Source organism: Aythya fuligula, chromosome 1 (genome assembly GCF_009819795.1).
Source record: "Aythya fuligula isolate bAytFul2 chromosome 1, bAytFul2.pri, whole genome shotgun sequence".
Taxonomy (NCBI): Eukaryota; Metazoa; Chordata; class Aves; order Anseriformes; family Anatidae; genus Aythya; species Aythya fuligula.
In genome coordinates this window covers 28,092,696-28,164,784 of record NC_045559.1, presented here as the reverse complement: position 1 = coordinate 28,164,784, position 72,089 = coordinate 28,092,696, and the positions used below count along the sequence as shown (strand labels likewise).

The following is a 72,089-nucleotide window of genomic DNA, read 5'->3' as shown; positions in this document are numbered from 1 at the left end:
TCCATACGTTGCAAAGTATAGTTGACTTTCTGTAAAACTAATAATTAGAATTGGCCACATCTGGTATTACATTATTACAAAGCCTAATATTCCTATGTACACAAATACATTATTTTTCTCTCATATAAACATTATTTTTTTAATCCGGTGACTATTTCTGTATGTATTGTTTTTAAGAGATGACTGAAAAGACTGGCTTGGCATCACTGTTATCCCATGAAATAAGTGTAAGTTGAAATCTTTATAAGGGTAAAAAAGAGTATTTCTTTTTAACCCTCCAGATAACACAGCATGACATATATTTTCTATTCATCTCTGAAAATGGGCAAAAGTAGTAAATTTCCCATGGAAAACCATACTTTTATAGTTTCTGTCCTAATATACACAACAAAGAAGTTTGGATAATTCAGATGGTTTATACAAACATATGCTTATCCAAACCAGGAGAAAAACTCCAGTTACACTGAGAGCCATTTTTTTCCTCTCTGGATTTTTATTGACCTGAACATAAATAAAAAACAATTTAAACAAAATTATTTCTTTCTATTAAGTCAACATGAACCCCAGAGCAAAGATGATTTTTTCTGACAACCTCAACAATTTCTACAACTCATTAACCTCTGACATATACATGACAATGGAAGAACATGAGTATAATGCCACTGCTGCGTGTTGTATTGAGAGACAAAAAGTTCAGAGTGTAGTTTCAATATCAAAATCGTAAAGATGGTTTGTATACCTTGTAAAGGTACCACCTTGTAAAGATGGTTTGATATTTACATAGTGAATTTGGTTGAATTACTGCAACTCAAAATGTTTTTAAACTTAATTTAAAACATCCATCTGCATATTTAATTATATAGATGTCATTGTATTAATCAATACAGTGCTTAGGAAGACAGACATCAGTGTTATTTTATAGAGTAACATTAAGATTGAGAGGTGTCGCTGTGAACACCTAAACATAGCAGACATTTCTTGATAAAAATCTTCAGTAAGAGCAGCGCAAGAGCAGCTGTGGTGTGATACCTCTCCTATAACTAATTTTTCATGCTTTCTAGTCTAGTTTAAATCAAAACAAAACCACTGCAAAGGAATAATTTTTTTCTATTATTTCCTGTTGGCATTTTTTTCTTCAAAAAGTTGTAGGTTCAGAACAGATGTAAAAAAACACATTTTCTTTAAGCTTTGCAACAGAGAAAGTCAAGCAGGACAGAACAGTGTCAACTCTCCTGTTGTAAGTCACCAACCAAATCCTAGACAGTGCTTGCCATGGCTCTCTCAGACAGAGATTTTCACTTGCAATAGGAATAATAGAAATATAGGTTAGGCAGCTGGGATGTAGAAATAACTCACTTCATGTTGTCTCTCCTGTCCTCTGCCTAAATCCTGGGCATTTGCTGTGACGTAGACCCGGTCTCTTGGCTGTCCTGCAGACAATTGCTCATCAAAAGAAAAGGGCTGTAAGGCCTCAAGTGACAGCTGATAGCTTCTGACTATACTTTTGAAGTTTGTCCTAATATTTCAATATCACTAAATTATAGCAAAGGTATTTTCTTGCTACCCACATCTTGCATCTCTGAAGAGTGGGTTTTCAAGGATTATAGAGTTATTGCATCTTGTTACTACCAGAAAAGATGTCCATTGTGCTGTACTTACAATTTATACCCTAAATTCCAGCTTACATTTTCAAAACTTCAACTCAATTAACTCTTAATTTTGTAGGTGTTTGAGTATCCTATACTGCATGTTAGGGACCAACCTGGGGAGCATGTAAATCAAGAATGAAATATCATGTCTACATATTGTGGGAATATAGGATAGCTCTATACAAAATTCATCATAAGATTTAGACACCAAACTACCTATTCTGTCAAAAATACTTTTTTTTTTTTTCTTTTTTCTTTTTGTCCAAGCAACACAGAAACAGACTGACAGACTGTAGGGGATGTAGGGTGAAGGGGTTTGGGATTATATTTTGAAGTATTGTAGATATCCTTCACTTTCACCAGCGAGGTTCATATGGTACCAAACTTGAGGAGCTTACCTCAGCATCCTAAATCCACTAAGAAATCCCACACAAAACATTTCCTAACACTGATAATCAGCCTGGACTCTCTTCTTGTGTTTGGTCCCTAAGTCATCCTTTTATTAAACATAACTGGGGGAAATGGGAATAAAAATTTGCTTTCATTAGCTTTCAGAGTTTCTCCCCAGTGCAACAAATCCTGTGACTGTGCTGGGGGCTGTGGAACAGGAGCTTTTAGCTCATTGTTAAAGAAACTTCTACACAAATCTCTGACTTTCCAGGAGAATACCTTCAACACCAGGGCCTAGGGTATATTATAGTGAAACTTCAACACTTCAGCCAGAGTGAATCAACTCCAGAACATAAAAAAGCAAAGCACCCACACTAATATGACCTCCCTTTCAGTTTATTAATATGGGGACAGTGTCACCTTTGCAATAGAGGTTTCAGCCTGGATCTGGTTTCTTTCCAGCAGCATTGAGTAGGCACAGGAGCTCAGCCTGGTCTCACCTTTCATGTGGTTGTGCCCTATGTTACACAAAGCCCACTTTCCTTTGTGAATTTAACTTAGATTTTTAGTTTCCAAAATTACACATCTATCTTGTAGTTTTCTCACAAGTGGAGCTGAGAGCAAGGTGGATAAGCATCAGTAAATTAAGGATATAGCACTGAAACCATCAGCTCTGTGAAGCAGTTATCTGTGGTTCACGTTTCTCCTGTGAACCTGGTGGATGTTGAAATCATTTATATCAAACCTAAATACTTTAGAGAATGAAAAATGATAAAGAAATTTTAGTTCATTAATATAAGTATGTTTTGAATGGTTATTTTGTCTAATAAACTGAGTTGCCATAAGGACAGAGTCTTACAGAGCATCTATTTTTTTTCTCATTTATGACTATATTTCTAAACAAGGGAATAGATAATACTGAGGATCCCTACTCACATTATTTTATAGCTTTATTAATATTATCTACACCATGTGTTGAAAAAGAATCTGAACAGGGAAGTTCACACTGAAAAATGCTCTTATCCAAAACACTCAGTTCTGAGATTCCAAGAAAAACAAATATTTGGTAGCACATTGAGTCTGTGACACAGCTTACCCTCTAAAAGTGAAGACAAACAGCTGCTGAGAAAGATAAAACAAAATGGTAATTAACAAACAGAGGGACATCAACATAAAATGCAGCTAACAAAAATCATTCTTGGTTACTGAAAATTACACACAGGCTGCTTAATTTTCAAAATATAAATATATTTTTTAAAACCTTTAGCAGTCAGCCATCATGTTTGATGCATTGCTAAGTTTTACATAAAATGTCATGAGTGTTAGAAATTCAGCCTTCAAAGTGGAAAACTAGTCAATGAAGAATCAGTCCTTCATTGACTGAGGGTCTTCAGTCCCTCAAACTCCTCATGTTGTCACTGCAAGGTAGAAATTAATGGCACAAATTTACCTAGTGCATAGATCTGAGTGAAACTTTAAAGAGAAATAAAAGGAGGAGCCTGGACAAAATCATGCAGTACAAAAAACTCCAGCTGATTCCCCAGTGTCAGCTTTATATTAATGACACCAGTCTCGTTCAGTGAAGGACTTCATTAATATGTAGCATGGACACTGAAATAACCTTACAGGCTATTGGCCAGGAACTTCCAGTGTCATTCATCTTTCATTTCTCCAGTAAAACAAGGATTGGTTGCTGAGAGTCCTCCTTTCCATTTGGCATGTTCTAGAAAAATAAAATGGTTCTGAAGCTCAATGAGGGCTGTGTGGAGCAGCCAGCAGGCAATCACTGACACCATGAGATTTTCCCTAGAGCAACCAGCCCAGAGATCAGACGTGGTACCTCATCCTACAGAAATGCCAAACTATGACATTTCCCACCTGAAGGAGCACCTACAGTGCATCCTGCCTACAGCAATCCCCTCTGAAGGACTGAAATCCTCAGCAAAGGGAAATTCTTGACATGGTGGTGATTGAGAGAAGGGGCAGGGCGGCTGTACCTTTGTCTGAGAGAGGATCAGCCTACCTTTCTGAATGAAGGATGAACACATACTTGTACTTAAAAACTACTTTTAGCAGTAATATCATTATTCCCAGCAGGGGACAGTATATGCTAAAATACAGCAGTATGCACCTGATTATACAATTACACCTACACATTCCCGTCACCCCTTCTTTGCAGTTTTCATCTGAGAAGACAAGCAGAGCTTGAATGCAGCATGTTTTGGTGCTGGGTACAAAAACTCTCACAGTCCATCTCCTCAAAATCTCAGTTTTCAAGTGTGCAATTGCAGTATAAAGCATCAGCTTAACCCTGCTGAGGGTACACTGCAGTTTTAAGTGAAAACATTTAAAAAAATACAAATGTTATTACATCAATAGCACATGCGATATAAATCTTTGAGGCTGGACATGACTATGAGAGTTGAAATATCAAAGACAAACCTGCACTGAGTTTTGTCACTGAAGGATGCACCCTTCATAAGTGGATCAAGGAAAGAGGTGAGCTGCAGATGTAGCCTGACACAATAAGTGCTCAAATGTAATTCTAATACATGGGAAAAAAAGAAATGCAAAGGAAAAAATATATATATACAGATAATATAATAGGTTAATAAATATAAGTATCAAGATAAAATTTTATTTATTTTATATTCACTATAAATATAAGCAGTTTAAGTTGAACTAAAAATTTTATTAAAATGGGAAGATTATCTATATATACTTATGTTGCTTCAACCATACCAATGTACTAGGTTTACAGGTTGCCCCTATGTTCTAGGATATGTATTTTGGATTTATATATAATCACATAGTCTGGAAAATCAGACGTTCTGCTCTCCAGAGTTTACTTGGGTCATGCGTGTTCCTGAATTAATGTGAAGCCCTGTTCCTTTGAACATGTTGACAATATGTAGTCATGCAAAGCTACACAGTGAGGTTACACACTGGTAAACTTGCCAGGTCTGGACAAAAGACTGGATCCAAGACTCAAGACTATGTCAACTGTGAAAATACAAAAGAACAATTTGGTTACTCTGCAAACTAGCATCTGAAGTGTCGTGAAAGATCTAGTTAGTGAAAAAGTCATGGGACAGATTGTGCTTTTACTTATGAGGCAGGTTGAGGGGTTGCTTGTGTCACCACTAGGCAAGTGAAGCTTCTGCACCTCTTTCATTTCAGGCACAAGACTACACAATTGTAAAAGAACACTCAGGCTATCCAATATTTTCTCCCACTGGTAATTTGATAGGTATTACTTGAAACTCAAGCTTCATGGGTGAGAAAGTGGTCTAGTGAATGTTAACAATATTAGTTTACCTGTATACCTGAACCCAGATTTCTCAGCATGAAATGGTCGGAGTCTACCAAAAAGACTGTTCTAAGGACATTCAGTATAAGTTGTATACTTCACAGGTAAAGCAGAAAAAATATTTTGACATCAGGTTCAAATGCCAACAACAGCAGCAAGCTTCACATCTCAAATTTGTGATGATTTATACAGAGTGATAGTTAGGATAGAACAGAATCTTCTCCAATGAAAAATAGAAATGAAAAGACTTCCATATACCATCCCACAAGCTGAATCTCTCTCCCTCTCTCTCTGATCTAATGTATGCTTTTATTTCTTCATAGTTGAACAGAATGGTAATTGGGTCTTAATCACTAAAGGTTCATCATCACCACAGAGAATTTTGTGATTGTTCCCTGGACAATATTCAGTGTTTTTTGTTTTGTTTTGTTTTGTTTTGTTTTGTTTTGGGGGGGAGTACTGCAACCAGTATTTTTGAAATAAATATAACAGATTCTTCCGATTATTGTTACCTACTTTTAAGTTCAAAAATCTCAGACAAATCATGGATTTTCAGTTAAACATAGTATTTCTACAGGCAAATAAATCTTGATGTTGTAGAAAAGCCACAGATTGCAGACAGTATAATCTAACCACACTTCTCTGAAACAGCAGAAGTTTAGCATAAGTATCCTGATTCGGTGCAGTTAACAGCAGTGGAAACTTTAACACAAACTCCAATGACTGGTGGATCATGCTCTGTGTATGTTGACCTCATCTGAGTGCCAGTAAGACAGAGCCAACTTTGCATTTAATATCTGAAAGATAATAACCAAAATGAAGATTTCAGGAACATCAATTTGACATGCTACATCAAAGTTGTTCTAGTCTTATATCTTCTTGAGGCTGAAGTAGTAGAAAAGAGCACAGTACATACAAGCTGCCTTTCTTCCTACACCCCCACCACATGCACACACTTGCTTGGCTATGAAACTCCAGCAAATAATCTGACAACACAAACACGAACCCTTTAAATGTTGAAAATATCCTGATTACAACAGTATTAAATCTGTGTCCCTTTGCTTGAGAACTCTGGTCTTGACAGGGACTAAAATGGCTCTAAACCTCATCTCTTTTTCAGACAGAATTTCCTAGCTCCTGCTGTGTGGCATCTACCACTAATCTGACATGCCAGAACAGTGGCAGAACAAAGAGAAAACCATTGTAAATGTATTTATTTTCTAAATCTGCATAAAATAAGTATTTCAGGGATGCACTATTCAACCTCTGACTGCAAAGTTTTGTCACCCCTAATCAGTCTTCACTGCAGAATTTTATCAGTAAATGCAGAAAGACATAGTAGCATTTCATAACATTAGTCCATATATAGGCAATAAAGTGTGGGTCTGTCTATGTGGGGAAGCTACAACAAAAAACAACAGGGAATGAATTTCAAGCACAATAACTGCTGTGCTCTGTCTGTGTAGATGCTCTTCAACACTAAGACATCTTTTTTTTTTTTTTTCCCAGTTTAACTTAATCCATTTTCACAGTGGACTCCTATGGAGGAATTAGTGTCCACACAGAGAACTATTTCTTAAAGATATTCTGAGATATTTTCCAACTAGACAAGCACTAACTGTTAATATATTTAAAAATATATATTTCCCCATAGTAATAAAATAACAAACCTGAGTACTTTTTCAGAGGAAATTAGAGTTCCTCAGAGACTAAATCACCCCCATCTGCTGTTTTGCAACCCATGTTGTATGGCAGCCTCTCCTACTTAGACATGCTAAAACAGTGCATGAACAAAGAGCAACTCTGGCACATGCATACATTTCCCAAATTTACATAAAATTAGAATTTTCAGAATGCATAATGTGCCAGCCATCTCAAAGTATTGTTAGCCTGACTTGCCTTTGAACTGGGTTGGTACAGTATTGATTATATATGAAAAAGGATGTTACCTTCCCTGTAGTACATGTTGTATTGCAGAAAATATGCTAAAATTTTAAAAATGTGCCAGACTGTTCATATAAAGTGGCATTCTGAAAGCAAGTGTGTATTTTTTTTTTTTTCCACTTCAGATTCAATTTCTTCATCAAGCAAAAAAGCTTTCCATTCCTGGAAAATATGGAATATAAACAGCCAGACATATTCCTTGAAGCTGAGCAATCTTTTTCACTGACCAGAATGGCTTGCACATTCCCCATCAGGATGGGAATCAGCCAGCAAATCACATCGGTTCTTCTAGCGGGACATTTCAGATACTAGTATGATGAGGCTATCGTGAGTGTTACTTAGTGTCAGAATTTTAGATTACTTTATAATATCTAGAAACTCACAGTATGAATTGCTCCAGGTCTGGCCTAATGAGTGTTACCGGCATATCACATCTTTATTGCTGTTATTTTTAAGACAGATATGTGAGAAGAGGGACTGCATGGAGAAAGCATTTGCCTCCATTAAGAGTAGAATAAGCTAGCACAAACTGTATCCTGCCTGTTGAGGGTGTAATGTGAGATTTATTATGAAATGTTTCTCTGTATTTCAAGTTTAAACATTATCAAAACACCATAGATTTTTTTAGTATTCACACTCAAGGAAAACAAAATACTCATGTAGTGAAAATGGTTTGAGAATATTAATTCTATTAGTGTTATTAGTAAAATAAAAACTATTTGAAGAAAATTTGTCCCAGCATATATTCAAAAATGTACCCTGACATTTTTTAGAAAATCTTAGAACAATGAAATGCAGAACATGAACAGTCTTCAAAAACTGAGTGTTTACAAAAAGAATTTCACTGTTTATTGGATAGTCTCTTGCTCCGATTTGTACTAAAAATGTTAATTCAGCATTTGATTCCATTTGTGTTCTATCAAAGCAGTATGAAGTTTCCACATTTGATTGGTCTCATTTAGTGCTTTTAATGGCACAAAAATGTAATGGAATGAACATATAAAGAAAAAAAAAACTATTTTCTCTTTTTGTTGTTTGTAAATATTTCCACTAAACCTAGAGGGGAAAAAAATCAGCTTCAGGTGTTAATCGGATGAGTAAGCTAATGGAGTATTTCTCAGCATCTTGTTAGCTGTCAACTCAACTTTTATGTTAGCTGTACCCAGGAGCCCTTACTCAGCATAGCTGAGGGACAAATAAGAGATATTTTCACAGCCCTAACACTTCCCAGGTATTTCTAGATGTTTGTCCTGTTCTTCATTCCAAAGTAATAATGGACCCAATTATTTATTTGATTTTGTTGATTGGATAATACTTTTAGTACATATATATATATATATATATATATATATATATATATATATATATTTCAGTGTTGTCAAAATAACGATACTGTAGATTCCCACCCTAATCTTAGTGTCATATTTGTCTATCTTTGCAGTTGATACCTTGATACTGAAAAAGCTTGCAGAGACATTATGTAGACATGTTGCTTTTGTCCTCATCAAATGAGTTTTCCTTACAAAGTGTTTTCTAAAATCAGTATATTTTCTATTTATCTACCTATTGAGAGGACAAGGGGTAAGAAAAAGAAAAAGAAAAAAAGAGGGCAGGTTTGCATTAGATATAAGGAAGAAATTATTCACTATAAGGTTGGTCAGGCACTGGAACAGGTTGTCCAGATAAGTTGTGGATACCCCTTCCCTGGAAGTGTTCAAAGTCAGGTCAGCCAGCCCCACCCAGTGCTTCGAGCAATCTGGTCTAGTGGAAAGCGTCCCTGCCCATGTAAGGGAGTTAGTTGGAAGTAGATGATCTTCAAGGTGCTTCCCAACTCAGACCATTCCATGATTCTATGGTCACTTAAAAATTACAAGTGTTTGGGATTTGGGGATGTTTGTTGGTGTTTGGTTGTTGATGCAGTTCAGTTTCTTTAGTATTGACAAATTTCATTATAGTAAGAAGAACTTATACAATCAAAGAAATTTAGGGCAGAGAGTCTGTGGGAAGAGTGGCTGAAAAGGTGTGCAAAGGAAAAGGATGTTGGTTGATGCTCACCTGAACATGAGCTGGCAGTGTGACCAGGTGGCCAAGAAGGCCAACAGCATCTTGGCTTGTATCAAAAATAGAGTAGCCAGCAGGACCAAGGATGCACCTCAAGTACTGTGTTCGATTTTGGGCTGTGGAGAGAGAGAAGAATTAGTGGAGCAACATGGAATCAGTTCAAGTTCTTCCAGACCAACGCAAAGAAATCTGTCAGGAGCCAGTTTGATTCCACGGGTATCAGCTGGGTTTTGCTATGATGTTTCTTATTGTTCCCAGCTCTAAAAAATGCCTAACAGATTTGCATGAGCTCATTATCCTTGGACTCAGCTAGGTTTGTTCATTCTACCTCTGAGCCACATGAAAAGGAGTCAAACCCTTCCTGACCCCCCCAAGCTAGTGCTGGGAAGGGATGCTCTCACATATCTATCAAACCTAACCTGTCATCTGCATTTAGGGCATGGACAAACCACATCCAAAATCCTATCATCATGGATCCAACTATCTCAAAACAATTTATATACCAACATATTTTACTAAGTTGTCCCTTACTGTTTACATCCTGATACACCCAAAAGACTCAGGTGTGATGGCATCACTTGTTTCTATCAGTCTGCTGTTATTTTTCAGGTGGCATTTCTGTGGGATAGAATATAATCTTCTATCTCTGTGGGCCTTCACCTAGGCAAAAATAGGTGCTTCCCCATCAGGAGGGTAAGTTTCTGACCTTTCAAAACACCCATTGCAATCAATCTTTGACTGCTGCATCTTTGCCTTTATTTACCTCCTACTGTAGTAAGCACTCCTTATCTTGGCCTCTCAGACAGAAATGTTAGAATTTGCAAGCCTCTAAAGGTACGTTTGCAGTGCTGTGCTCACAATGTGTTTAAATAGTCTTAGATTCTGTAACACAGGTTTCACTTGTATTCAGGAACATTTAACCCAGGAATCAGTGTGCTTCAAACGTCTACTTTAAATTGGAAACATGATGCATAGGGTGTGACTTTGAAGGTGATTCCAATTTTTATCAAGTCAGATGTTTAGTTTAGCACTGTATTACTCTCTGTAAGGGAAACCTAATATGGTACTGTGTAAAACAAATTCAGATACAGTGAAAAAGTATATCAGTGTTCCCAAGATAAGGAAAAGTACAGATTCATGTGCAATATTTGTACTCAGACTTATTTTCTGCCCATGAAATAGCAGTGGGTCAAAAGACAGATAAAATCACTTGAAGTGGGTAGGTCACATTTCCCTCATGATTGTTATCTTCTGTGCAGAAACACCAACTAAAGTTCATGTTATAATGTTACATTGTTATTATGTTTTTGCATGAAAATTGTGTTGTATTAGATGAAGCAAAAAGTACTGAAAAAATCCCTTATTGAATTTCTTACTGTCTGTAACAAGTACATACTGAGGAATGGAGTCCCAAAAAATAAAATAGAATTGTACGTTACAGAAAATTGCTTGTCTGAAACCAGTATGCAGTGTGTTATTTCAACAGAGTTTGCATAGTTGCCATGTCACAGCATAACACATTCTGGAAAACATCAGCCAAGCTGCAGTTTGCATTACATCTCTAGGGGATTTTAGAAAAGCAAAATAAAATTAGATATATAATTTTTTTTTCTTTTGATAGGCCTCTTCACATTAGCTGATAAAAGCATTTGAAAGTAACAATGAAACAAAAATAGAATTAAAATAATTATTTTTATTTTTTAGTAATCTTTAAGGGTATTTAATCAGTAAATTGTAGCCTTATTTTATACATATTTTCTGTATCTAAAAGACCTTCAGAATATTTAAAATTGTAATGCAACAAAATAAAGAACTGGACTATAAACATAGTAATGTACACAGGAAATACTAATATACATGAATTGAGGATACATTAAATTCACCATAAAATATGACTAACCTATTTCCAATAAGAGACATTAGTAACTCACAAGTGTTGATCTCATTAGTGATTTATAGGGGTTTCCATGTGAGTGAGGAAATCATGTATAATAGTTGCTCATTCTATGCCTCTTTTATTCATAGAGCACTTTTAGCAAAGGTTTCCTCCCCAGTTAGAATGAGACTAGGAAAGAAAAAATAGTAAACAGAAGATTTCCAAGAACTTCAATTTCATAGAATCATAGGATCATTAGGGTGGGAAAAGACCTCCAAGATTATCTGGTCCAACCATCCCCCTACCATCAATATCACCCACTAGACAATATCCCTAAGCATCATGTCCAACCTTTCCTTGAACATCATCAGGGACAGTGACTCCACCACCATCCTCAGCAACCCATTCCAATGCCTGACTGCTCTTTCTGGGAAAAAATGTCTCCTAATTTCCAACTTAAACCTCCCCTGGCATAACTTTATAACATAAAGTTATGGCATAACATAACTAGAGGGAAGGCCATTCCCTCTAGTCCTATCACTAGTTATCTGTGAGAAGAAGCCTACCCCAGCTCCCCAGAACTTCCTTTCAGGTAGTTGTAGAAAGCGAAAAGGTCTCCCCTGAGCCTCCTCTTCTCCAGACTAAACAACTCAAGTTTCCTCAGCCACTCCTCGTAGGACTTCTGTTCCAGGCCCTTCACCAGCTTCACAGCCCTTCCCTAGACACAATCCGGGGCCTTGATGTCCTTCTTGTAGTGAGGGTCCCTAAGCTGAGCACAGTACTTGAGGTGCGGCCTCACCAGAGCAGAGTACAGGAGGATGATCACCTCCCTGGTCCTGCTGGTTACACTATTCCTGATACAAGCCAGGATGTTGTTGGTCTTCTTGGCCACCTGGGCACACTGCTGGCTCATGTTCAGGTGAGCATCGACCAACACTCCCAGATCCTTTTCCTCTGCACAGCTTTCCAGCCACTCTTCCCCAAGCCTGTAGCTCTGCATGGCATTGTTATGGCCAAAATGCAGAACCCAGCAGTTAGCCTGTTGAACCTCATCCAATTGGCTTCTGCCCATCAATCCAACCTGTCCAGGTCCCTCTGCAAATCAGAATCAGAAAGCCTAGCTGGACCCAACAGCCTTCTTGCACAGACAGCAGTGTCTATAATCTCTTCAGCTTTGTGATCGGAGTTTTCATACAACACAGCAGTATTAGCTGCCCATTATTTCATAAGTGTAGAAAGCTGTTTCTACTCTGATATGCTTTTGGGCTGAATTAATGTTACTGTGCTTTTAAAAGTCTGACTGAATTGCTCTGTAATGGCTTAAAAGAGAGAGGGATTCAAGTACAGAAAAACATCCTAGTTTGCCAAGGTGATTGCAGTGAATTGGTGCCAAAAGTTTCAGCTTGGAGGAGGAGAATTTATGGGATTCCACAAAATAAAAAGGCCAAATGAAGTCTAAGGTGCAGTGAAATAAGTACTCTGGTCATGACTGAGTCTACATGTGTGTGTGGTTTCCAAAGAAAATGCTGGGCTCTGTGAGTAGGGGGGAGATCTGCAGAATCGGATATCAGACACCTCCTCAGCCAGCAGCCACCATCAGCCAGGAGAAGCAGGATCATCATTACCCTATGATACTTCATTACTGACTACAAAATTAGGGGGGTTGCAAAGAGCTGAAAGTATGACTACCATCATGTCAAAGAAAAGGAGTCCCAGAATAACTCAGGGGGTCAAAACATTCAAAGTACTTGAGGTCTGCTCCATTCAACCACTACAAATGATCCTTCCCTGCTATTTCAGTCCCTGTAGGACTTCAGCTTTAAAAGACCAATGACTTCTGTCTAGAATCAATGCTGAACTGCATAGTGCTACCTAGCTCTCCATCCTGGGTGCAAATCTATTCTTTTGTCTCAGCAGGGATAAGAGCTGGGGGCATGGCATCTGCCTTGTCCTACCGTGTGGATCGAGAAGCTACACACCTCCTCAGGAATGTGTCATGCTCCAGACTGGGGCAGCCAGGGTGTGGAAGCCTAAAAGGGGTCAGGGTGTGGAACGTAAAACATTTTGGTTACAGGGATCAAAGACATGTTATTATGGTTTATTTTTAGACATGGACAGAGTCATTCTTTCAAAACACACTGGATTAAAGCAGCTCATCACTGTTATCATGTGTAAACATTTTTATTCTAACTCTACAATAAATGTAGGAAGGATGGTTGTAATATTGACTCGAAATAAGAGCCATCATCCTGAAAAGATAGAGGAACACTGGCCTGGAACACAAAGAGATTATTAATGCTTTTAAAAAATATACCACTTGAGCTTGAGTCAATAGCCAGTGAAGCAATTAATAAAGAGCAAGACTAACAATATGTTGGTACCCTCTTTGTGTACAAAATGTGACTGAATAGACATAAAATCCATCCTGCCATTGTCTTACTCTTCCTGTGGTTGTGATGGAAAGGAGATGAATGGATTTAAGAGTGGTTTCCTATACAGTGGAATCTTGTACAGTATCCCATTAACATTGCAGAATAGGGTTGGTACTGCAATGAATTATCTAGACAAGAAGCTTTATATTTTCTTCTCTATCACTCATGCAGGGTATGTGACTAGACTTTCATACAAATTCACCAACTTTTCACAGAAATAAAATGTAAATTCTTTCTCTAGGAAAGTTAGAATCTAGAACATTTAATAATAATAATAATAATAATAATAATAATAATAATAATAATAATAATAATAATAATAATAATAGTGTAATATAATTTCTCTTTAAGGCCTGTTATGCATTTATTTTTAAAATGTTAGTTTATAATGTTACATTACAAGAAATCTTTCAAATTAGATTGTTGGGATACATGCTGACAGTTGATTTTAGAGGAAACTACTACTGGAAAGGTGGGTCGTCTTGTCCCCATAGCCCCATGTGCATGTTTCCTTCCTCTCTTCATATTGGAACATCTTTTTGTACAGTGAACTGGGTTCAGTTAGTTACATCACTTTTTCTGTCATTCTGGGTAGACACTGATCTGAATGACAATTTATGTCAAGTCTAAGCAGATGGATGCAAACCAAATCAAATTTTCTTTATTCATATTCCAAAGTAGGTTATCAGCTCAGGCATATGTAATTATCCTGTTTCCAAGCCAGAGGTATATTTCAGCACAGATATATATCTGTTTGTACAAACCCTGAAACATTCAGTCCCAAGCAAGTTTTAAAGTTGTTTCAGAATAATAAACTTTAGCTTGAGGTGTTTTGCCAAAGTAAACACAAAATCAAACAGAAGCAGATCTTCCTGATAGCCAGTCTGTACAGTACTGTTCAAACAGATGGAGCACCTGCTGCTGTGAGTCCCAACTTAGAAACTCCATGTGGAAAAGCATAAATGCACAGCAATGTGCATTGCAAGGTAAAACATTTTGGCTACAGGGATAAAAAGAAAAGAACTGCAGCAGTCACATGCCTTGCTGTTCTGAGGACCTTGCTGTATAACCTGAGTGGCAGTCACTCCCTCTTTACTGAAAAGATAGAGACAAAAGAAGAAAAAAGAAAAAAAAATATAGGGTGAAAAAATATTGGGATGCATGAGTAAAGCCATTCTGAGCTGTCTGGCAGTTCTAAGCAGCTTTTCATTGAATTTGGTCTCATGAGTTGACAGTTTCTTTGTTTACGTTCCAGATTTATTATATTGAAAATGTTGTCCAAGTGCTGTTTACATTCAAGAACATGCTTTCTGAATGTGAAACAGCACTTGTATATTGGAAAAAAAAAAAACTAAACACAGATAGAGAACAGTTTCTAGAGCAAAAATATTACTAAGAATAAAGAACTACAAGTGACCAAACAACAGATTACAAGAAGACCTATTCAATGAACACTGAGTTTTCCCAGTACAAATTCTTGCTTAATCTTCCATCAAGATCTTTTCCATATTATTCCCACTTTTCATAAACTTCATTTTGCATGCTTTAAACGTGATCACAAAGAAAAGGAAATCATATTTTAGAATCTCTGGGAGGCAGGATTAATGAGTGGCTTAACCTCAGTTCCTTTGAATGCGTACTTATTGATCCTCAAAATAACATAAAGAAGTGAATGATGGAGAATTCACTTACTCACTTTGTCTAGCTCACTTCTCTGGTGTGGTGGACTAAAAAGGATTGAGACTAATGGTTCTGAGATTGTGCACGCTAAAAAAACTTGTGCCATTTAACACAGCAGGCATTCTTAATTTCTTCTTACATTCTTACTTTTAGAGTTTGCAACTATAGGTGTACATATGATATTTTAAAATGCAGAATTTGAATAAATTCAGTTAAAAAAAACGTGCTCACTTTACAAAGTAAAAAGCAATTTTTTCCATTGACAGCTCAGCTTTGCCATGTTGGAAATTTGAAATTCAATTTGTGTTCTTTCTGCCAAATCTAGTACATAAGCATCAGCAGTAACGATTTGGAAACCACATATCTGTACAGTTTTAGCTGTTATTCCTAATGTGACCATAACTATAGCATCTAGGTGGAGTACTGATAGCCTTGTTAAAGATTCATGCACTGCCTGGGACACAGCTCCTTTCTACAGCTACATCAGTGCTGCTGAGCTGCCGAATATAGCATTGTTTGTCTCTGCAGTGTGACTCACAAGCACATCTCACAGTAAAAAGATAATACTTTTATAAAATAAATTAAATGAATTTCTGAGCAATGCAGTATGCAACAACATTTTGGGAAGTAAAAATAACAATAAAAGAAAAATTTAGCATTTAAACTAACCCTCTGTAAATCTCGTTCTCATTTAGCCTGGCTTATTACAGACTTAGTTGTATTACAAATATCTAACATCAGACTTTGAAATCAGTGATACAAACTTTAATTTATGTTTTTATATCTTAGTGTAAACTATAATTATTGAAGATTTTTATGACAACTATTCAGTACATGATATTATTTGCCCTAATTTTATGCAAGTCAACATCCTAACTCTAGGAAAGGATCACGCTTGACACAGGTGTAAAAGCAGCAATGGGCTCTTCTGTGCATACACTGTAGGTACAAATTCTGTACTGTGTCATGACCCCCAGTGCCCTGTTGAGTACGGTGTGACTACATCATGTGTGAAACATCACAGCTAATATTTCCAAAAGCAGCTCCTGTGCCCATCCAAAGATGCCTGGCCCATATTCTATTTCAGCCAAGCACCCAAAATCACAAGGCACCTTCACTAACGTGCCAAATGGTATGCCTCTTTCATGACATTTCACTTGCGACCTCCCTGATCATTTTTTCCTACTGGCCAGCTTAAAGTCACATCTTCACCTGATGTTTTGCTTGAAGAGCTTGCATTTCAGCTTATCTAAGCTGCCACAGGAGCTGCTTGGATTCACAAAAGAAATATGCCAGGCCCAGCAGGACATATTGCTTACCATGCTGCTGGTTCCCTTCTACCTCCTGAACTGTAAGGAAAGAAGTGAGCTATGCAAATCTTACCAAGTTTGAATGCTGTGCCTTGTATATCAAGATCTGGTTGTAATCCAGAGAAGAAAATTCTGCTCTTCCCTGAGATGTTACAAACTCTCATCGCTAATAATGCATGTGAAGAAAGGAAATGCACACAGATCTTCCACATGAGATATGCTAGTTATCTATATGAGGACATAAGGCAGAGCTTTGGCAAGAAGAGCCATAGTACTAAACAAACACAAACAGCACACAAAATGTGAGTCTCTCCCCAGCCATAGCATGCAGAAGGTGGGGGCTAATGCATCCCATGCCACACTGCTGCCAGCAGATGCATTTCATATCACATTACTCTAGCCTTGTACAGGTTTTAGTCTGAACCACTGACACCGTCACCATCAGGTGTGGCTGATCTCCACGCCTGCTTCTGACCCTTAGGCAATGTCCCTGTGAATTACCTCTTTTCCCTGTTCTGGATGCAGCCACGTGGTTCTGCAGACAGCATGCACAAGCAGGCAGCACTGCTGCTGCCAAGCACTTGCCAAGAAGGAAGGCAGACTGTGGGGTGGCTGCTGGTGAGCTGTAGGATGGTAGAGGTGGTAGGAGAAAGCAGTGTTTTGGGCCATAGGGAGGGGGGCAGGTGTGTGTAGTGACTCTGTTCAGGCAGAAAATGGGATGCAATGGCCGTGCAAAAGAGCACATGGATCTTATCCTGTTGTAGCTCCATTTTTTCCCCATTCTTTGAGAAGTGAACCTCACTTTGGCTCTGAGAATAATTTTATTCTGGGGTTGGTTCAGAGTTGTTTATCCCATGCTTAGTGTAGTCCCACTTTGACTGCAAAAGACAATCCTTATGTTATAGGAGTGTTCTTGTAAGAGTTAAGCTGGTAAAAAACACTAACTTAAAATATTGTGTTTTTTTTTTTTTTTTTTTTTTTCAAAATTAAAATAAAAGCTAAATTCATTTTATAGAAATAAAAATGTCTTACATCTTTACCTCCTAATTATAGCTTTAAAGTGCCAAATTCTTTCCAAAATCATTACAAGCCAGTTAGAAGGAGAGTTGAAAAACTGTTTTATCATAATTATACTATTGAAAAGTTTTATAATAAAAAAGCATTTCAGAATTTTCATTTGTGTAAAGTGCCTTGTAGATTTCTCCAGTGTTTTAATTGCACAATAAAACCAAACACCTGTTTGAAATTAGCATACATCCAAACAAGAAAAAAAAGACACATGTTTTTGACAGTGAGAATAATTAACCACTGGAACAGATTATCAAAGGACACAATACATTCTCATTCTTCCACCTTAAATCAAGAATTGGTCCATTTTTAAAAGACACTGTCTCATCCTGGGATCATTATTTGTAGTGCCATGATCTGTGCTATGCAGGAGATCATAATAATGATGGTCATTTTTTGCCAGAGATGTCAAAGAACATTTTGGCTCCTGGGACACTCACATCCCACATCCCTGAGCTCTGGCTCCTGTCAGCTGCCATCAGCCTGCAATTCCTCTTTCCTGCAGATGAAACAGCCAGCAAGTTTTAGAGATATTTTTCCCCATTTGGCCAGCGTCTCTCACGTTGCCCCTATTATACACACTTCCACCTGGTCTTAAAATCTCTTTACTTGTTAGAATAAAAATAATATAGTAAATGCTCTGAAAATGTTTTACAAAAGAAAAAGGTATCCCATATCTTTTATTAAGAGGTAAGAGACCAATTAAAAGGTGATTTAACCACCTTTCATTGATTTCACTACCTTAATACCTTTAAAAACACAGCTGTTACTCCTTAGACTCAAAAATTTGGGCCTTGTTATGCCAAGCATTGCTCAAACACTGAGTTAAAAGCTGTCCAAGGCATGAATAGTTTACATACCTGCTGAAAAGAGCCAGACTCCACTCCAGCGCAGACTTTTCCCCATTTCTACCCTCAATATTATCCCCTGCAGCTCTGGTTGTGGGTGCCAACTGGACCTTCTTCTGTCTTAAACAACCAGAGGGCCCAGGAGCCCAGGGGATCCCCACACTAAATGATAAGAGCCAGCCACCTGAGGATTTGGCCCACAAATCCAACCCACCCTAGTCCCATTCTCCAGGCACTGCAGGAGGATAGATCATAAATAGGGGAGCTATTGCCAGCCTAATCAGTGCTTGCAGGACAGGTAGGGATTGCTGTCTGGAAATTCACCCATGCACAAGGGGATTGTGCTACAATGGTTTCTTTCTGTTTTTCCTCTGCCCTCTCATCTGCTTTTTTCTCATTTCATAGCTCAAAGGAGATGTCTACAGCTCCCAGCAAGTAGCCAGGATCCTCAAAAAATGTCCTTGTTGTGTCTGTGATTTTCTATGGTGTTTTTAATTTCCATTAATTTTCAAGGGATGAATATCCAGCTGTGTTTTTAGTATCTTGTTATGGGAAAATATTTAGCCCAAAATATGCATATAGAGCACCAGTGATAATAACAAGGAGGTGTTGTCAATACTGTGTAATGAAATATATTATTGCTGTAGAATATAATAAAATCTGTAGCCAAAATTACCTAAAAAGTAATACAGTGTGATTTGTTAGACCTACCAGTCTATGGTGGGCAACATAGACAATCTCCACAGGTCATGTCCAAGGCATGCTGCTTTAAGCATTTTTTCTTCAGCACTGTCCAATGCGTAGATTTTTATGGGAAAGTTGTTCCATTAATACTTTAAAGGAATTAATTATCAATGTGAATTTTCATCAACTTCTTGAGCTACAGAATGACACAATGCAACTTATAATTTATATTTCTTTATTATTTATATGAATTCAATAAGATTTTATAAGCAAAAACCAAGTGAAGAATTTGTCTAAAGTTTATATATTCCAGACTGAGATCTGTGAAATAATTTGGTTTGGATGACTTTAAATCCCTCCAGTAACTTTAAGTCTCCCCAGCCACCTTAAGCATTACTCAGTCAACGTATGAACTATTTCCTCCAAGCAGATGTGGGCTAGTTGTCCCATACTTTAAGACAACCAAAAACCACTTTCCCATCTCAGTAGATCAGAATAACTCTTCACAGGGAGGGCTCACTTGTCACACTGGCAGTGTTTAACAATTTTTGCCCTGCAGGTGAGCAGCCTCATGCTGACCAAGCCTTCATCTATCAGTAATGCACTATTTAAAAGTATCTACAGTCACAGCACAGCCTCTGCAGGATCCCTCATGCCAAAATTATAGCAGAAATAATATTCTTTACCATGGATGCTAAATTAGGTGAAAAATATTGTGAAGACAACATGGTAGGCACTTGAAGGACTGTATTTTTTTTTTTTTTATATGGTTAGACAAGTTCTCCCTGAAATTTTGAGCATCTGTAGTACTAGAAGAGTTACTGTCCTTTTAGGAGAGTAGTTGTTCAATAGAATTGCAGGGTCAGGAGTTTTACTTTGCTGCTTTTGCAGTCACTTCTCTTCAGATTCTCCATGGCAGAGCTTTATCTTTTTGACTGCCAGCACCAGCCTATTTGGCATCTGTCTGATTTGGGTCATGATTTGCTCACCAGTAATGTAAAAGTAATAAATTAAATAATCTTTTTATTTGCATATGATTAATACATTTGTTATATCTTTGAATAAATATTTGTCTTTGTCTTTGTGTTCATCAAAAGTATAAAAAGACAAATGCACTAATCATAAGGTTGAATTGAATGAGAGTACTTGTGGAATATGAATGGTTAAAAGGACATAAATATTAAAGAACAGGGCACTTAATAAGAAAGTTCTCTTAATTATAGTTCTGATACCAAACAGGAGGCAAAATATTGTCAGGAAAGAAATAAGGTAGGTATCGAAGCGGAATTGTAACTTTTTATTACTAACTTATTTAAGAGTAACATTCCAAAGTTCTATTCCAAATTGCTATCTCTTCTCATGCACTGAATAGGTTGGATAACATTAGCTTATATCCTATAAAGGTCTCAAGTGTTTAAAAGAAGTATTAGGTGCAGTTTAGTTATGTTAATCCAAAATCAAAATGGTTCATGGCAGCTTTTGACTGTGAAGCAGGATCCATGGTCTGCCCTGGTCAACCCTGTTAGGAGACCTCACATATACCTGATATCTCTTCCTCCCTGTGACCTTGGAGAAGGAAATACAAATGTGCAAGTAGTGGTGGGGCAGCCAAATGCCCCACCTGAAGTTCAGAACAGGTTGTTCACAGGGGATAAGACTGCAGAGTATTGATATCTTGGTATCAGTGGGTAAGATATCTTCCCCACTGTGCCCACTGACCTGTGACTTCTATGTTTCAGAATTTGTCTAGACTCTCCAGATGACTTTCTTTTCAAAACAAGAAAATAAACTATAGTCAGGTTTCTAAGATGTCATTCAGAAGTGCTTCATTTTTCATTGCATTGCATAGAGAACACAAAGGTCTTATACAGACGCCTGGGGTTTCACTCCTCGTTGGTAGCCACCTAAGCCCTTTCCTGGGTCCAGCCCTTTGGCCAGTGAAGCAGACTTGCTCACAAAAATATGACTTAAATATTCCACAAATCAAAGAAATATGAAAATTGTGATGTCTTGTACATGGTAAAATGTGTAGCTTTGCATCCACAAAATAGAAATGGTTTAGCACTGTTTTATTAAGATTAGTATTGATGAGAATACAGTTGTCATTAATTTATAACCTGTGTTTAATAAATTTGTAAGTTCTTTACTTTTGCAGAAGTAAAAGGAATATACATTTATTACATGGCAAGTCATGCTATTGCTTTATGCAATTTCAGACAACACACTTCTAAAAAATCATTATGTTTGCTTCTCAGTCGATATATCTGTGCTAAAGATGATGTACAGCTACAGGTGTAAGTTTGTCCAGATCAGCTAGTCTAAAAGGTCGCAGTAGCAGTTCATAGTGTTGAGTTTCTTGTACTTTATATCTTGCAATGTTTTACAATTTCAAGACAATGAACAGCTTATTTAAATGTTTCTTTATATCAAATTATATATCATGTAATGAATAAAACAGCATATTACTATACTGGAAATTTACCATGCAAATTAAAATAAGATTGAAGACAAGTGTCTGTGCTCCAGGACATAGGTGACTTAAGAGACTGATAATGGTCACGTGAGTGGGTGTACGTGAAACATGGAAGCAGAATCCCAGCAAAGAGGGCAGTTAGCACGTCCTGGCCACTCCATCCAAATGCTCTGCATTTACGGCAGCCTGTCCCTTTCACCTCTAAGGCCAATAGAGGCATTGCCTTTACAGCCAGGATCACAACCTTCATCAATTAGCCGTCTTTTAATTATGTTTTTGTTATTACTAATATGCTGGAAATGAAAATGAAAAGGCACATCTGGTTTTGTGTCCTTTTACAAAGTGCAGCATGAGAACAGTGATGTGTTGATCACAAACTCAAATGAACTCAGAAGATAATTTGCCTATTTCTGAACCTCTTTCCTCCTCTGGAACAGTACAGACAAGCTTGCTTGCTTTCTCTCTGTCACTCTTCCTTTATTGCCTCTGTCCCTGAACCATTCAACAGCCTAGACTATTCTAAGAACTAAGAAATGTACACAAAAGACCTCCTACTCTTGCCACCTGTCAGTCATGGATCTCAGTTGATCCATAATACTCAGAGGGACAGAAAAGCGTTTAGCTTGTATGAAGGAGCTTGACCAGGGCTTTTCCCCAAAGAGATCACTGTTGCTGTATTTAAAGAGTTCAATCTGCTCCTGGTTGCCCTGGAATAAAGAACTTTAATTAGTAAGATGGCTCCTTCACTATCTATCCTTTGGCAGTTCTCATTCCCCCTTTGGAGTTTTTTGGGAAGTATAGCAGTATGGAGCAGTCTTCTGTCTTGGAGAAGACAGTGCCAGGAACACAAATACTTGGCAAGCTTAGGCCCAGAAAGATTACACTGGTGGAAAGGAGAAGAAATTTCCACAAAAATACAACCTGTATAGAGGCTCATATGAGACTACTTTTCTGTGATCTACTTGCTATAAAAGATAAGAGGATATGCAAGGCATGTTCGTGCCCTGTGGTCCCTTGGAATCTGAATGTCTTTTTACAGCCAAAGAACAAAACTAACCAACAAAAACAAATGAAAAGAAAGAAAAAAAAAAAAAAGCAAACAAAAAAAAAAAAAGAGGGGGAAAAAAGAGAAAATCCTAGGTGGCTCAGAACTTTACAAGGCCACACAGGAAGTACAGAAGCTTAATTAGTTAAGATATTTTTGTATTTCCTCACTGAATTTCCTTACATTCTTATAGTCTGATGTGTACCATGTGCTCCTTGTTTACTGCTAATACCCATAGGTGCTTGTCATTGGGGACTGAGATGAGAAAAAGGCTATGAGGTAAGTTTCCCACTCCAGCTCAGCTGGCAGCAGTCCCTTCATGGAGGGTACAGCATCCTGAGAAAGTCTTTTTTTCTGGTCCTCAGAGCCATTCTCTGATCTTAAATCACTGAATATTAACTTCAAGGGCAAGATATAATCCACTGCAATGCTATTAAGTAGTAACTGATAACAGTTACTGAAAGAAGTTAGCATATACTTTCATTTTTAGTACTTTAATCTATATAGCTAATACCATATTTATCTGTCCAACCTACTCAGAACTTATTAAACTCTCGTGTTTTTAGAGAGGCTGTTCAGAAACTTTACAATTATCCATGCTGTTTATTATTTCTTCTTCACTCACCCATGAAATCTAGTTCTCACCTTTCCACCCACTTGTCCTAGTGCCACCTACGCATATGCACACACATACCTTGTATGTACCACCAAGTTATACATACCTCACTCATTAAATGACTCAACTCACCTACTTCATGTCTGTTCAGAACTGAGAAACTATCAGTTCCCTTCAGCCTACCTACCCTGTTTCACAAATATTGTCTTCACTCAGATGTATATCTGAGCTTTTAGTTTTGGTCTGAAATTCCCCCCCTATACCTAAAGACCAGAACTCCGGACTACCACCTCAATTCTGAACCCTCAGCAGCTTCAAGACCTCTTAGGTCAGCAAAGTATCATGAGTTCCCTTATTATCTATGTATCTCTATGGTTTGCTTTGCAGACAGTGCTTTCAGAAAAAAAAAAATACAAGTTTTAGAAAACTTAGCAGAGATCCACAAAAGGACATATAATGTCCTGAAGATATAATCCTGTGTTGGGATTTAGGAGGAATCCACAAATTCCACTTATCTTTTGAGACATTTAAGCATTTTACCAGTCCAGTTACTTGGTCCAATCAGAGGCCTAAACTTAGAGTACAGATACCAGCTCAAGGTGTTCAAAAAGCACAATGGGTTCAGCCACTGGTGATGTTACCCCTTTTTCTATGATACCTTCATGACTTGAACAATTCTCCAGCACTGATTCATGAGGCACTGGTGTAGGCCTGGAAGAATGATTTTATAATCTGAGGAAGAAGCGGACCTAGCTGAGGATATATGAAATCTTGGTGTCAGTTTTGTACTTATTACTTATCTTATTAGAATTTCATATAAAATATTTGAGTTTTTCTAGGAACAAGGATTGTATCCATATGTTCCCTCTTACATGAATGTCCTAGTGCATGCTTTAAGGAGTTAAACTTTTCCTATCCTCAGTCCCAAGTCTCTGAGATTGTTTTCTGCAAAGTGTTCTGTTTTTGAAAGTAGCAGTTTAGGTACCTCACTGCACAAGAAGGCTGCACGATATGAAACCTGATCTGATAAAAACATTCCCCTGCAGCCCAGAATTAAGTACCTAATCCCTCTGACAGGGCAAGGATGTAAGACCCAGCCCTGCTATCAGGTTCTCCTGTTAGATAACTTAGTCTGCTTCCTTTCCAACACAATATCTATTTTGATTCTCTTAGGTTTGATGACTAGAGAGCTTAGGCATTTACTTCAGCAGTGTATATACCACTCAGGTACCAAAAAATTAGTATAGTGACACAGAAAATTACCATACTAACCTTCCTTTATGGTTCTAGTTCATATTTTGCCCACCTTATTTTTCATTTTCAATATTACATTGACCTTTAGAAGCCTATAGCTTGTTTGTGCAGCCTATCTAGTGTCAAGACAAAAATTACTGATAGATAAGAAGCAACAAGCAATTAACATCAAATATTTTTTAAATTAATGATGTAGTTTGTTCTCACTATCTCCTAGCAAGGTATGTGGATACAGACATTCTTCCCATTCCTTTCCCTGCTGCCCCATATTTCTATTTAAGTAAATTCAACAAATTATGTATGCCACAATACAAAAATGTGTTTATTTGTTACATGTACAATTCAGATAATAGTCATGGGACATAATTCCCATGGTATGAGATGTATATACCTCATATACATGTAGCAATACAAGCAAGCTTTTTTCCACTGTATTGTATCAGAGTTGAACCTTTCATGGCCATGGGCCTGTCACAGAGAGTCATAACTTCTTTCTGTAGTGTAGCCTGAAGAACTAACTAGAAAATACCAGAAATGAAACTATTGACTATAAATATGTTACTGAGGCCTAGTAGGCAAGCAAAATGAATCACAGCAAAAAAAAAAAAAAAACCTACACATTTTACTTATTTCTTCCCTGAAATAAGTAAAAGATGAATATTTTTCCAATGTCTTAATGGTGTTGTTTTCATACTACAAACAAAAGTAAGAGGATTTTTAAAAGATATCTTATCAAATGACAAATAATTAAAAAAAAAAAAAAAAGATAAAATTACTTGCTTTGTTGTTTTAAGTACATAGGTACTTAAAAGTTCAGGCACCTGTGTTCACAGATCAGTCTAGAGTCCTATTTTGCAATCATAACGTACGATATGCTGACTAAATATCTTAAACATAGAACATAAAAATCCCATTCCAAATCTGAGAAATGCTAACAGTATTCCACTTGTATGTAGGTGAAATATGCTTATTCTAACATTCAAATATTTACCGTAAATTCCAACTCTGAATGACTGTACCTGTTAAAAAGGCATACCCAGACTAATTTGTTGGACACAGGAATACAGCTATTTTGAGCTAGCTTTCTGTAGAAATTGAAGCAACTTAGCTAAACTTTAGCTAATATTTAGCAACTGGTTTAAATGTATTATGACACATTGTTGAAACCCACTAATTTTTAAAGAATGTCTGTACTAGTATATCCTCTCTATTTATCATCTACATTCTTTTTTTTTTTTCAGATCATACTGATTTTCCTGGGCTCTCCAGAATATTTTTCTGCTGTTCTCTAGACACTGATTCAATCAAACAACTTTCCTCTACCCATACTCCTGGACCGATCAGTTATCCCTGACCTCTTTTATTGCTGTCCAATTAGTTGAGCTGAATCTTTGTCAAACAACCAAATAACTTGGGCTGAAATAAATGAGAAACCACTTTCAACTTCCGTACTACAAACAAAGACTACCACACAAGAGTTCCCGTGGCTCCAGGATATCTTGGCTCCCAGGTCAAAGTGCACAAGAGTCCCAAAGTATGTACTCCTTGGATTCCCCAATATTCAACAAAAATCACAAGCAGGCTTGTCCACTTCCATGATGGCTGGGCTGCTCAGCTCTGCTTGCAATAAGGCCTGTGTCCAAAGTATTCAAGGTTATTTAGGTCTCTCAGGCATTTGTAGGTCTGACTTAGATTTTTCTAAAAATCAGATCTTTCACGTATTACAGATTTCTTTCAGGACAATAGCTCTGAGAGAATAAAACTCTCTCAGAATGTGGGCTGCAAATTCTCTAGCCTCAAATGGAAAGCCAATGGTAGCTATAATTTTGGCCAGGGAACCACTTTGAGCTAATTAATTTGAAAAAGTAAGAGCCCACCTATGCATATGGATACTTCCAAGCCCTGGGGACCAGATTCCTCTTGAAAACAATAGTAGTCTCATTGTCAAAGTATATCCTGATGGGTGGAAGGCATAAATTTGGTAAAACTGAAGATATTCAAACATGGACTTGAATCCTGCAGTTTAGTAGACTACATTTACCTAACAGGACAGGAAACAGTTTTGGTCCTCACTCTGAATTTTCTGATTTATTTATTTTTTTTAACATTATAGGGTAAATTAGTTTGAGAAACACTTTGAACTGGGAACTGAAACTAAAGATTCTTTCTTCTGGTCTGTTTTTTAAAACTATTAGACTATGATTTTTCTTGTGTTCTTGGTCTCTCAGGCCCCAGGGGTCTGGTACTCGACTGCAAAGTGACAATTTCAGCATGACAGATGCAGGGTGCTTTCTGCACCTTTTTAACCCTCCAACTGAGAACCTTGACCCTGTCAGAATATATTAGGCACTACCTGAGAGTTCCCAATGTACTGGGAAGTGAAGTAACACCAAAGTTCTCTACCCTAGTGAGGTTTAAATGCTGAACCACTTAGACCAGGGACCTGTCAAACTGCAGAGAGCAACCGCCAAAAGTAAGGGAATATCATGCTCTTTTAAAAAGTGCCTAGGTTCATCATAAAAAGGCTAGATTCTTTCAGTGTTTATGGTCTCCAGGTAAAGAAGAGTTTGAGATCATTATTTTGGACTTACACAGATTCAACCTCAATCCTGCTTTAACTCTAAGCCTAAGCTTTTTATTGGATCTAGCTCCTAATACCTATTGAATTAATTTCTTTATCTCAATGAGCATTTGGCTTCTATATGCCTTTGAAGATCTAGACTAGTATTACAAACTTCTGCATACCCCCTCAGTGCCTCCAGCCCATTACTAAAACTCATTTATGGATTGCTATCAAGAGTTGCCAAGGCATCCAGCTGTCAGCATGCACATCAGCAACAGATCACCCACACATTTGCTCACTCCCACTGAATGCATCATTCCCACAAAGTTCCAAAATTTTACTTTGCCTTGAGAACAAGAATGTCAAGGTCCCTCCTGTAACAGAGTGTCCTAACATCCTGAAACATGTCAATAAGTTTTAAACCAACTTTAAAAGATTTGTTGCAGAGCTAACAACTAAATAACTTGATTATTATGGAGCTTCAGCCAAGTATTACAACCAAACCTTTCACAGTCAAAGTGATATTTCACACTGGCAATAATTTCACACTGGCAGTATTGAGCCAAGGAGAAGAAAGAAAGAAAAAAAAAAAAAAAAAAAAAAAAAAGGCTTAAAACATCCCTTTTCTTCTTAAATTCTAGGTTTCCAGTAACATACAGCCTTGGTGTTTGTTTTAATATAGAGCCTATCATAGCATTTGTGGCCGTCATCTGGAAAATGGCTGTAGTGCAACATAACCTGTCCATCCTTTCCTCCCTGACAAACTTTGGGCATGACCCTGTATGAGAGACCAGTGATGTTGGAGCAGTGGAGTCTCTGGCATACCTGCAGTAAACAGGAGCCTACAGGATGCCTGCTGTGTGAGGTCTGTTTCTCTGGGCTCTTCTTAGGGCAGACACCAGGCTTTTAGTCTCACCTAAATCACACTAAACACCAGGGCTGTTTCCTGAATTTTCTCTTGGTGCATGATTATCTTTAGGTAACAAGCCATAGAAAAAAGCAATAAGCCTAATTCAGACATGCTCAGTCATAGCACTCCTTTGTAAAATTTATTTAATGATTTTTAGATATGCTCAAACAACACTGGTGAAAAAAAAATATCATTCAAAGCATTTGCCTGGAATAACACTCAGTTCAGTGAAATTCTCAATTGTGTTACACAATCGTCATTTACAAATAAAACAAAAATATTTGTGCAAGTGCATGAATTGTAAGAGGCCTCTGGCTGTGACCTTCTATCTCTTCAGGGTGGAAAACATGTCCATTCCTCTACACAGGTATATCCAGAAAGTTTCATGATGTAACTAGAGTCTAACTTTACAGTTTTCAAACAGGGGTATCAATGTAGCACTAAGTCAAAAGCACAAAATAAAAATCTGGAAGAAGAAAATAACCTATCAGCAGATGTCATATTTCTTAGAGTATTGCTTAATTACACTAACAGATTATCAGCTGCAATATCAGTAGCAAAATACTGAGTTAGTTATTACACCTTTCCCTGTGTTATGTACTCCTTAGGAAAAAAAAAAAAAAAAAAAATCCCAGAAAAAAATGAAGCTTTACTGCAAAAGAAATTAATGCAAGAAAATGGTGTTTTTAAGTACTAAAGAGATATGAAGCATTGCCTCTTCATAGCCTGCTAAGGAGCAACAGCTGTACTTCATTTTAAGTTGACGTGCTTCAGATCTCATATTCATGTAGGTATTTAATGATCCAAACATAATGGTCCTATATAGTATAATTACTTATATGAAGGCTCAACTTCATATGTAATCTTTTTTAAAAGATGCTTCAGTGGAAACCTTGCTTTGGTTCTAACAATGAATAAGCTCTTTAACAGTGAAAATGTTTTGGAGGAATTGGAGAATATTGACCATGGATCCTGAGCACAGCTGACAATCAAAGAATATTATTCTTTCTTGACAGACTCCTTGCTTCTTCCTCCTTCCCAGTATAACCAATACAAGGAGAACAGGTAGAGTGCAAGACAAACCATCAAATCATAGTGATAGAGCGTTGCAGCAAACACAAGAAAGAAAAAGAAATAAAAGATTTTGTAACCAATATGTTTTAAACCTGGAGATTCATTAGGCAGCATATGTCCTTCACTTTTCTGGTCAGAAATATCTGCAGAATTAGAAACATTCTGCTTTTCATTCTGTGAGTCATCAAGCCAATTTCGTATTTTCTCCTCAGTTATTAAATGGTCAGAATCAGAGCCCTTCCTGCCAAGTTCTTTGGTAGGCTCACTAATTGAAATTTCTGGCCTCAATGACTTCTCTTGTTTGAATTCTGCTTGATGGAAACATTGACCTATATTCTTCCCTCTTTCTTCCCTAGAAATGGCCATGTCTGAAGTGGAAGGTACTTCTTTTCTTCCAGCTTCAGAAGAGAGGTTTTTGTTAATACATGTCATTTCATTTGGTAGACTTAAATCACATCCTGACTCAGCAAAAACCTTTTCAATTACTTTGAAATCAGAGTGAATATATGGATGGCCCATGTCTCCTGCCACAGTGAACCCTTCAGAAGATGCCACTGAAGAGCTTTTATAGTGGTAACTGGGCATAGCGTTTGTACCAGAGGGTGACATTTTTGTTTCAGCTTTAGCATGCAGATAGGAAGGTGTTCCAAGGTAGCTTTCTTCCCTATAGAGCTCTTCCACTTCCTCACCATATAGGTGTTTTTGGGTGCTCAAGGAACATTTAGATACTTCTTCTGAATATAAACCCTGCCCCAAGCCATCTTTCTTTCCCATAGCAGAAGCCTTTATGGCTTCTCCTACAGGTAGAATATTGCCAATGTCTGATTTTGCTTTGGCACGTTTTTCCCTGCTATTGCATACAGACATCATTTCTCTTTGCAGTGTTTCATGTACGCGTGCATTATAAGTATCTAAAACTGATTCCTTTTCAAATTCGGTGTCATATAATACACCCACTGTGTTGAGTTGACAAAGAGCATAATGTGAACCATCATTTCTCCCTTCATGTGTATCAAACGCTGTTTCCTTTTCCTCTGTGGGCCTGTCACTTAGTACGGTCTCTTGAGGTAGCTTAGCAATTACTGCTTTTTCACTGGCAGACATTTTTTCTGGAGCACTTTCTGATGTTGTTTTAATTATATAAGCTGTACCTGCCTCTGCTTTCCCTGTAATACCATGCTCAGAGACAGGAGACTTTTCACAACTCTCTGTCTCTTGGCAGGTAAACAGCTCTTCTGTGTAAGCCGTACTCTGAGACCTCGCATCACCCCCCGCTTCCCACCGAACCCCACTATCTGCTTTTTTCCACACCTGTCCTGTGGCATTTGCTTCACTTTCCTTCCCTATAAGTCTTACATTATTTCTGTTGTCTGACTTTCCTCTGTCTTTTAACCTTGTGAATCCTCTTTGTTCCTGAATGTCTTCAGCTCTGCTCTCATCCCCCAGGGAGCAGGCCCTGGGATCTGCTTGCTTAGGCCCGGGTGCATGCCTGTTGTCTTCAGCAGACAGGGATGATGTGTTGAAGGTTTTAGTAGAATGTTTTCTGTGTGATTTGAAAAACTTGGGTGCTTCTTCCTCCCCGATTAGTGCTAAGTCTGCTACTTCAATGACTTTCTTCTCCTTCTCTGTATCAGTGCTATAGTTCTTTTCTGACATTTCACCAGCTCCTTTTGTGTGTGTGTATTGGCTTTTTGTGGAATCTATTGAGCCATCAGCATTTGCAAAAGTGTCGGCATATAAATCTCCTTTTAAATGTACCCGAACTTTGCTTTCAATCATCTTGATTTTTCCTTCATTTTTGTCAGTGGCTGACAACAATGAATCCAGAGTTTGGTGAGTCGTTTGCGGCGCCTGGTGCTCTGGAGCTGGATTAGCATTGCCATCCAGCGTTTCTGTTATGCACGTATTTAATTGCAGGGATTCATCATGCACTGAAGAAATGGTTTCTGGTCTCATTTCACAGGTCTCTTTTGAGGTATCAGCAGCATCCTCACTGATGAATAACCTCTCCATCATCTTACTTCCTGAGGCACTATCTGTTTCACCTCTTGAAATATCTGTGTGGCTTTCTCCTTGTCGGCTTGAGATAGTAGCCACAGTATCGATAGCCTCATTCTGCTTTGCTCCAGGAAAATATTTTGCTGATGAAAGGGTATCACTGGTACCAGTATGATCCCAAGACTGCTTTCTGCTGTTTGCTGAGCCAGCAGTGACTTCCTTTCCTAATGGCTGACTATTACAATCTCTTATGGAATAGTTAGCATTATCTTTTAATTCTTTTCCTATCTCTTGTGAAGTATTTTCAGATGAGGAACCGATAGGCACAGGGTGCCTCAGCAAGTCACTGCTTCTTTCTCTACTGGTTAGCTTTTTCTCCAATCTTTCAGTTTCACTTGGAAAATTAACTGGTTCTGTTGTGTCTAAATTCCTTTCATCTCTGGTAGAGGTACCTTTAGCTCCTGTGAAGTGCTGATTTAGCTGAAACAATAGAATAGAAAAGAATGATCAAAAAGCGCTTTACAAAAATATGCCAAATGAATGAGGCAGGATTTTGTTATTGAAAGTTTTGTTTTCAGTAACAAAGCTTTTATGGAAACGTGTTCCAAACCATTTGCAAAATTTGCATTGTATGTATTTTTTAACATAGGTAATGAGCTTTATAGTGGTGTTGAAAGGAGCAGGAAATAAAATAGAATTCAGAACCCTCTCTCTTTATTCATGAGTTCAGTAAGCTGCTAGTGCATTTTATACAAATTAAATCTGAAGAGAATTTTCCCTTAAAGGGAAGTTAATTCATTCTCTGCACATTCAGTTCTAGGTTTGGGGAGAGAGAGGCATTGGAGGGGGGAGGACTGGCGCTTAAATGAGGGCATTGATACAGTACATCAAAGCCTGGTAATGTACAGTATTGTCCAGTAAAACAAAGACATATTTCACACTGACAAATACTGTAAGGATTATCTTTGCTTCATTTCTCTCAGGGACCATTTTATAGGCTTCAACCAGTCTGTTTTTAGACAATCTAGTAAGACATGAGTTGGAAATGAGATTAGCAAAGTAAAAGGCCAGAAACTAATCACTCTCCCTCCCAGCTTCCAAATACCATATTGTATTATTCAGTTATGCCTGCTTGTCATTACACTCTCTTCTCACTTTAGCATAGTCACAGTGATAGCACTAGCTGATCAATTAGAGGCTAGCTTCTTGGGCACCCCTTTATGCATTTGCACTTGCTGTAGATACCCCCATTACAGTTTCTCTTATTAATATGTTTTCTGCAAAGCCTCTGCAAACTATTAATAGCAAAACGTCACTCAAAGAAAAGTGAGGGAGCTAATGTCTCTGCAAATTCTGTTTTAATGACCCTCTGCCAACCGGTGCTCAAGTGTATTTGAGTTCTTCGGTGATGCCAACTGTCAGGATTTAACAGTGAGATGCCTGTGTTTTTTTCCCCTCCTCATAACTGACATTTGCATGATCTCAATAATTATATGCAAATCTTACGATTTCCCCTTCTTCTCACATAAGGCTCATGTTACTTGTCAACTGCACAGCTGTCTTGTGAGCCAATGCCTGTGCGTTTCAAAGATTTGGTTGTATTTCCATCTATTATAAGCCTTCATTGTTTAATTCATTAAAGAGCGCATAGTGCAAATTAACATCTAAATTATAGCTCCCCCTTCATTTATTGTACAGACAATCCTGGCAATTGATAAACAAACGGTTATATTTGATCCTGCTTTCTGTAACAGAGTGGACTGAGAACAACAAGGGATTTTAGAGGTCCTCCTTTTTTATGTTTCATCATAAAAGAAAAAGAGAGAGAGAGATAGACAGAGAGACAGAGAGAGAGAGACTGACTTTCAGGCAGTGAAATGTCCCACAATAGGCAACAATTTGGAACTTTTTTTTTTTGAGAAAAGGCAAGAAAAATATATTCATATAAGGCAAATTTATTCTCTATATATCAATAAGGAAAAGAAGAAAAAAAAAAAGAAAAAGAAAAAAAGAATGGTTCTCATCTTCCTCTCCTGATTCAACATTCACATTTTCACAGGTGATAGCTATTATAATCTATGATTATGAATCTATGCACCCAAATGATATGAGCTGAGAACAGACACTGAGAATAATAGGTTGCTGTATGTGTCTCATTTATTGGCATTTTTTTCTTTCATACTGAAAAATGCAAGCCAAACCACACACATGCACACACACAAATCCAAATAGATTGAATGCTCACTGAGTGTGAAATTTATTATAACAAATGTAATGCCAAATACTGACATAGAAAAATCTGTTATATAAAATATATATCTATATGTATGTATTTTGTTCATATAGCGCATTACATAGGTATCTGTTGAAAAAAAATAAAAGGCTAACAGTACCATAAATAAAAGAATTATACCAAATATAAAGCACTTGTGTAAGAATATACCCATCCTAGATACTAGGATGAGAGATCTTTGAAATATTAGTCGTCTAATTCCTTCAAACTGTCACTTAGAGCCTCTGGTAAAGAAGTAAAAGGGAGAAGTCATTAATTTAAGACCAGAAAAAGTTGATGCACTATGCTGAAATCAAAGCACCTTCTATTGTTGAATCAGTTAGAGATTCAATGAAAGTACAGACCAAGGCTTTACATTTGTAAATTAGTACATCAGTCAGCTCTGTTAAAAGGGGGCATTTCACCAGCTTTGAAGAGTAAATGGATTCATATCATTTAAAACTGTAGATATAATTGTATAACACTTACCAGCAACTCTAATTCTTTTTCATCATCTTCATGATCACCCTGGTTGTATTCTGCATTTTTATCTTTTATATTTTCATTAGGTGGATCAGTCTCTTTGTCTTCTGCTTGTGAATAAACAATCTCTGGGATGCTTTTGTCTGAAGAGTTAACAAAAACATACTTGAATAATTTCCATGGGATTGTTTGTTACAGTATGTTTTTAATTAACAAGGGCAGTAAGGAAAACTAATTAAACCAGGTGTTGTACCTGAAGTTCTTGAATTATTCCATATGTCATCATCAGACGTTGCCAATATTTCTTCTTTGCTGTTAAACAAAAATAAACTTATTGTGTTATTCTGTAAAAAAAAAAAAAAAAAAATTTTTTTAAATGTTCTAATTCCTCTTAGACTCAGCTATAAAGACAGATGGTTAATTACACAACATTTTAAAAGCAGTTTGAAATTCTGAAGATAACTGCTTTATCAAATGTAGCTTTTTTGAATGACCCAATATTAAGTCTTGGTCAAAGAAAGAATTGGCCAAGAAAATGAAAATGTGATGACCTTCAGATTACATTGCAAAGCTGATGGGTTTTCCCAGGCCTTTTCTGAGAAAGCAGCACAAAGGTGATTAGATGGGTCAGTGACAAGAGAGAGTAACTTTGAGGTCAGACAAGGGTCTGGAAGGATGTATGTGCTTAGGAGATTGGGCCTCTCTCTTGCTTATATTTTTCAAATATTTGTATACAGAGATTTCTGGAAAAAAGTTATCTTTTTTTACCTGAAATAAATCAAAAGATTCTCACTGCATGCATGCAGTATAAATCCTGTTGCTAAGCTATGGCTGGCCGATAGGAATGAATTCTGCTTCCCTGCAGCTGGTGCAATTTTTGCTGTTGCTTTTCTGGCTGTGAAAACAAAGGCCAGGTCCAATACAACAAACACCTACAGAAAGATGTTGAGTGTCTGCTGTCTTCATCGGTATCAATGCAATGAAAGTGATAGCAGTTGGAGTTGTGTGCTTATAGGGATGTAACCTTTAGTATAATGGGGGGAAAATCTAAAAAGAATGTCACTTATGTAAAATGTAAATTATTATATCACTCTTAATGCTTTCTTTATGAGGTAGATTTTTTTTTTCCTGTAGGTCTTAATTTATACATTTTTCAACCAGCCGTCCACCTGTGTTACTGAAAATTACTTTCTAATTTTCAAATATTAATCTTTTCCCTTTCTATTTTATTCCAGGTTCTTTCATTCAAATTGATATAACATTAACTCTGCCACCTAAAATGCTTAATTCAGAAGGAGGTTTCTAAATTTGTACTTCATTAAAAGAACCTAGACATCGGCTGTCACCAACTTTTTAAAATACAGCCTTTCCAAGGATTGCCAGGCAAAAGCAGACAGAACATCCTTCCAGCTTAGCATCTGATCTCTGATACTGGCCATGATCGGGTACTTCATGGAAAGATGTAAAGTTCTTGTAGAAAAAGACATGGGATAAACTGCATTGCCCTATTAAATATCCTCTTGGGTTTTTGTTGTTAGAGGTTGTCCTTGAGACACAAGATTTAACACTCTTTCAACAGTTCTTTTTCACCATTAGTTGTGGTAATGCTGAATATTCTTGATATGCATATGAATGTCATGTCATTTTTGAGTTCTGCTAAATGCATAGCCTCCGCAAATATCTCATTCTCCTACTCACACCAAGTTGTACTTTCCTCTGCCAACAGTTGCTATAATCAGAATAATCTGCATTTCTTCCTGAAAAGGCTGGCAGAGCAAGGCCTTTATTTTCAGGAAATCTGCGGGTTTTTTTAAGGTAAACTATCACTCTTTAATATTTATTCATCTTTTTATTTTTATTTTTATTTTTATTTTTGTGATATTCAAATGCTTCTCTTAGTGTTACACCTAGTCCCCAGTTTCATTCTGCCTCTTTGCATCTTTTTCAGCCACCTGTCTCCATAAGCCTAGACAAGTAAGTTGTGGGTTGACTATGAGATAGATTCATACAAGAGCTTAGGTACAAATCTAGGTATCTACAAAAGCAAAATTAGGAGCCAAAACTCTGTATAACGCATGAGCTGAGTTAGTCACACAAAAATAATGATCCTGAACCACATAGACATGAAAAAAAAGGTTTTCAAAGTCTTTATTTGAATACAACTGGCCTCATGCAGCTTTCAGCTACGTAGACATAACTCTCAGGAAGCAGGGATGGCATCTTTTTCTGCTAGAAAGGGCCCTCACTTGCTCCTTAAAGACATGGAGTTTGGCCCACTCTTGTTCTTCAAGAAGCACTCCCACAAGAAGGGATTCCCCTATCTGATGTAATAGTCTACTGGCAGCTGGAGCTTACATACAAGATGCAGTGGCACATTCGGCTTCTATCACAGCCTGAGGAGATTAAAAACACTGCACACACATCCAAAATCCAAACTGCCAGGGTGTAGACCTTTTTGTGAGAAACTGGACGTCAGATTTGCCAACTGCTCTTGAAGCTGGATGTACTATCCTGACTCGTTACCTTATTTCTCATTACATGGAAAAAAAAAAAAAATCTGGATTGTATTCCTAGCCTCCTGCATTCCTTTTCCATTAATATGTTTGGTTTCTGTGTTTCTGGTGTCACAAAATTTTTTTGTGTAAATATAGACACAGTCTTTGAATAAGGTTGTTAAAAAGGAACACCTCTTTTCTGAACATTTAAATGTATAAGAATAAAGCTGCTTTAAGCTGTATGCTTATAGACATATGCCAGAATGGGTTTTATCTCATCTAGCCTTAGTTTTCTAAACACCTGTGTTCAGGCAAATGTGTACTTTACCCATATCATCACTGATGAGAGACCAACACTTCTGAGGAGAGATTCTTTCCCTCTGTCTTGGACATCACCAGTGAGATTGTGAGAAATAAAGTTGTGTTTTTGCAAAAGAAGGTGCTTTTGCAATGTAAAATTCCACTAACCTTGCATATTCAAAAGTGATTGTGCAGGCATGACAGTAGCATAGCAGTGGGGAGTATGTTAAGAAGATAAGGAGAAGGTCCCACTGTCCCAAAATAAGGAGGATAGCTAAGAAAAACAGGATGAGCAGTGCAAAATCAGTAAATACAAAAATCACAAGCCCTGTAGTCACGAGAGAAGAAGGAAGAAAAGAAGAAAAGGAGAAAATAATATTTGGTCAAATAAAATTGTACATATATGGTATGGGTGTTGAGTATGTTGTGAACCTATAGTACTCAGTCAATGAGGAAATGGGAGAAATCAGGTGTTGGGCAATAGGAATATAAGGTTATGATAAACTTTTACCATGCGCTCCTGCTTGCAGGACGCTTGCCATTGCAGTTATGAATAAAATTCTTCTAAAATACTTCTGCTTCACAGAAGACCCTGTCTGAAAAAATTATTGAGATTTTTCTCACAAGATAAAAAGAAATATCCTTTGAAGGAGCTTTTCTGCCTCTGGAAAAGACTGCAGTGACTGCCTTAGACTGGAACCATATGTTTTAGGTAACAAAAATTAGCTGAAGTGAATCCCACAGTGTGACTTCAAATTCAAACTGGAACATAGCTAATGAGTTTTAGCAGCTGGACTGTACCATACCACATGTGACCTGAGCAACCCAGTTTTTCTTCTGTTGTGACTAGTGCTGTGTTTGTCCTTAACTCTTATTCTGGTAGCATATAGAGCCCTGGTTCACAAGTTTCTTTTCATAGCTGCAACAAAGGTTATAAATATCAACAATAATACAGCCTTACAGCCTGGATCCACAGCAAAAGACAAGAGCGCACCACTTCAGGACTTCTAACATGACTTGTTTCACCTGCTTGTTGCACTGAATTTTATAAATTATATGTAAGTCTGTAGCCCATAATTTGTACACCACTGTCCTGCCAATGCCTGGCTGAAAGGAAATGCAGTGGAGGAAATTCAGTATTTTCCTTATTTTACTTCTAGATCAGAAATATTTATCTTCAGGTAATTATCCTAGTGGGAAATCTGAAATTATCCGAAATTGAGGATGTTAACACTACTGTCTTTGAGGATCACAATGTACATAAAACAATAGCAATTTAACAGCACTTCTTTAATCTAAGAAATTGTATGAAGATGTTGAGTCTATAGGTTGGTATAATCACAGAACAATCTCAGAAATACAAGTGCAACTTAAAGAGAGAAATATTTCCCCAAAGTCCATAAATATTAGCCACTTTAACAAGCAGTGACAGTTAGATGGGATAAAATCTCTACTACCAAATACTTAATTATTTGACAATAATATGGAACATATTTGTCTAGTTACAGTTTTTTCTCTGTAGTTTTTGAAAAGCACCTAGATCACAATTAGAATTCCATGAGCAGATGTTTTTTTCTTAATTGTTATAATTCATCTTTTATTTTCTAAGTTAATTATTTCACTGTGGTTTGGGAGGATCTAAATGTATGTACATTGTGTATTGAGAGACACAACATTTGTGTTCAGTTTTAAAATCTTTTTATTTTTAAGTGAAACCAGATATTCTGATAAAAAATCAGGCTAGAAAAAATAATGATATCAGCCAGTGCAGTTCCCCTCCAAAATAAATACCTTTGTACCTGTAGAAGCTCAGTTGTTTTTTCTCCTTCGGGTGAATGGAATACATCTTCATAAAGTATATCAGGAACTTAAGAATTTCTACCAGCTTCAAAAAATACTTATGCTCATATGATCCATTCTTGATGGAACTACCATTCACTTGGACTGAGTGATAAAAAGAAAGCAGGAATGAGAATAGGTTATCACTATAATTTCACATTTAGAGAGAACAAATGAAAAAATCAAGGACTAGTTAGTAGAACTGAGAGGACTGAAAAAGTGATGGACATTATGAAAAGTTGATGAACATTATATGGAGTTCAGAAGTCTCAAAGTTGCTCTGTTTGCATCCCAAACAAACAAAAAGATAAACTTGAGCCATAAAGATGATCACCTAAAGATGTGAAGATTAGGTAGAGAATGTATGAGTGAATAGGAAAAAAAAAAAAAAAAAAAAAGTTAATAAAAAGTATTGTTTTGACTTCAGAAAGTGTTGGGATACAGTAGGATACATCAAGGCTTTGGAATTGACCTTTTTGAGTCAAATAGGATTTTTTTTTAGAAGTAAGTTTTGATTAAGATTTCAGAATCTATGTACAACTCTCCAATCAAAAGACTGAAAATGTTCTACCCCACTGCTGCTAATGGGGCAGAACCTCATTCAGAAGAACATGATGATTAGGGTATAATTGATGGGAACACGGACTTAGAAAACTATATTATTTAATTCAGTCTGTGAGCAGAACTTGTTTAAATATGTTCCAATTAAGAGAAGCAGGTAATCTCCAACCCCAAATATTGACAGACCCAAAAGAGGAAAAAAAAAAAAAAAAAAAAAAAAAAAAAAAAGAGAAGTTGAAATTCTCTGCTATTCAAATCCATCAGATTGGTACTGATACTATTGTAACAGTATTGGAAGACTAGGAAAAGTAGTAGCTATATCAAAGAAAAAGGAGAGAAGTAGTGTCTGGGCAACTATAGACCCAGGTATCTCCAAAAAGTTTTCACAATAGACTTAGAATAAAACTAAAAAGGAGAGAATAAATACAGAGAAACGGCAAATGACATAAAAATGCCAGACTCACCTGATAATATCTGTCTTTGATAAGATTACTGTATTTCCCTTGTCTAAAAATCAGTTATCTGATCTATCTGGACTTCATTAAAGCATTTGTTATGCAGCCACCTGGGAAATTTATTAATTAAACTGGAGAGGAGGGAGATCAGAGCAGGAGCTCAGAGGTGGGAGAGAGGCTTGATGCCAAGCAGGGCCCTGCAAGACAGGCTGTGCTGACAGACATCACCCTGGAATTTGAGAGGACCGGCCGTGTGATCACTCAGTCATTTTATTACAGACCACGGCACAAAAGTCAAAGTTAAATTAAATCTGTGGCAGATAGGAAGTTGGGAGACATCACCAACGCAGGAGAGGATTGAAAGAAATGGGTGGCCTGGAGGATAAGAATAATAGATAAGGGACGCAATTCAAAATTATAAAGTGCTGGGTTATATATTTAGGGACTAGAAACAGTTTCTGCTACAAAATGAGGGTTCACAAATTGGAAGAAACAGACAAATAAGAAAAATCTGAGATTGTTTTTGTCAGACAACATTTCCAAGCCAACATTTCTAACTGTGAGCTGGCTGTGACAACACAGTGAGCAGGGTTCTGCAGTAATATGTCAGAGAGTAATATGTCCCAGTAACGAAAGATTTCCAGGAAATGCTCATGTCCAAGCACCAGGCACTAGTAAGAACTCCTTACCAGTTCAAGAATTTCAAGAAAGATTATTTCAGACTGGAACAGATGCAGAAGAGAACTACAAGAAGACAAGCGGGATGAAAATCATAACCAAGGAGGCAAACAGTATTTCTATTTTTAGTTTAGCAAAATATAGAAAAGAGAGGAGAAATAAATGTCCTCTATTTAAATAGCAGAGAGGTGAATACTGAGAGGGCAAAAAAGATATTAAACAACAAGACTGTTAATATATTAATAGAAAGAGTTGCCAAGAACATTTGTTGTGGAAACTTAAAAGATTTGTAAGCATTAGAAAAGCATATCCTGGACCAATTTTTCAGTGCAAGTACCAGATGCAAGCAATTGAGAAGGTAGGAAACAACTGAAGGTAGGAAGCAATTGAGTGGTAAGGAAACACACTTTTGTGAATGGGCTTGTACAACATGTTTCCCAGGGGATAAGACTTCATGGTCCCCTAGTCCCAGTCCAGCTCTATATTATGCACTCCTTCATAGCTATATGCCCTGAGAGTTAGTGCTCATTTCATCAGAACAGCAGGTGCTTTGGTCTGGGCTACATTAGGATTGGGCCTATAGCCAGGAGCTACTAATCTCTTCATAATGGGTGGAGTTGTTATAGCTTGTCATGGTTTTAATTCACACAAATATTTGGCAGAAATTGTGTCTGTATGTTTGTATAACCTGCCACACAGTTTGCATTGTTCTGTGTTACATCCATTTATGTTGTACCTTTACACTTAAATTACAAGATATTTATTTTACAGAATATGAAAGAAAACTAACATTGTCAGAATATAGAGTATGGAAAGATAAAATGTTACCTGTCAATTTCTTTAAATTAATGTAACAATAAAAAATTTATACTATCTTATATTTAAATGTGGAAATATTTTATTCAGTCTGAAATTTAAGGAGGTATGGTGATGTTAAGATATTTAAAATTATATTTCTCAAATAATCAGTTATATATAAGAGAGAAAAATTGGGGATATTATTTTATTTTAAAAGCCAGATAAGATTAGACCATCACAGAATCTTTCATGCTTCTGGATTTTACTTCAAGGCGTACTCATCAAAATGATCCTTCTGAAGCAGAGCTGAAGCTAAAATAAGAGGACTTGGCAAGACTTAAAAGTTAACTATACAGTAATTCTGTTTTAATATCAGGTCTAATTTCTAAACCTAAGAGAAGCCTAATGTACTATCTATATTCAATGCAATTTGTCCTTTTATATCTAGCCAGGCTTGCTAAAGATTTATTCCACTGTGATGTAAACAACATATGAGATTCTTGAAAAGAAGTAGTTAAATGTGTAATATTTTATTGAGAACCAGAAGAGGAAAAAGCAAATCCATGAAAGTAAGTGGTTAGGTTTGAGATGTCATTGGAGACCAACAGTGATCCTGCAGAACTGTAATCCCTCAGAGCTAAAGAGAAGAGGAAGGATTGAGGAGGGATGGTCTCTTGGTTTGGCTTGGTTTGTGTTGTATTAGAAGCAGAATGAAGTAGAAAATGAAATAGCCACATTTGTATTAAAAAAAAAAAAAAGAGAGCAATGAAAAATATTTTTAAAATTTTATGTGTGTATGGAAAGCATAAAGACTGCAAGATGCTTGAAGGAGTTAGGTTAAAATAGTAGTTCTGAGTTTCTTCACATCAGGATTTTTCACATGTAATTCTCAGCATCAGTTGTATCATAGGCAATGTCATTCAAAACCCACAAGCTCATAACAAAAACAAATTTCTAAAGAAGAATTAATTTGGGAAAGAAGTAGGAAGACTAAGTATGCATGAAGTTCTTAACAGAGCTTTAATATTCTATAAATTTGTTTGTATGACACAGTAGAGTAAAAATTCTCTCTCTTTTTTTTTTTTTTTTTTTTAACTGATATAAACCCTGTAAACTTTTGGCTTACTGGACAATTACCTTTAAAACCTTACTCTATTATTGGCCTTAAAATACCAGTGCAACAGAGGAGAAAATAATAACAAAACCAAATCATGCCAAGAAGAAAATGCTTTATTTGTAAGTAAAAACATAAGCTTGATTCTAGTCTCTTTATGGTGAGACTACCACTGAAGGTACATTCCAACCACCCTTTGGGATCTAGATGAAAATCATGTCCTGGCCTGTCTGTCTATGTACAACTTGTGAAAGGGTTTTAAGATCCACCAAGAATCTCAGTATGTGGATCTCTGAAGTGTGCACTTTCAAGTGGTGGGATCTCCATAATTATTTCAGTTCTATTTCCCTCACTGACTATATGAAGCAAGTATTTAATGAGTAAAGATAAACTCATTCCTTGTCTCCATAAGGCTCAGTCCAAAATTCACCACAGGGACAAGTCTCCTACTGCTTAAGATTCATGACCGTGTTATCAATTGTTGAAGTTACAGTCTTATAATACAACCTCTCGAGGATTTCTTATCACATGTTTCCAACATCCTATAAATACTAGTCCCAAGCTCTGGTGCTGCCAGAGAATTCACAGCATAGCTCAAGAAGGGGAGGCACCACCTTGGCTTGAAGCCACCTTTGTGCTCCCTGGGGCCTGGCTTCACTGTGCCTAAGCAAAAGCCGAGGCTGTCAGATGGCATGGAGATGACAGGGAGGCTGAGGATTACCTTCCCATGCCTGTTGCTACACCAGTGTAAGAGGGTATTTACCTTATTTCTACTCTAGAGAATTTCTAACCCAGGAGGCTGTGCCTGTTGGAGATCTGCCAAACAGCCTTTCCATAGCACAGTGCTTCACCTGTTATTTCCAGGCACCTGAAAGTCCAGAGACCAAAAAATGCCTGCAGCAGAGCTGCATGCAGCAGGGTATCCTCATGTGCAACAACCTCTCTGTGGTGGAGAGGAGTCCTGAAGTGCTCTGCTTCCAAGGAGCAGACAATACCATGCCTGGTAGCTGCACCTGGCAGTGCTGGCCACATTGGAACCAGCCAGGCTGGTGGGCAGCAGGACCTGGCCTCATTCTCCAGCTCTGCCTGCAAGTTGTACCTACCCAGGACTTGAGCTCCCTGCAGCTAAACAGAAAGAGTCTTGATAAAGCTAAGGAGATAAATCATTGTTATTGCAGGAACTGGTGCTTATATCTCGTTTGTTTACCTGAACATTTTGTCTAAATGAAGGCAGAATATTATTTTTATGAACGGTATGCTCTCATTTGGAATTGACACTAATGAATGCAAGGCCCTTTCCCCCTCTTGTTTGTACCATCAAATTAATTAGCTCTATTGTGACATCAGTATTTTTCTCAAGCAGTTCAAGGCTTGAGCATTTTCCTTTCTTTTTCTAAAGGGCATCTTCAGTGCCCTTTATCTACCATAAGAATCATGCATCACTTGTATTTTTCACAACTAATGCTGTTTATTATAAAAACTGATTGTGATGTGAAGATTGTTATACTGTGTGGCAAATTGCCCAAACAATTACTGTAAATGCACGAGCCATAAACTGTACTGCCAAGGACACTGGTAGGTTAGCTCCTATAAAAGAAACAATTAGAGTCTGAGGTGAAAATAATAGAGATGAGATGACAGTTATTGAAAAGGCAGAACATCCAGTTTAATGTTGTAAATATAGGTTTGTGGATTACACTGATGGTTTTAAAGTGTTCATGGCTTATTGAATGGAATAGAATATTACATACTTTAGAATGGGACCATAATTATTATTCCTTTTTAATTGTGATGTCTGATGCATTTGTGAGTAGTTGTTGAGAACATCCTCACATTATACTGATCCTAGTTCTAAATTATCATCCTGCTCCAAGGGTTTTCTCTCTCTCTTATTTTTTTTTTTTTTTCCACTTTTTTAGCATTTTGTTGTTCGGGGTCTGTTCTGAACAGAGTATTTTCTCTTGAGGAACTTAGAGTGCTTAGAGGGTTACAGCAATAATTATTTCAGTTTCAGCCTACACACTTCACTGCTTTAAATCATCATTAGAAGTTTCATCCCTCAGCAACTCCTGCTGAGACTGTCTCAAACTCCTAAAAACCATTAGATAAGAATAGCTTATCTTTGTAACATTTTGTATATAAAGGTATTGATAAGAATTTGCTAGAAATTAAGGGAATATATTTTTCCTGAGGAATCATCTAAATACAGAATAAGACTTTTTTTTTTTCTTTTTCCTATGATTACTAAAGAATTTCAATCATTCAAGCAAGATTCGCATCAAATAAAGATTAGGGTGCAGTAAAAAAGATGTGCACTGTATAAGAAGACACATTGCAATAGACATTGGTAAATATTAAGAAAATATAAGAAAAGAAACATTACTACCTGAGAAAATTAAAGGGTCCTCTGCTTTTTTAAGAGAGGACATAGGGATAAAATTCAAATATTGTTCCCTATGGAGAGTGATAGCCAACTGGACAATTATGATTGACCAAGAAGGCAGAAAACCTGGGCATGCACAATCAAAACTGGACAGAGTGTCTGTCTTTGGTTTGTGAGGAGAGGACAAAGTGAGCAGCAGAACAAAGACAGCAAACAGCAAAAGGCAGTCAGTGTCAACACTGCAGCATATATGATCTCTGAAGTACCAAATCCATTAGTAGGGGAAAAAAAATCAGTTAAAGTGGCTCTGAAAGAAAGTTGCAAGAGACTAAGTGCTCAGCTGTACCACCTTTCAGGGAAATGTTCTAAGTAATTTTAAGGCTTTTACTTATTGTTAAGAAGGGCTGATCTTAATGGTTGTGCTCAACTTAGGAGCATCACAGCCATGTCATATAGTGATCAAATGATACTGAAGCTCAGCTAACACTATTTCTTATTTCTGGTCTTTTAGTTCACTCTCCTAACACACATCTGAATTTCTACTTACACGACTACTCTACTTAAAAATATGGCTGCTTCCTACCTAAGAGTTTTCAGCTTCAGGTGATTCCACATTGTAGAGATGCTATGTGTGCTGGAGCCACAAAGTTTCTATTTCATGTCAGTGCAATGTGCATGTGCCACCTGTGGCAGTACCATTGCTTTTTATTTGTGTTTACATTTTTTAAAAAAGCATTTGAAAAACAGAAGCACAACAAGAAAATAATTTAAACAATGTGGAAAATGATTGTTTAAAGTACATTGTTAGATTCTAAATAATTGAGACCACACAGAAAAAGTTACAGAAATTAAAGCAAAAACTGGAAGAAAAAAAAAAAAAAAAAAGAAAAAAAAAAAAAAAAAAGTATGAACAGACATAAATGAATGGCCATGTGAACATTAAGTGGAAATTACTGAATAGTTTTTAAAAAATATTATGCTGTTACCAGTGATCCTATTAGAATGAAGCTGTATGTAAAATCAGAACCTTTATTACAAATCTAGACGGCATTGATTTTCTTATATGACCTTCAACTACCAGAAGAGTTAGAGAAGGCTCCATCTAGTCCTTAGTAAATAGGTGTCACCAAACAAATGGGACTGACACTAATTAGCTCCCTTGTTGATAGTCAGGACACAGAGGATAGAGGCATGGAGACAGTGACCCGCTCATCATTAGAGTGGTAGATGAGGATATTTGCACACTGGCACAACAATGAAGACCAGCACAAGAAACTACCATTTTGAAACTATGCTGTGAACAGAAGACTGCATTATCAGGAGTGTCAGTTTAGCAACTTTCACAAGCAGTTTGCACAAAAATAGAGTCTAAAAGAACCTCTATTTAAGTGTTTGAAATCTGAGAAAGAGAATATTAACTTGTTTTATTCCCCTACCTGGAAAATACAGGAAATACCTGTTAGTTTGGGTCATCTCAAGACCCAAAAAAAGGGCTGAAACCAGAAAAGAGCAAAAGCTGGGCCTGCAAAAGGACAAATAAAAGACTGTCAGTAGTTTCTAAACAAGGAGAAATTCGAAAGGAAGTTTGGAAAGTGGAGTGGAAAAAGATGCTAAGAATAAGCAGTATATAGTATGATGATTAATAGTATCGAGGGGAACAATTGATCAAGAGAGCAGCTGTGAGGGAATTTGAGTGTTTTTTTTCTGAAAAGATAATTCCCAGCAGGGTTCAGGCAATGTTTGTAATAAACCTATTTTTATTAAGATTATTGGATTGGTGCTATCCAGGGGATTATATTTTCCAATTACTAATATTTTCATTTTTCAGTCCTAGTTTATGATTGAAGCAGGGACATAGGTGGCACAGAACAAAATGCATTGGCCTGGTTTGGGATGAGAATAATCACTGCCTCAAAGCAAACAGAGTCCCAAGAAATTAGTCTTTATTTTCTAGCTCATTAAAAAAGACCTTGAGTTTTAATGCCAAAACATTCATACATTTATTTATTTTTTTTAATACAGATGCATATCTGTCTTTTTGAAGATTTTAGTGCCTGTGTGCCTGAAATGGGAGCACAATCCAATTTGATGCCAGGTTCTAACCTTTAACATAGCCTTGTCTATCCCCAAATCTCATTATTACAGATACGAAGAACACACACATGCAAAGAAAAAAAAAAAAAAAAGAAAAAAAAAAATCAGAAGTCTCAAATTAATCCAAAACTATGAACTATGAACTAAGTAACTATGAAAAGGCACATTGCAACTTTTGTCAGGCTTTCTTATAGCCCTGTCATGATATTGTGGTACATTATTATGATATCTACATAAAAATGTTGAAAAGGAAATGGGTCAGAAGTCTTGTTACATCACTGTTTTGTGCATAGAAGTGTTAGAAAGCTGCTAAAGTCCCTTGACAGATTGGGCTAGCTACTTCAGCAACAAGTTTTTTAGGGAAAGATTCCCTTGGAAAAGGCTAGAAGATCTATCAAAAACTCCATTGTGAATTAGTGGTGCAACACCTTACTGCTGGGGTGCCTGTCTCCAGGAGTCAAGTTTCCTAAGGACTAAGCTCAGTCTGAGGTCAGAGGAGAACTTTGGTTGCTATTTTTTCTGGAAGGGACATGGTCAAATATCAAAATGATGTTGTAGAAAGGAGTTGGGGGTGGAGGGTTTTTGTCCTTCTCTTGCTTTTTTCTCCCACTGTTTTAAAAGACATAGGGAGAGAAAAGCAAGTACCATCAACTGGTCTTGCAGTTCTTCCAAACTGGACCTATTTTGGGTACATCTGAGAAGAAAAAGTCCTTAGGCTCTGTGGCACTTGGTCTTTCCCTGGAACTCAGCTGCTCAGCTGGAGGAAAAAAAAAAAAAAAAAAAAAAAAAAAAAAAAAGGAACAGTCCTCTACCAGCATGTCAGGGGACAGTCATTTCCTAGAGGCTGACTGCAGTATGCTGAGGCACGTACACAGGAAGATGACAGATGCCTCAGAGATAGACAGATGGCAGTCAGGTGAGACTAAAGCACAGATACCAGAAGAACAGAATGGGTGACCACAAAAATCCCTAGGCAGTCATTCTCAAGAGAGAACAGATCTAGTCTAAAATTTGGAAAACACTTCTAAACTCAGCAAATATCTTAATAGTTTGAGATTTCCAAGTGTTATCACCATGAGAAGAGACATTTATAACTTTTCCCCCATACACGATCTTATTCTTACATAGCCAGAAGGTCATTTTGTGATACATATCAATATTTCTCACATGGTTTGTCAATGTTCAAAATGGTTGCACATGTGCAAAATGATTTAGCAATTTGAACACTTTGTATATTTCTATGAATATTTCTATGAAGAAAATCTAATCAAAAAAAAAACCCTCAGGGATACTGGTGCAAGTTTACTGCAGTAACTGGGGAGAGAGAAAGACTGACAAACTCCACAGCTATCACAACATGAAAGGCTTGAACATCTTATACTACTAGGAGCCATAAATGTTATTGCAGGAACAACTACTACTTGTCAATGAAAAATTTAAAGGCAAATTCACTTGGTGCACCCAAGTGCAAGATAAGAAAAAAACTACCAGCTTTACCTAGTTCACATGGACTCCTAACAGTAGCACTACATTCAGTTGCATATTTCAGTGCTCTTCAGTGCTCTTTAGAGCTGTTATTAGTAACCAGCAGTAATAAATCTTTGGGTTTAGTGTCAGAGTATCAGCTGGCTCTACAGATCAGGAGAAGGAGAGCAGAGAGACAGCCAGAAAACCAAGCCCCCCATTATGCCTTGGCATATCAACTAATATTTTTGTGTGTGTCACTGAAGGCCTAGGGATCAAATAACCACTTCTAACATATTCCCTCAGTGTTTAAAAGGTCTTAGCTCTTCCTTTGCCATGAGGTAGGGACTTCATTTAGGTTAAAAAGTATTTGTTTGGACATATTTTTCTATTTTATGTAACTGAGAAAATAAACCATCAACAGTTTATGTTAACAATATGATAGACAATCGGTTCTCTGGAGTTACAGTGTCAGTGAGTCAATTGCTTCAATTTTCAGAGCTGCAGAGCTGTGGCTGGATCATAGCTTAAAGTTCCTAATCAGAATAAACAGCTCAGATGACATAGTGAATACATGGATTAAAAATGCCTCTAGTGCTCTCAGTTAATGTCTCACTGACTTTAAGCATCTTTTCAGGACTAACATTTAGCCAAGTCAAGATGAATGTAATAGAAAATATTTTTATAAATTAACATTTATAAATTGCAATAACTGGACAGTGGACAGGAGACAGAATATTGAAATATTCCTTACTAGCTCGGGTCAATTTGCTAAACAGGTATCTAACTAAACAAAAGAGTCATTAAACAATAGAATACAGGAGCAATGCATTTTTATTTGTCCAAAGGTATGTCACAAGTATGGTTAGCAACTGTCTATTTGATATGTGCATGCCATTTTCATCCATAAATTCCACCTGTTTTTTTGGCATTTCTGTGATAGCTTTCAAAACCTTATGCCATTAGCTTAGATGTCTATCCTTAGGGTCTTTAAGATATTTCATATTTAAAATGCTAAGAGTGTCTGGATTTTTGAAATATTGTGATTAGACAAATAGGAAAAAAAAGAAAGAAAAAAAAATTAAACCACTGATTGTAGTACCTGTCCAAGTAGGGTTGTTCCCTGCAGAATATTTTTAAGTGGTTTATCTTAGCTTATTTTAATTGACTTTGGAGAGTAAGGCTATAGCAATTTCCTTAGAAGATAACTACCATCACTATTAAGAAACAGTTCCTAACATTCAACCTTAGTTCCACAGCTTGTTTTTACCTCACTTGTCTGAAAATTATATTTTAGACCACCTTAAATTGTCTCACCAGTAAACACACTCTTGAAGTACCTGGAGAAGTGTTATTTGGATGGCTACCTACTTCAACTGTCAAAGACTGGCATTGACCAGGAGGCAGGAGAAGGGCTGGGAATACCAGATTAGAGTCAGCAGCAGGGGAGTGCTGCTTTTAGCTGGCTCCCTGTGAATGGATAGGTTCTGTAGCAGCTGCTCTGCTGGTAAAAACAGTGACTGCAATCACTTGCTAATAATAGCAATAAACTTTAGTCAAATCCCATATCTGTATGCTGATCAAGGTGTAACTTGTGACTTGAGATGCCAGAAACAACCTTGAGATTAAATGATAGTACACAAAGAAGACGTATGTTTTAACACCTTTTCAGCTCTCCTTTTCCCTTTCTGATTATGATGTGAAATAATCAAAAGAACAAGGATTAAAAGGGAATATAATTTAAATGTCATATTTTAAATGGACCATCTGGGAATAATACAGTTTTTCCTCCTAGCAAAGTATATGCAAAACTAAACATCTTCCTCAGAAGTCCTCATTTTTTAAATGGTTTGTGGGAAAGACCAAGAGGAGGTGATGCAGAACTGCATTTATCAGCACAACTAGGCTTAGGTTTGCGATCCACCTGTGGAAGACTGAGCACGCTGCAGTCCTGCCAGGATGTACCACAGAATCACATAACTACTGAAGTTGGAAAGGACCTCTGGAGGTCATCTGGTCCACCACTCCTTCTCAGTCAGTGCCACCTAGAGCAGGTTGCCCAGAACAGCCTGTGAAGATCTCCAAGGATGGAGACTCCACAACCTCTCTGGACAACCTGTACAGTGCTCAGTCACCCACAGAGGAAAGAAGTTCTTCCTCACGCTCAGAGAGAACATTCTGTGTTCCAGTTTGTGCCCATCGCCTGTTCTTTCACTGGGCACTACTGAAAAGAGTATGGCTCCATTCTCTTTGCTTTCTACTTTCAGATAATTATACACACAGATAAGATCCCCCTGAGCCAACTCTTCTTCAGGATGAACCAGCCTCTCCCAGCCTTTCCTTATTGGGAGAAATGTCCCAATCCCTTTATCGTCTTCATAGCCCTTCTTTGGTCTCTTCAGTATGTTCATGTCATTCTTGTACTGGGGAGACCAGAGCTGGACACAGGTGTGTCCTCACTAGTGCTGAGTAAAGGGAAGGAACGTCTCCCTCAACCTGTTGGCTATACTTTGCTTAACACAGCCCACGACACCATTGGCTTTCTTTGTGGCAAGGGGACATTTTTGGTTCACGTGTCTTCAGCAACGTATTTCCTTTGCCTTCCATCAGAAAGTGGATGAGGCTGGAGATGAAGACAGGAAAGTACTCATGCACAGAAGAAATTAACTGACAATTACTATTATTATTACTAAGTAATATTATCATTACTATTATTCTATTTCACAATTACTATTATTATATATTTAATCTGATGAAAATTAGCATTGGTGACCTGCAGACCATATTTTTTTTAATCTCTTCCTTCTCATCACACATTTTACATAGAGCAGCTCTTGTATGAGACATCACCTATTTTGTGTTCTAAGGAGGCATCATGGAGGGAAATAAATCGATGTACTACCATTCAAAGAAAAGTATGTCCAGCAATTACCAGAGAAACACAGGACCAACATCATTTCAGAGTGATACATTTGTGGGCTTAGGGAGTTAAGAGTGGGATAACTAACAGTTATGACAAACATATTAGCTTCCCTTTCCTTGTCAGAGGACAGGAGTCCGAATACATTTTAGCCTTTTGAGAAACATTTCTCATTCTTATCAGACATTTTCCTCGTGTTGCTGTTCCAATTGCTCTCTTGACAGATGGCAAATCAGGACCAAGCACAGAAATAAGGTGCAGCCTCACCAGTGACTGGCCACAGGGGGGGGAAAGGTTTGCAGGTCGTTATCACTGCGCCGTGCACCATGATCTACGGGATTTTGCCTCATGCAACACACAACCAGTCCCTGTCTCATCAGACCGATGCAGGAGCCTGGGGTCCACAACAAAATCACGTGGTCCAAACCTGAGGACCAGGAGAAATTTGTGTTCAGAATCATTATCCATGTCCCAAAATCAAAAGTCAAACAAAAAGAGGAAAAACTGGAGCTGATACAATTCAATTATGTTTTTCTTGATGTTGATGTGTTTGTATATATGATAGAAATGAGGACTGTTTTCTGACAGAAGCTCTCTCTCTTTTTTTTTTTTTTCTTTTTCCAGTGGCAACCTTCATATTTTTAGGAGCCAATTTTTCCCTCAAATATATGAGTTAAATGCACACTTCCAGATTGACTAAAAGATAAAGTAATTAATTCAGACACTATTGTTTCAAACTATACTTTGTTTCTATGAATCTTCAAGTTTTTTGAAAAACAACAAAAATTATTAAAATTTATATTGGAGAGAATTTTTGCATGGAGAAATACAGTTGGAAGCAAATATTTTATGAAAGTTTGGGAGAAGACTATTTTTTCTTGTCTAGGCATAGAAGCAAAAGCATATAAAACATGGAATGAATAGGCATGTGGTTTTGATCATCTAAATCTAGATAGTTTTCAACATTAATTATTCTATGCAGCTTTGCCTTTTGCTACCATTTTTTTCAGGTGTGATTTTTGAGGGTTGAGTCCATTTTGATTTTATTTTTTCATAATGATGTCAGAAGCCATCTCATTGGCCTTATTCACACAACTTTGTCCTGGTTCATATTCTTAAGGGTAACATGATACAGTCATATTGTGTTTCCTCAGTAACTTCCTCTGAAAGTGCATATTATTCCTTTCACTTAACTAACGCAAATAATCCTCACTAATGACATTTAATGAGCCACACAAGTATGCCCTAGAGTGGATCAGACTATGTGCTTAAAAAACATAATTCTTTAACAGTCCTATTTTTTAACTGAAAAGGTAAATTGCACATTTAAGAGAAAGTATAAATACCTTTAAGCCAAGATTTAAAAATTAAAATGATAACAGGTTTCTCAATTTGAACTAGGGGCTTAAATAAATGCCCTTTTTAAATATCATTGTATTTAGGTTATTATAAAGGAATCATCAATTTAAGACGTCCAGTTTGTAGACATAGATAACAATATTACTTACCTGTGTGATCCATAGGTAAAATTGTTACTAATTCTCTGTATATCTGTTTGCATTGCTGCAGTTTCTAGGACAACCTAGTTATGGTCCAGGACCCCACTTTGCTAAATACTCTATATACATGCAGCACAGCACATATACACTCTGTAGAGTTTATAATTTGAGCATGAAACAAGAGGAGAAAGAGAGAAAAAGGGGGGAAGGGGGGAGGTCTTTTTGAGGAGAGCAAGGAAAGACAGCACTGCTCAACATGATATGAAGTAGTCACAGCACATCATCAGCCTCACTTTGCCAATTTTGGGGGGTTTGTTTTTCTTGCAATTTTTTATAGACATCAAAGCAAAGGAGTTTTAATGAGGGTCTGAAGGAGAATAATGAGGTACTTTTGCAGATGTCTGCAGGGTGTTCCTCCTCACTCAAAGGGGCAACATGTACAAAGACACTTTGAAAAACAAGTGAGCAATGGAGGTTGGCATCTTAGTTCTTTTGAAACGAAAGGCCCTGATGCTGACCTCATTTACACTGGTGAAAGCTGTAACTCCTGTGAAGTCAATGAAGTCCCTGTAGCATAAAATTGGTCCTGGATTACAATCTGCCAGCACTGGTTTTCAGAAGCCATAGAGACCACTGAAACTGTATTCCAGAAATATTTATAACACATTTTTTTCATTTAATGTAAGGACTCTTTACGTCCTTCTGCCACTAAAAAGTGTCTTGAAAGTGCATGTAGGTAACTGCCAAAAACGTGTATGCGATCTTAATGTAAACAAAAACCTGATCACTTTGTTTTTAATGTCAGAAATTGTTGTGTGTACATCTGCATACATGAACAAATAGGTATGTGTGTGCATACATATGTATGCTTACATATGTATATATATACACATTTATGTGTGCACACAGACACACACATATATACATATATGCATTCTGGTACGTACTGTTATGGAAGGATACAACTTTCCATCTCTGATAAGGGACAAGGTAATTTGATGTTAGGAAGTAGACGTTATCTTCTTTCAGTTTTTTAGTATATGTTTGTGGCTGAGATATCTATAATATATTCAGCATATACATGCAAAAGAGCATTCCCCAGATTAAATGTTTCTACAGTTTATACTAACACTAGATATATCACTTCAGGGTTTTCAGGGAATTACACTGGTTTTTGTCACTTAACATCAACTGCCCAATTGTATCTAAATTTACAGGTCAGTCCCAAACACAGCTGGAAGCCCAGGGTTCCCTAAATTAAGACTCAGCTCTCCATATCCATCTCCTCCTTGTAGGCTACCTGAACTCAGCCTGAAATCACACTGCCTGCATATGCCTGTGCTATCTGATATCAAGGCCCTTCTACAGAATACCTCAGGCTTTCTTATTTACCCAGAATGAGTCATGTGACACTTCTTGAAGGACAGATACAACGTACAGAACCAGGCACAAATGTCAGGATCTGACCACACAGCAGGTAAATGCGTTAAACCTTCTGCTCTTACGTACAAGAACATTCCCTGTGGAAGCACCAGGTCTGGCCCAAAAGACCCTTGCCAGGAGAGCTCTCTGGACTGTCTATGAACTGGACCTTGGGTTATCCCTGGGGCCTGCTCTTACACCATGTTTGTGGCGCAGGCACTAAGTTGTATTTCACACATCCCCTCACAGGACTCATGCACTTATTGCTGCCAGATGCTCTCAACTACAGGAGAAGACAGAACAGAGAGGCTCTGCTATGGGAAGCCTTGGAGGATTCCCTTCTCATTAAGCTCCAGCCACTGCCACAGGTTTGTTCCCACTTCTCCACCAGTTCTGTTCAGTGGAAGAGTGTAGGCAGTTAAAACCTGGGAAATCAAAGAGCACCATCTTACTTGGCAAGAAAACAGGAAGTAAAAAATCAAGATGAATTCAGTTCAGGGATTTAAGTATTGCAGAGGATGCTGCAGGTAAAATATAGATTCGGTTCTGCAGAATTTCTATGGATTTAGAGGAAGTTTACTAAACAAAACCTGAGAATTAGATTTACACAGGTAACATTGTTTTACTTACAGAAACAAAGGGAGTTAAAAACAGAGTAGGAAGCTAAAAGTTACTGTTCCTGCTTCTCTCTTCATATGGGGTTAAGCTGTAAGTTAACTACTGTCACTTTATAATCAACAGAATACTTGGCTATGTTTAATCAGAACAATGTATATTGAATACATTGTATTGTTTTTATTATGTTACCAATTCTGCCTTATAAATCATTATTAATTTCACCAGTTGTGAAAACATCAAACAATGGTAGGGAGAAGGATTTGTTACTCTAAGATGCACCTTGCAGAACAGCCCAGCCAATCGCAGAAAAGTTTGTACCAGCTATTCTAATTGCAACAGGACCCTTCCCTGAGTTACCAGCTTCCTGACTGTTGCCATTCCTGTTTTAGTAGCTGCACGTAGAGAATGAAATATGAAATAAATTATGTGAAAATCCAGGATTTTCTTTTTCTTTTTAATTCTTGTTGACTTACCAAGGGACTGAATGTGAAATGCTTTAACCATACAGCTACTTCAGTCTAGAGCAAAGTAGGCTCACCAGACTACTGATGTCAGCTCAGTTTATATGCTACAGAGATCAAAATCAGTACACAGCACATAATTTGTAGACCCTCACATTACTTTTCATATAAGAGGCATGCATGTCATATATTAAAACTATGATGTTTGATTCCAACCAACTGTTTGCAGAAAACTACTGTCTGATATATGCAAGAGCTTTATTGAAAGTAAGTTTTGGTCTGATTTATTACATAAACAATAACAATCAACATGGGAATCTTGGCTTCAGCAAGTTAGAAAGTTAGAATTAACCAGCTATTTCGTAAGTTAACAAAAGGGAAGATGAAACCTCACCTGCTTGGTGTTGTCTTTAAGCAGCCTTTAAGATGTCTATCAGTAGTTTCTCTGTGTGGTTTATTATCCAGCTTGGACACATTTTCTTTCTTGTGACAAATCAGAGTGTAGTTTTTGTCATCGTTGTTTGCCCAGAAAGTACCAATCGATGTCTCATATCGTATACAGAACTCCACTTTGGCTCCATCTCTCTGATAAGGAGGCACTAAAGAAATCTTAAAGCAGAACTGGTCAGTTTCACTGCCACAAGAATTAGGCATGAATTCTGCTAAGATATCGTAATAACTGACCCAGTCATCCAGTGTCATTCGAACATATACCTGCTTTTCAAAAGATACATTGAGGACTCTTATAATACCGTTCATACAGGTAATTCCAGGCAGGAACACAATTGACTCCAGCAGTACTTTCTGCTCTCGCACTTTTTGCAAAAGTTCTTCTTGGGAAGCAGGTAATGTAAACAGCTGAGATAAAAAAAATTCCTCCTGAGGGAACACTTCATCTTCTAAGTCATTATTTTGTGCTGGATTTGGAACTTCCCATGTATCAAACTCTTTAACAGACACAAGATCAAACCCAAATGCATCAGCAAATGAAACTTTTCTTGCAATGGTGGTGGGGGTATCTGCCTCCTCTTCCTCTGAAGAAGCAGAATTCCGCCTTCGGGGAAGTGGAGAGAAACGATGTTTAATGTCAGGTTTAACATCTTCATCTTCAGAAGAGAAATCATTCACAGTAGGGACTTCTAATAAGTTAGCCTTGCTAACCCTACTAGGTCCTTCAAAAGACTCCATTGGGCTCTCTGATATAAACTGAAAGAGAACTGTACAACTAGTAACAGCTGATATTTGAGACACTGTGATTTAAAACAAGGATTAATGTTACAGTTGACATTGCAAAAGGGAGTCAGGCCTATTAATAGATGCTATGGTGTGTTAGCTATGTTTGTCTGTTCTCCATCTGATAGTATTAGGAGTTATAATTTCAATGATACATTTCAAATATTGCATTCCCTATTTTTATGTGGCTCTGTGTGCTATGAAGAAAAATAATACTTAAAATCTAACTGGACAAACAGCTATCTTTAGATGATCATCTTATGTTACACAACATAAGATTGCACAACAAACTGATCACGTTCCACAAATAAGGAGCTATTAATCTCTGATTAGCATGTATCAGGTAAATAATTTCTATATTTTCAATTATTCCTGTATATGTTTTGAAGGCCTCTTTTTTTGCAGTGTTTTAAGGCCTGTAAGTACAATGCCACATTCTTCCTTGACCTCAAACCATGCTAAATCAGTGGGACAGATCCTAGGACTATATCAGCTATTTCTAGCTAGGATCAGACATCAAAACTTAAATGAACCAGGAATGCTATAAAACATCAAAGTGAGTACACTGGAGATGAACTTGTAATACACCATTGTAAATATGACTGAATTCACGACTAATTATATTATGAAATTATCTAGTGCTAGACTGCATATAGCATCATCCAGCCAAATGGAGAGAAAAGCACGTCACAAAATTAACTTGTGCAGCCAACCCTGAAACACAAACCCTGTGCCACGCAGCTATAAACAGGAGGAGGAAACACACTTCACTGTTTAAATGGTTTTCAACCTTTGTACAGGGTACCTTCCCATGATATCAAACGAAACTCTCAATCAACTTAATCAGTTAACATTTGGTTTCTACTTTTATGGCATGCCATGCATGGAAAAATGCAGTGTTTGTGGGGCAAAGATCATGAAATTAAAATGACACGTTTTTGCTTCATATTACTTAACCTAGTTTTCTTGAGTTTCTCTAAAAGGGCAAACCTGCACTCTAATCTAATGGTGTAGTACAAGCTAATAAATATGACAGGGCTTGCTTTGAATTAAACAATCCAGAGACTGATAGCGTTGGTGGCATCATCATGGATCTTGGACCAGGCCAGAAATCTAATTCAATATTTGGACTTTCAAATGGCTCGGCTCTTGCTGGCTGTCTTGAATCCTTTCTCCTGTTGTTACAGGTAATTTTTGTCCTACACCAAGAGAGCACCTCCAGGTCTTTCTAATGCTTCTCTGCCTTAATCTCTGGAGAGCTGTTCCACAAGACACAAAGGAGAGATTCATAAGATAGCTTTCCATAAACTAAATAAATCCTATCACAGCCTGTAAATTTCTGGAATATTATTGATATTGAACCAGCACTGGAAAATGCTGTATTTTTCAACAAGGGCTAGCAGTGAAAACATTGAAGACTTATTTTTTAAAGACAGATGGTGGTGCTATCCAGCCACGTATTCATGAGGGCCTAAGAAGGGAGTGAGATCTCCAGAGCTCCTCTCATGCAAGAGTCCAAGCTTTCACTCACTGAAATCCCAGAAGCATTGCTTCTACCTGCTCCTATGTACTGCCTTGCACACAGCTGCACAGCTGACTTGATATATGGATATTTTGGCTTTGCACCATGCAAATAAGGTGCAGTTTGGAAAATGAGGCTTCTTGCTCTAATGGCAACTTTATTTCTTCTATCAATATAATCTAAGAAAATATTACAGTAGTAATTATGCAAACAAGGAGAACTTATTTATTATTCCTAAAAGATACACCTATTTCTGTTTCAATAACACCAAGCTGAGTGGTCCAGCTGATGTGACAGAAGAAAGGGATGCCATCCAAAGGGACTTGTACAAGCTTGAGAAGTGGGCCCATGTGAACCTAATGAGGTTCAACAGGTCCAAGTCTAAGGTGCTACACCTGGGTCAGGGCAATCCCAGGCAGGAGTACAGACTGGGAGAAGAACTCATTAATGCAGGGAAGGACTTGGGGGTTCTGGTGGACAAAAAGCTCAACATAGGCCAGCAGTGTGCACTTGCAGCCCAGAATGTCAACTGAATCCTGGACTGCATCAGCAGAGGCATGGCCAGCAGGGCAAGGGAGGTGATTGTGCCCCTCTGCTCTGCCCTTGTGAGGCCCCAGTTGGAGTGCTGCTTCCAGGTCTGGGGCCCCCAGCACAAGAAGGATGTGCTGTTAGATCCTGTCCAGAGAAGGGCTACAAAGATGATCAGAGGCTGGAGCACATCTCCTGTGAAGACGGGCAGAGAGAGCAGGGGTTGCTCAGCCTGAAGAAGAGAAGACTCTGTGGAGACCTCATTGGAGCCTTTCAGTACTTAAAGGGGGCTTATAAAATAGAATAGGGACTTTTTACACAGGCAAATAGTGATATGAAAAGGTGAACAGTTTTAAACTAAAAGAGGGGAGATTTAGATTGGATGTTAGGAGGAAATTCTTCACTCAGAGAGTGGTGAGGCACTAGAACATGTTGCCCAGAGAAATTGTGGATGTCTGGATCTCTGGATCTCTGGGGATGTTCAAAGCCAGGCTGGGGTTTTGAGCAACCTGGTCTAGTGGAAGGTGTCCCTGCCCATGGCAGGGGGGTTGGAACTAGATGATCCTTAAGGTCCCTTCCAACCCAAGCCATTCTATGACTCAGTTACTTTTTCTTCTGTTAATTTATTTTTTAACACAAGAAATGGTGATGACTTTAATCAGCACAGAGAAGTCTGTGAACCTGTAACTGCCTTGTCATTCATTGAGTTCAACTCCCTTACTTCTATTCTGGATGTAAAGAAACAAGGCAGCTGGGAACCAAAGTGTAATTTAGCAGTTTGGCCTAAGTGATACCACTGAGTCACAAAATCTTATGTCTTGTGCCCTTATCTAGTGAGAGAAGGAACATGTATTCAGTAAGGCCAGTTAAATAAATAAATAAATAAATAAGGAAAAACACTGTATAAGAAATAAACAACAAAATAAGAGAAGGTAAAGATTTTTTCCTTGTACCAGAGAGAAATCTCAATGGTTATAAGGGTGGAGGCCAAGAAACATAGCTGAGAATGGAAGAAAGCCACAATTATGTGGAAAGCAATTTCCTATCCACAAGCCTCATCTTCTTCAGTGCAGAGGGGTGGAGATTTATGCCTCTTCCTCCACCTGATCCAGGATTTGCCTGGACAGTTTATGCTCAGTTGGACCTTTTACAAGAGTTTCAACCATGTACAAGTTACATGGTTTCAACCAGGTACACCAAAGCAAGTATAATTACACATATAGGAATTGCATTAACATTCTAAAAATAATTGTAATGAAAAATAATATCTTTTTTGTTCTCTGCATCTTACAATATGGTGCCCAAAACCCTCTTAATCAGACAACAGAGTAAGTATTTCCTTTCATCCTTTAATTAAACAAATAGCAGAGCACAAAAAGCAATAGCCAAATAGACCTTTAATCAAAAAATAGTTGCTCCTGCCTATGTTTTTGGTATGTCTATTATTAGCACTGGCCAGCTGATCTTTCTTGGCCTTATCTGGAAGGAGAGAGAATATACCTTTCTGTGTCAACTGAAATACAATTATGTCTTAAGCATCAGCTAAAGATGAGCAGTATAAAATCTCGTTCCACTTGGCTTCCTAACAGTGTACTCCCTAGTGCCCTAGGAAACTGTACTTCTTCAGCTGAGAGTATGAGATGTATTACTTACTTCTCTTCTATTAAATAAATCTATTAGGATGAGGCATAAAAACATTTTCTCCTTGCAGAGAACACTATTCCAGCTGACTGTTGAATGGTCAAAAGTGCTGAACAAGAGGTAGATGAGCTAGAAGAAGAAAAGAAAGATTTAAAAGGTTATATCCTTTAGGAAAAAAAAAAAAAAAAAAAAAAAAAAAAAACATTGCTGGCATATTGTGAGAGGCATTTTGAAACAGCAATTCATTCTCAAAGTAATAAGGAAGTACTTTTAAGGAAATATGTTTTCAAAGAAGTAAGAAAAAAAAATGTCATTTATTCTGTCTAAATTCCACAATTGAAGCTAAATATAAAGGCTAAGTGAGGACAAATGCTACCCTCAATTGTTTTCTGATCCTTGCTATGGATTGCATGGACTTTCAGAATGTTTTTACAAAACTTTGTCCTATGACTTTGAACTGACTGCAGCTGGTATCAACTTTATTAATTTGTGGCCCAGAGAAGAAACCAGCTCACTCTTGAAAAGTCATGTTATTTTCACAGTGTCAAGTGGAAAAATTGCAATCTCTGTAAGAATATAAATACATATACATATATAAAGAATATTAGTATTATTTTAAGGGGATAGCCTCCGTTCATACAATTACAGCTAAATCACTGACAAAACCCTTGTTAACTTAGACTGATGAAAGAGATCAAAATACGGACAAAGGAAAAGACAATCAAGACAAACTTTGCACAGTGAAAATTCAGAACAGATTATATTACTGTAACAGAATTTCCAGATACAATGGTTTCCAGGTTCATATTTTCAAGAACATTTAATTTATGACAAATCATAAAGAAAAGTAATTTGATAAAGCAATTTGATATTTTTATACTGTTTTGTGGGAAATCTGAGATTTCTAAGTATGCAATGTTTTATTAACATTGTAAAGAATGCAGTAAAAAAATGCTGCTTTAATAAGGTATTTGTTGATATTTGAAGAAGAATCTGCTTCCCCAGGTTGGAGAAAGTCTGTATAAGAAGAGTAGACAGTATGTTTTCTCTGTCTTTGATTCTTCTTTTCAGATAAAACTGGATATTGAGCAAGTGAGGGTAGTTCTAATGTCAAAGCTTTGCAGACATTTCAGGCAGTGACAAGACTCCCACAAAGGATAAGGATAAAACAGGGAATTTGCCTTACATTTTTTGTAAGAAACCTTGATTTTAGGAGAGATTTTCACCCTTTCCCTTTTAAAGATAGAACTCAGAGGAAAACAAAATTAATTCCAGAAATAACACAGAGAAAGGAGAAACAAACAATATACCCAGAAGCATGGGATGATTTTTTTTTTTTTTTTGCAGGTATATACAAAAAAAATAAAATAAAATAAAATAAAATAAAATAAAATAAAATAAAATAAAATAAAATAAAATAAAATAAAATAAAATAAAATAAAATAAAATAAAATCTTTACATTGGAGATCAGGGCTTTCAGCCCCTCATAAAGTCTCTCTTTTGTTCACCTTTTTATCTTTCATTCCCTGTAGAATTGTTCTTTCCTTATATTATCTACTGAAAGGACTGTTCATCCGTTCATGTATGGAGCCCTTTCCTACATATTTTTTCTTCTTGCTTAGGATTGAGTTCAACTTCTGTGCTTTTGATTTTTGAGTCTTTACTGCACTTGAATTTCTGAACACTTCAGTCTGGCTCCCTTTAATAACCTCATTTTCCTCAGTTTCTGAAAGCTTGTCTTTAAATCTGAAAACCTTAATAATATAGTTTTGCTTATTCTTGATGTAATTAGAGTATTTGTAAGCCCTCGATGTCTGGTCTTCATGTCTAATCCTTCTCTAAAATTCTCTCCATTTATAAAGTGGGTACTAAAATAGCAGAACACGTGTTTGATTTTGTGCTTCTTTGTTAGAAATGTAGGGGAAAAAATAGGTAGTCCTTGTCACAGTGAGGCATTTGTTCTTCAGTCTGCAACTGCTCCATAAAGACCCATATCACAGCAGAAATCACAAAATAATTTATAGGAAATCCAGTATTTTGAATTGAATGAAATCAAACATTTGATGTTATTATTGTAGGAACCCCTTCAGGCCTAATCTGATTACAGTTGCAGCAACAGAAATAGGGTGATCAAACAGTCAAAAGTGCCAAGTCACAAGCTCTGGAGCTAATTAGCCTCAACAGCTCTGCCATGAGCTGGCAACTGTTCAGCTGCAAATAAGAGAGGAGGAGAACAAAATGGATAAAAAACCTACAAGAAGGTTATGAAAAGCCACCAGTATGATGGAAAGATATTGGCGACTTATGGATGTGCCAGGCAGAAAATTTTTAGCAGGGATAGAACAGGGCAAATGAATGCCTTCAGAAGAAGGCATTCCTGAGACCAGTATGAACAACAGCATTGCATTCTGAGTCTTGTTTTCTGATCTAAAAAGATTGTGGCCACCAACTGGATCATAGGCTGGTGGATTTGAGAACCTCAGAAAAAGCTTGCAAGTGTACAATCAAGATAATCAACTAAGATGTGAATGCTGAGGTCTAGGGTAATAGGATTGGTTTAATGTGTGGTCTAATCCCTCTCTTTTTGCCTGAATAAGCACTTCAGACTCTGATGGATGTTCCCCAGGGGTCGGTGCTGGGTCCAGTCTTGCTCAACATCTTCATCAACAACTTTGATGAGGGAATAGTGTCCGCCCTCAGCAAGTCTGCTGACGACACAAAGCTGGGAGGAGTGGCTGACACGCCAGAAGGCTGTGCTGCCATTCAGTGAGACCTGGACAGGCTGGAGGGATGGACAGGAAGAAACCAAACGAAGTTAAATAAGAGTCCTGCACCTGGGAAGGGACAACCCGAAGTATCAGTACAGGCTGGGGGGTGACCTGCTGGAGAGGAGCTCTGAGGAGAAGGACCAGGGGGTTCTGGTGGACGACAGGTTGACCATGAGCCAGCAGTGTGCCCTTGTGGCCAAGAGGGACAATGGGATACTGTGTGTGTTGCATTAACAGGAGCGTAGCCAGCCAGGTCAAGGGAGATGATCCTCCCCCTCTACTCTGCCCTGGTCAGGCCTCACCTGGAGTACTGTCTCCAGTTCTGGCTCCCTGGTACAAAAAAAAGACAGGGATCTCCTGGAAGAGTCCATCGGAGATGGGCAAAGATGATGTGGGGTCCTGGAACATCTTCCCTATGAGAGAGGCTGAGAGACCTGGGTCTGTTCAGCCTGGAGAAAAGAAGACTGAGAGGGGGAGGATCTCATAAATGTGTATAAACGCCTGAGGTGTGGGAGACAGAGGGATTTGGCCACCTCTTTTCAGTGGTTGTGGGACAGGACAAGAGGTAATGGCCACACAAGATGGAGCACAGGAAGTTCTGCACCAACATGCAAAAGAACTTCACGGTGAAGGTGACAGAGCACTGGAACAGGCTGCCCAGGGAGGTTGTGGAATATCTTCTTCTCTGGAAATATTCAAGGACTGTCTGGCCACCTACCTTGGCAGCTGGCTCTAAGGAACCTGCTTTGGCAGGGGGGTTGGACCCAATGATCTCTCGAGGTCCCTTGCAACCTCTTCAATTCTGTGATTCCGTGATTCTGAATAACATCAACTTCATTTTCATAAGACTGAATCTTCAAGGCTGCTGTTGATGCCTTGAAACTCTGATCTCATTTGAGAATACATATCATACACATCAAAAGTGACCCAAAAGAATACAATACCAGAGAGAAAAATTCCCTTGAGGAGCAAGTTTGTCTTTCAAAGCTTTCAAAGCTTTCAAAGCCATTTTGTTTTGTTTTGCTTTAGAACATATTTAACATGTTTAATTAATTTCCTTGACTAATCACATTAGATGATTATGTTGTCCTTAATAGTGTCAGAGCTCAGGACTCTGAGGGCTATGTCAAAGTTCAAGTGATAGTTCAAGCATTGGGAGTCCCAGGGCACAGTACTCTCTTGCTCTGAGTAGTACTTGCTCCCTCAAGTGGTTTCTTGGGTCAGTAGGAGCAGTCACATGCATACTCAGCTTGAAAACTAGTTGCACAGTTGGGAACAGAAAGTTAAGAAAATAAATGGGGCGTAATTTGGTTGTGTGTGTGTGTGTATTTCATTCAATTTCACCAAGAATAGGTATCCTGTAGCTACCAAATTTGATAGCAAGTGTCACGCAGTACTTTCTTTTAGGGCGTAAAGCAAATGTTTATTGTACTAAATACAACATGCTTGACTAGGTGTACAACACAGGAACCAACATGTTGATTTCAATTTGTTCTGCATATCAGTGGAGGGTCTAATCCTTTCACAACGCTATCTAGCCACAACCATTTTTTCATTAATCATTATGTTTCAATGGGGAACACTGAAGGGTGTTTTCTCAGATTATACTGAAGTAAAAGGCTAACGTCATGGTCTGTTTATCTTCATACTTAACATAGTATAATTATTTTATATTTTTTTCATTCAGCTAGGACTCGTACCTTGACTTTTGTAAACATTGGCAGTTCTGTTTTCATTGTTAAGGATGTTGACTTAACAAAGTATAAAATAGGAATCTGGGTACGTGAGAACAGCATATTTAAAGTCCTGCTTCCTTTTCTTCCCGCTGCTCATATTCAGCAGACCAATATTCAACTGATTACTTGCAGTAAAATATCAGAACATTTGAAATAAAATAATGCTATACTTCATGCTGCTTATAATGACTGAAGACCTTTCCTCAAAATAATGAAGGAAGTCCATCCATCCATACTGTAGGAGGAAGAAGAAAGAAAAGTGGTTCAGAGGATTCCACCACGAATTTCCAGCTCTCATATATGCACCAAAAATGGTCTTTCTGTGCAAATGGATGAAGGAAGATTTCTGGAAAAAACCACCCCTGTCTTACATAGCCTTAATTGCAAAGGCAATTCTTTCTTCCCCTACAAATAAATTGAATTTAGCTGCTATCCTACAAGTATATTGAAGATAACTTTCCTTCTACAGGAACAAAAGTCAAGGCTGGAGAAACAGTGTAAGGCACAACCTTTCACTAAATGATTGTTTCATCAAAGTGGGGAGATGTGAGGATGGCAAGGGAAAACTACTGGAGTATCCACCCATTCAAACTTAAATGACTTTGTTCATGGGGACTTCAGGCCAACATCGACGGTCCACGAAAGCGAGGACGTCAAAAGGAGCTAGAGCATTGCCTTACTGTGAATAATTTCATGCCATGGGGACATTATCCCTCCTACCCAGCACCAAGTTTGTTTTACCAAACACATTATTTTCTGGATCCTCTTTGGAAAATATTGTATGCTGACAGACTGCAGTTTATGCCAGAATACCAAAAATGGAATGCAAACAGTGATTTAATCATGGGGAAGTTTTTACCTCCACTACAGCCTAATAAACGACAGAGCATTTCTGTGGACTGGTTTTATGGATCTCCTTCTACTTCAGCAATGCAGCAGAATATTTTCCTAAATATTCAACAGGCATTGCCTAATTCTGTTTTCTTCTCTTCTTAGAAGCTGCAGTGAAGTTAAGCATTCAGACACATCTGTAAGTACTAGAAAGTACTTAAAGTGCAGTAACTTCATGGGCAGCTTTGTTTGGGACCCTGTCAAGACACAATATATTAATATATATTGCACAGTTTTGAATGTTCGTATATGTTTGAAGACAGCAAATGTGCTTACTCAGTCATGTAAGCCAGTGATTACCAATGATTGCTACCTAAGAGTATTAGCTTTGAAACGATAGCAATTAATGCTGGTTTTAATAATTCTACTAGTCAATGACAGTGCATAGATTATGAAGTATGAGTAAATCCATTAGCACTAATTGCCCAATAAAATTATTTTTCAATTGTTCTGTATTAATCATATTGTTGTATACTGCAGCTCTATTAGTTTCAAATTAGATTGTATGCATGCATATGTATAACTATATGATCAAACATGCACACCCATACATTACATTTATATCATATCGAATAGGAAGCATTAATACTTTTTTCCTTTGTCAGTTGTGAATGTCTTGGAAATGCTACCTGTAACCTATCACACTGTTGGAAATACTAAGTGAGTTATTCTTCTAATCTTTTAATTTTATACATTGTCTGGGACTCACTTGGCACTATTATTTCCAACATATTGTATTGATCCAAGAATCATTATACATTTATATATTTTTATCAATTAAATGTATACTTGCTTCTTTTTGAATAAATGTTCAGATCAATAAATATTTCAAGTGAAATAGGATTGCAATATTATTTTTAATATGTATTTAAGTTCAAGTCTGGTTCTCAAATGCATGGCCACATGTCAATTAACCTGCTTAAATGATTAGTTAATGACAGCATGACTAATTACTACTTTGCCCATTAGTTGGGTACAATCCATTTAAGAAATTTTCATTCTTCAGATAATGTCAACTATGTGAAATTGCTCAAGCTTATATCTATGCTTTTAGTTTACATAGTCATATATATTGACTTGGGTGCTTACATAGTTGTAGAGTATATGATGATATAAAGCACTCACTTAAATATATTTGTTTTATGTATATATCTACCCAGCAACCTCATTGTAACAGGAAAATTATATTAAACTGGACATTTTAAAGCACAGAAAGTAGTTTTATACTTAAGGCTGCTTGAGATGCATGTTGAAAGGACTTATATTATATGGAAGTTCACTACTTTGATTAAAGGTGCTTCTAGTTTTATGGGTGGTTATTTTATTTTCAGTTGCTTAACATATGGCTGTATTTTAAAACATTTGCCTTCAGCTGATTTTGTTTCTGTTTCCTTTTTTCTTTATTTCCTTTTCTAAATTTCATCTGAAATGTTTCAATTCTTTGAGAACTACATGGGCAATGAGAGTGGAAATGAGCAGACTCATGGGCATGTATTATAGGAGCAGCACAGAAAATTTGCTAATGGAGAACTTTTTAATCAGGAAAGCATAGCAATCATTCCAGTGAAAATATCCAGCTTTTGCTAAGTTATAAACTTTCAGAAAATCTTGCTTTGAAATATTTGTTCACTGAAAATGTGAATTTGAGTAGTAAATTTTTAAAATCTCTGTTGTGAGGATGTCATACAGAGCCCTAACATGCGTACAAAACTTGAGACTTGGAAAATGACTGGGGAAGGTGGAGTTCAGGGGTGGCCAGCTAGCAAGAATGGACTGAGGAAAGGAAGGAAATAACTGGTGTTGAGACAATGAGCCTAGATTCACTGAGCAGGGAGGCAGGACCTCTGAGAAGTCTGAGGAATACAAACTGTGAATGCCAGGCAATTTTAATCAGATGAAAATGAAAGCTAGTGATAAGAAAAGTCAGGGCAGGTTTAAGGAGTAGCAGGTGAAAAGTCTCTGCCTACTAGTTCATATGCTAGGATGCCTGGGATGGAATGCAATACTTAATTCTTTAGCTGTCAGCAAATTACTTTAAAATTACACAAGACAACAAGCTACTCCTGTTCTCACTTGCTCCATTAGCTCACTTGGCAAAAGCTTGTGAAGTGCACCTGAGGATATTCCTAGAAGGACACAATGCCATTTAACTTAATTTTCCATGCTAAACAACAGTTGGAGGAGAGGAATGAGCATATAACATAGTAATTTGCTTTGAACTAATGTGGCCTGTTGCTTAACAGGACATCCTTTAAGCTTAGAATAACCTAATTAGTTTGTTTTGGAAAGAGAACTGCATTTTACCACATTAGTGATGGTGATGGAACTGAAGCATGTATTAAACCATACACATGCTTCCAGATCTGTGCCCCAGTTTCCTGTGGAAATGCAATACCAGGAATTTACGTGCAAACATTCTTCTGCCTAGATGCTCAGGTCTTATTTGAAAATCACTTTGAAATAGTTTTCATACCACTAGTAGTACACATACCGTAGCCTGGGAACTCCCATCTTAGATATTTCCAGTCTGATTATGTAGTTATCAGTATACTTTCTTACGTTTTTTTGTTTGTTTGTTTGTTTTGTTTTGTTTTTTTCCAATTTGTTTTAAATTTTGCTTCTTTGTATAGCACCTGCATGCCCCAGTGGTGGAAGACTCTACTCATGTAATGAACAACTATTTTTTTCTCCCCATCATTCAATGTGTATCTGTGGCTTACATACTGTGCATAGTTTAAACACTGACCTAGAGACAAAATATCCATTCACTATTTTTTTTATTATCTTTCAAAGCCATAACACAATCTACTTTTAAATGCCCTGAGAGATGAGGAGTGTCTTGAAACATAGACTTAAAAAGACTGAGGTCAAATGTACATGCTCGCTTTGGACATCACATTTGTGAAATCATTCTATAACACTCAAATGCTCAAAGCCCAGCTCCCAGTGCCCTGGTTTTTAGCTCTGAGTGTTCAGAACGTTTGCAATGAACTCAAGCAACAAGGAAACCAGACCATCTGTGAAAAGTTTGATTTAGCTTGTCCAGAAATATTGTAACAGATGAAAGAGAGGAATTCATCTCTTCAAGGTAAACTTCAACTGCTATAAAGTAGACAATCATTTTTCTTCCTGGAATCCCTAACCCAGTTTGCTAAATACCTTCCAAGTTCCTCAACAAAACCCAGTATTTCTTCATTATGCAATTCTAATTCATCAACAAAATAGATCTACTTTGGATATTAAATAAGGCAAGAAAAAAATAGACTTTTCATATAATTAAAGACCATACAGTAATGCCTTCAACTGAGGTAAGGGCCAAGTTAGGAAAGCACAATTTAGACAAGATGCCAATTTCTTTCCCTAGCCTGTGAAAGCCTGACATTGTGATCTTAATAATGTTTTTCATCACAGCTGAAGGGGTAGGGTTAGTATGTCATTTTGTGATGAAAATGTCAAAGTACTAATTTGCAAACAACCTGAATTCAAAATTTAAAAGCAATGAGAAACAAATCAAGTTATATATTTTACATGAATTCCAAAACCCAAATTCCACTTAGCATATAAAAATACATAATTTTCTGATTTTGATCACCCTACAATTAGAGAGGACATTAAATTTCTGATACAGGAAATTACCATTTAATGAGAAGACAGAAATGTTCTTGAAAATTAAATGGATGAATTATACGCTTGTGCAGGAATGTCTGCAGCAGTATGTGGTGTAAAAGACTCCCTTAGAAGTGAAAACAACAGTTACAAATGCTGAATTACAGAAAATATTATATTAACACAGTATTCAAAAATTACATATTGTCAACTTCAGCATTCTCCAGCTGAAATGCATTACCGAGGTTGATAAAAATGTCAGGAAATCATAATCTCAGCATTTTGACTATTGTCACCTCTGTTCTGCCCATAAATAAGACAGAGGTCATCTTTTTAAAGCTGATCTACTTTGAGAGTACACAGATGAAATGCCAGTATACGACATAAATAGCTGGAATGGAGGTCACATATGCTCTCATAAATAAATAGTGCAATTTCTCTCTTCTTTTTTGCACTAAAGAAAGTGACTTCTGCATAATGGAGTTATGTTTGAATCATATATTTCCTAACATTTTCAATAAACTGCATCTTAATGATGACTGGTAAAAAAACTAGGCCTGAGCATAAGAACCTTTTATTAACAACAGTTTATGGGTAATCATATCAAGGCAAATAATAACATTCATTTTGCAGTTGATCTTCACCAGCTTATACAAATATTTATTTTAAAAGTTCAGTAATGTATCTAAGCCTATAAAGCCCGGAAAGTTAGCATAAAGTTTAATTTCTGATACATTTGCTGTGCAGCACAACTTACGACTCTTAGACTTATCTTCTTTCATATGGAAAATAACCATAACCTGCCCAGAGGCACAAACAAAAGCTCTGTAGAAAAAGAAGCCTCTAAACTGTATAGCCACTCACACCTATGCACCGTAATTTATGCTCACCCAGCAGTTACCCTGATTACCTTGCACTCCCTGAAACAGTTCATGGAAGACAATTCCCCTTTGGAGGCTGCAAAGCACAAACACTTCTTCCAGCCTGGTGGGGCTTGGATACATATCCATGATGGTATGTCAGGTTTGGCCTATAGGGACACCATGTCAGGGAAAAAAAAAAAAAAAAAAAAAAAAGGAAATATTGAAAGTCTCTTGGAGAGTCAGTGAGTGTAAGCTCAAATTGTGAGAATACTCCAATCACAATTAACTAGATGGTATCTCACTATAGGACACAGCTGTGGTTGATTCGTAGAATCATAGAATCATTAAGGTTGGAAAAGACTTTCAAGATCATCTGGTCCAGCCATCACCCTACTACCAAGGTCACCCACTAAATCATGGTCATCCCTAAGCAACATGTCCAGCCTTTCCTTAAACACCCCCAGGGATGGTGACTCTACCACCTCTGTGGGTAACCTGTTCCAATGACTGGCTATTCTTTCTGAGAAGAAATGTTTCCTAATTTCCAACCTGAATCTCCCTGGTGCAACTTGAGGCCATTCTCTCTAGTCCTGTCACTAGTTATCTGTGAGAAGAGGCCAAGCCCCAGCTCCCCACAGCTTCCTTGTTGGAGAGAGCAACAAGGTCACCTCTGAGCTTCTTCTTCTCCAAACTATACAATCCCACTTCCCTCAGCTGTTCCTCATAGGACTTCTGTTCCAGGCCCTTCACCAGCTCTGTAGCCCTTCTCTGGACACACTCCAGGGCCTCAATGTCCTTCTTGTAGTGAGGGGCCCAAAGCTGAACTCAGTACTCAAGGTGCGGCCTCACCAGAGCAGAGTACAGGAGGATGATCACCTCCCTGGTCCTGCTGGCTGCACTATTCCTGACACAAGCCAAGATGCCGTCGTCCTTCTTGGCCACCTGGGTACACTGCTGGCTCGTGCTCAGGCAAACATTGATTAGCACCACCAGATCTTCTTCTGCATAGCTCTCAAGCCACTCTCCCCCAAGCCTGTAGTGCTGCATGGGGGTGTTTTGGCCAAAGTGCAAGAACCAACACTTAGCCATATTGAACTTCATCCCATTGGCCTCTGCCAATCAATCCATCCTGTCCAGGTCCATCTGCAGGGCCTTCCTACCTTCCATCAGATCAACACTTCCCCCCAGCTTGGTGTCATTTAAATGTGCTCTCCTGTACCTAAATCATTGAATTTCTCTGAAGTGTAACTTTAACTAGAACCTTCCCGAGTTTATGTTATCCGGCCTGGGTATGTTACCAATATGCAACAATTGTAACATCCATTATCTATATTATATGCCAAACAGTGATAATTGCTTACAAATATAATTCCATCCTTGTTATTAAGGTATGGGTTTCTGCCAAATGGGTCATGTGGACATGGCTTAAAATGCATAATTTTTGTACTATAAACCGAGCTTTGAACCTTTTTCTCAACATGGACTTGCTTGGACCAGGTGCATCCAAGCTCCAGAGAAATGCTTGCAGACTTTATTTCTATTGTAAGATTATACCATACCAGTTTTCCTGTGTGCCTAATAGACTTCTCAGCAGAGTATGTAGTAGATTTGAGTCAACCTCATAGCTCAGCAAACAAAGCCTCAGTTAAAGGACTTGCTCCTGGGAAGTTCTGTTAAATTTTGTCTTCAGATAGAGCTGTCAGCTCTTCAAAAAACCTCTTGGAGCTTTCAACAGTTTCTATAGCATCTTAGGCAGTTTTAACATTTGATTTAATATTGTGCTTTCAGCACATAGAGCTTACCTCCTTGGGTTCTTTGAAGACAGTGCATGGTTTATACTACACTTGTGACATGTTAGTCCTTCTAAGTTCTGGCATGCCTGGAGCTGAGAAGGACCATCTTAACAGGTAGAAACAAGCCAAAGTGTTTGGCCAGCTGTTTTTTGTTGTTATTGTTGTTGTTGTTTGTTTGTTTATTTTAATGGCTACCTCTCTGTAAGTAAAAGAATAGAAAGGGAATGGGGACATCCTCAGCATCAGGAAAAAACATCCAATAAGTCTGAAGTTATAGTGAAAAATATCCTGGTAACTGTGCTTCAGACTGAGGCTGGAAACTTATCAACAGCCAGTTTAATGAGCTTCTTTTACAGAGTACTAGGTTCATTTTGAAGAAGGAGACATTAAGCAGTGAATGGCAACAGAACAGCTTCCCCATTTTCATTAGTAAGACAAAAGGCATTAATCTGCCTGCTGGGAAAAT

At 37.5% G+C, this 72,089-nt stretch overlaps 1 protein-coding gene across 1 annotated transcript; it reads right to left on the bottom strand.

Annotated features, from left to right (window-relative positions):
• Nucleotides 1–29,112: 29,112 nt before the first annotated feature.
• Nucleotides 29,113–56,229, bottom strand: PPP1R3A (protein phosphatase 1 regulatory subunit 3A). Its single transcript, XM_032208277.1, has 4 exons — nucleotides 55,436–56,229; nucleotides 34,194–34,252; nucleotides 33,947–34,083; nucleotides 29,113–31,665 (listed from the first exon to the last, which is right to left on the bottom strand). Exons 1-4 carry the CDS (start codon nucleotides 56,227–56,229, stop codon nucleotides 29,113–29,115), a joined length of 3,543 nt encoding a protein of 1,180 aa, XP_032064168.1.
• Between the last annotated feature and the right edge of the window lie 15,860 nt (nucleotides 56,230–72,089).

Coding starts and splice junctions, on each gene's coding strand:
- PPP1R3A (XM_032208277.1), bottom strand. CDS start 56,229: ATGGAGTCTTTTGAAGGACCTAGTAGGGTTAGCAAGGCTAACTTATTA. Junction 34,253..55,435: donor TTAAAGACAACACCAAGCAG/GTGAGGTTTCAT, acceptor TTTGTTTAACAG/CAAAGAAGAAATATTGGCAA. Junction 31,666..33,946: donor AAAAAGAATTAGAGTTGCTG/GTAAGTGTTATA, acceptor CTATTGTTTCAG/CTAAATCAGCACTTCACAGG.